Source organism: Ornithorhynchus anatinus, chromosome 1 (genome assembly GCF_004115215.2).
Source record: "Ornithorhynchus anatinus isolate Pmale09 chromosome 1, mOrnAna1.pri.v4, whole genome shotgun sequence".
Classification (NCBI taxonomy): domain Eukaryota; kingdom Metazoa; phylum Chordata; class Mammalia; order Monotremata; family Ornithorhynchidae; genus Ornithorhynchus; species Ornithorhynchus anatinus.
Window position 1 is genome coordinate 54,611,532 of NC_041728.1, and position 70,140 is coordinate 54,681,671.

General features: G+C 50.2%; 3 protein-coding genes across 7 annotated transcripts; all 3 read right to left on the reverse strand.

Moving 5' to 3' along the window:
* Positions 1–10,999: 10,999 nt before the first annotated feature.
* LOC103168881 (corticosteroid-binding globulin-like) lies at positions 11,000–30,301 on the reverse strand. 2 transcript variants are annotated; one of them, XM_029068553.2, is made up of 7 exons: positions 30,206–30,301; positions 17,979–18,041; positions 17,140–17,271; positions 15,876–16,496; positions 15,257–15,530; positions 13,030–13,177; positions 11,000–11,439 (listed from the first exon to the last, which is right to left on the reverse strand). In XM_029068553.2, the coding sequence occupies exons 4-7, from the start codon at positions 16,477–16,479 to the stop codon at positions 11,152–11,154; spliced, it is 1,314 nt and encodes a 437-aa protein (XP_028924386.1). In that variant the 5' UTR covers positions 16,480–16,496; positions 17,140–17,271; positions 17,979–18,041; positions 30,206–30,301; the 3' UTR covers positions 11,000–11,151. The 2 variants fall into 2 exon arrangements, with proteins under 2 accessions (XP_028924386.1, XP_028924394.1); XM_029068561.2 differs by lacking the exons at positions 17,979–18,041; positions 30,206–30,301 and having other exon boundaries at positions 17,140–17,325.
* Positions 30,302–31,264: 963 nt separating this feature from the next.
* LOC100086601 (corticosteroid-binding globulin-like) lies at positions 31,265–37,766 on the reverse strand. Of its 3 annotated transcripts, none has more exons than XM_001516647.4 (5): positions 37,573–37,766; positions 36,311–36,931; positions 34,364–34,637; positions 32,709–32,856; positions 31,265–31,706 (listed from the first exon to the last, which is right to left on the reverse strand). In XM_001516647.4, the coding sequence occupies exons 2-5, from the start codon at positions 36,912–36,914 to the stop codon at positions 31,419–31,421; spliced, it is 1,314 nt and encodes a 437-aa protein (XP_001516697.2). In that variant the 5' UTR covers positions 36,915–36,931; positions 37,573–37,766; the 3' UTR covers positions 31,265–31,418. The 3 variants fall into 3 exon arrangements, with proteins under 3 accessions (XP_001516697.2, XP_016081117.1, XP_028924379.1); XM_016225631.2 differs by having other exon boundaries at positions 36,260–36,931; XM_029068546.2 differs by lacking the exon at positions 31,265–31,706 and adding an exon at positions 31,745–32,606 and having other exon boundaries at positions 36,260–36,931.
* An 8,348-nt stretch (positions 37,767–46,114) lies between these two features.
* On the reverse strand, positions 46,115–54,644 carry LOC100086618 (corticosteroid-binding globulin). Of its 2 annotated transcripts, none has more exons than XM_029076011.2 (5): positions 54,464–54,644; positions 53,187–53,807; positions 49,784–50,054; positions 48,186–48,333; positions 46,115–46,543 (listed from the first exon to the last, which is right to left on the reverse strand). In XM_029076011.2, exons 2-5 carry the CDS (start codon positions 53,788–53,790, stop codon positions 46,265–46,267), a joined length of 1,302 nt encoding a protein of 433 aa, XP_028931844.1. In that variant the 5' UTR covers positions 53,791–53,807; positions 54,464–54,644; the 3' UTR covers positions 46,115–46,264. The 2 variants fall into 2 exon arrangements, with proteins under 2 accessions (XP_028931844.1, XP_028931835.1); XM_029076002.2 differs by lacking the exon at positions 54,464–54,644 and adding an exon at positions 54,221–54,294.
* Positions 54,645–70,140: the final 15,496 nt, after the last annotated feature.

Here is a 70,140-nt window from a genome sequence, read left to right on the forward strand (position 1 = left end):
TCCTTGGTCTAGTCACTAAACCACTTGTGTGTGTGACCTTGGACAAGTTTCTTAAATTATCTGTTCCTCATTCATTCATTCAATAGTATTTATTGAGTGCACTGTACTAAGTGCTTGGACTGTACAAATACAAATCGGTAACAGATACAGTCCCTGCCCTTTGATGGGCTTACAGTCTAATCGGGGGAGACAGACAGACAAAAACAATAGCAATAAATAGAATCAAGGGGATGAACATCTCATTAAAAAAATAGCAAATAAATAGAATCAAGGTGATGTACATCTCATTAACAAAATAAATAGGGTAATGAAAATATATACAGTTGAGTGGACGAGTACAGTGCTGAGGGGAGGGGAAGGGAGAGGGGGAGAAGCAGAGGGAAAGGGGGGAAAGAGGGCTTAGCTGAGGGGAGGTGAAGCGGGGGGTAGAGGGGGAGCAGAGGGAGCAGAGGGAAAAGGAGGAGTTCAGTCTGGGAAGGCCTCTTGGAGGAGGTGAGCTCTAAGTAGGGTTTTGAAGAGGGGAAGAGAATTAGTTTGGCGGAGGTGAGGAGGGAGGGCATTCCAGGACCACGGGAGGACGTGGCCCAGGGGTCGATGGCGGGATAGGTGAGAATGGGGGACGGTGAGGAGGTGGGCAGCAGAGGAGCGGAGCGTGTGGGGTGGGCAGTAGAAAGAGAGAAGGGAGGAGAGGTAGGAGGGGGCAAGGTGATGGAGAGCCTTGAAGCCTAGAGTGAGAAGTTTTTGTTTGGTGCAGAAGTCGATAGGCAACCACTGGAGGTTTTTAAGAAGGGGAGTGACATGCCCAGAGCGTTTCTGCAGGAAGATGAGCCGGGCAGCGGAATGAAGAGTAGACTGGAGCGGGGAGAGAGAGGCCTCAGTTACCTCATCATTAAAATGGGGACTAAGACCATGAGTCCCACATGGGACATAGACTGGGTCCAACCTGATTAGCTTGCCTGTGCCCCAGTGCTTAGTACAGTGCCTGGCACATAGTGTTAAAGAAATACCACAAAAAAACCCCAAAAAACCTAATTGTTGGCAAGGGCTCAATGCTCATTCCGACAACGGTCCACATGCCAAACAGTGTACGAGGCTCATAAGGGCTCGACAACCTATCGCGTCCTCAGCTGCCATCCCTCAAGGAGGCCTCACCTTAATAAGAAATCCTTAGTAGCAATGATAGGATTACTTATTTAATGCCAACCTCTTTACTGTGCGCTAGGGTAGCTACAAGGTAATCTGGGTAGACACAATCTTTGTCCTATTCATTCTCTCACCTTCTTACACCGGGAGCCCCAAGGACTGATTCCCCTTTTAGAGATGAGGAAACTGAGGCCCAGAGAAATGAAATGGCTTTCCTAAAGTCACACAGCACAGAGGAGGCAGAGCCAGGATCAGAGGATCTAGATTCTGACTCCCAGGTCTGTGCTTTTTCCCCCAGATCACCTGGGCCTGCTGTTGAAGTGAAACTTCACACTGTCACTATCACCCCTTCTTCTGGACCTATCACCCCAGCATTTCATCCCAGGGATCGGTGGGTGAAATCAGAGCCTACCTGATGTCTACTTAGCTCCTTCTCAAACCTCACAGGCCTCAGGTAAGTCTTCCGCCCTTTCCCCAGACAGCATCAGTGGAAAGGTCACTGAGAGCTGGGTGGGATCATCTGCCAGGAGGCGAGGATGGCGAGGATGTCGGTCTGAGTCGAGAGACCGTCATTCAAGAGGGTGTCCAGTCGCCTCAGGAAAGATGGACCAAGGAAATGGTGAGCCTCTCTGATCCTTTTCTATCTTCCCACTCCATTTTTGGGCCCACCTCCCATTGTGCCAGACCATGACTCCCAAATGACATGGATCACTGTGGGAGGAAACAGCATGGTGTAGTGAATAGAGCACAGGCATGAGAGCCAGAAGGTCATGGGTTCTAATCCTGGCTCCACTATTTGCCTGCTGTGTGATCTTGGGCAAGTTGTGTCTCTTCTCTGTGCCTCAGTTATCTCATCTGTAAAATGGGGATTGAGACTATGAACCCCATATGGGAGAGGGACGGTGCACAACCTAATTTGCTTGTATCCACTCCAGTGCTTAGTATAGTGCCTGGCACATAGTAAGCACTTAACAAATACCACGATTATTATTATTACTACCAGATTATGGGTAGGGACGATGAGGTGGATCAAGCACCTCAGAGCTGATGGCAAAGAGATTCCAACCGCCACAGAGATGGATGGACAGCTGCTGGAGGTGTTCTAGAATTTGGGGAGACTTGGACTGGATGGGGTTTTACAAAACTAATCTGGGTGACAGCATCAGATGTGGGCCAGAGTGAGGAGGCTGCTACATTGGTGGAGGCAGGACATGACGGGAGCTCAGACTGAGATGGGGACATTGCAAGGGCAGAAGCAATGAGATCCAGCAATGGATAAAATATGTGGGCTGGAAAGGAGAGAACCAGAGGAGGAACCCACAGGAAGATGGAATGGGTCTGGCACTGGCTGGAGTAGGAGCAGGCAAGGGCCACCAAGGGTAGGGGATGGGCAGAGTTTCTTTAAGGACAGAGGGAAAAGAGCCTGCTCAGATGTGAGGGAAAACCCCAACTCAGATGAAGCTAGCAAGGTTCCTGCTCTTTTCACCCTTGCAACCTTACCCCTCTTCCGAGCATGGTCACCGCCCCACTGTGAGATCACCGGCAAGACTCTCGACTGTTACCTACTTTCCTCTCGCTCGGACTAGCATGAGGCCCCCGGGAAGGGGTCCCGGGCTCTGTGAGACTAGTTACAGTGCATTTCTGGCCTCTGCCATCCTGTCCAAGAACAAGCTCATTGTGGGCAGCGAACGTATCTGTTTATTGTTGTATCGTACTCTCCCAAGAGCTTAGTTCAGTGCTCTGCACACAGTAAGGGCCCAATAAATACAAATGAATGAATGAATGACCTCCAGGGTAAAAATTAACAACAAAGCAATTTGGCCTGTCAGGGTAGATTTATGTAGCCAGAGATGCCCTGACCCTTCAGACGGTTTAGCCCCCAGGATCGTCGGGGAGAGGAGCTGAGGGAGACAGAGAAGGTCGAGCAGAGTTAGGGCCGTGAGGTGAAGACCTGTCTGGATCAGTGGGGTCACTCTTTGCTGCTGGAGCTCTGCCGACCTCCATGTGGGGGATGGAGAGCCGGATTGATGTCCTTACCCCAGAAGAGTGTGGTGTAGGATTCTCTGTGAAAGATGCCCACCAGGAAGGGCCTGTTGCAGTGGATGGTCACCTGATGGGTCATCCTTGACACATGAGAGTGGATGTGAGGGGAATGGAGTGATTGGGCTGGCTGGGGGCATGCTGGCCTTGTGGACACCAATGTGCCCATAGACCCCACAGCTCTGAGACTGTCTTCCGTTCCCTCCAGTGTGGCCCTGTGTAGCACTTTTGAGAAAAACAGCCAGAGGGACCAGTGTGACCACCACAGAGATCAGCTGGTCAAATGGAAGGACCAACATGACCACCATGTAGATCAGCTGGTCTACTAGAGGAAATTTCCAAGTTTTGTCCAATTGCCATCAGTCAGTCAGTCATATTTACTGAGTGCTTACTATGTGCAGAACACTAGACTAAGCACTAGCAGGAAAAAGAGTAGTGGACTGCTATCAATCGGTGGTATTTTATAGCTGTTTTCCCAGCTGGATAACTAAATTCCCCAATTCTAGATTGCCCCTTGATCAGCCAGGCAGAATGAGGACTGGTGGGAAGGAAAAGGAGGAAAAGAAGGGAGAGATGAGCCTGTCATTCCTGATTCATTCATTCATTCATTAACTCGTATTTATTGAGTGCTTACTATGTGCAAAACACTGTGAATCTTAATTTGCTGAAGAGTAGAGAAGGCTGGCCCTGTACCCATGGCAACATCTCTACTGGAAATGGGTTTGGGTTTTTAGGTTAGATATTTCCATGGCTGTGGAAATTTCAGCCCCAAATCTGTAATTTTTTTTATTGTATTTGCTAAGCGCTTACTACCGGTTCCAATTAACAGAACTGATGCAACACCAATTATAATGCTAATAAAAATCATATTTGTTCAGTGCTTACTGTGTGTTGTTCACTGGTAGGACACAGACTCCTCTCCCAGGTAGGGCTCACCATCTAAGTAGGCGTGATAGAGTGTTGAATCCCCATTTTACAGACGAGGAAACTGAGTCTTAGAGAAGGGAAGTGATTTGCCCAAGGTCACATGACAGGCAAGTGGTGGAGCTGGAATTAGAAGTCAGTTCCCAGGACCCCCAGTCCCCTGCTCTTTCCACTAGTCCAGGCTGTTTCATCACCACTACAACATTTCCTGGAGCTTAAAGATCTCAGGCAGCCCTGGTTTCTTCTTCCGCATTGGTGTCTAGGGATTCTGCAGGGACCCTCTCGTCTGCTACTACTGGACAGCTTCAAGAAAAGCCCACGGGGAAAGGGAATCTGTCAGAGAGACATTGTTGATTTTTTCCACCTGTCTGACCGCAGAGAATCCCTAAAACTAGACCTGGCCTCTCCTTAGCCAGAGGCCCTGGAGCTAAGCACTTGGGAGAGTACAGTATAGCAACATATTAGAAATATTCCCATCCCAAGATGAGCTAATAGTCTAGAGGGGAAGACAACGCTGTGGGGAACCCCCAACCTTTTAGTGGCGACCACCATGTACAAGTTCCATGTGCTAACCACTGCTCCACAGACTCAGACACTGTGGGCCATGTGGGGAGTGGTTGGCAGAGCCGCTGAGATTGCCCAGACCCACAGAAGTAAACTCACCAGAACAGAGATCCCAACAATCAGGAGAGAGCCAACACATATTAACCTAAGAATCACATACTAGAGATCAAAATCTGATATATCCCCAGACAGATTCGCCTGATATCTAATGATGCTGTGAGACCACTTGGGGAAAAAAGGATTCCTCTGTTGGAGAAAGGTCAGGTAAGAGGCAAAATATTTTACTCGTGAGCGTCAGCCCATGACCCGAGATGCTTTTGCAAACACCATACAGATTCTCAGAATCCCCATAGCATCAGTGGAGATTCAGATAATGGGCAAGTGGACCCTGCGCCCTCGAAATCTCCTTCCCTCTCCATAACCTTCCCCTTCCAAGTGCTCAGCCTCTGGTCATCGACCTTTCAATGGACAAGATCCAAACTTAGGGGCAAGACCTCCTCTCCTCTATTACTCAATGCTCTTCTGCCTCACCCCTGCGCTCTTTGGCCATCATCAGAGAGTTTCCCAAATGCTCTCTAAATCTACTGGATCTCCCCCCAACCCCCCAGTCTCGGCCGACTTTCCACTCTCTTCAGCAGATCCTCCCAACTGACACCCTCGACATCCTTTCCGTCAAATGTTCTATCAGACCAAACACTCCAACACTTGAGCCCTCGACTCAGGGAAAAACAAGCACAATATCAGAAAGCAGATCAAAACTCCTAGAGGGCAGCTCTCAGTGTCATGCTCTGCACATTGTAGGTGCTCGCTTGATGCATATCATTTCCCGATGGATATACAAATGCCCTCAGGGTTCCACAACAGTCAAGAAGCTGTCATCAATCAGGCTCAGTCCCACCATAGTGAGTGGGATCACTGGGAAAGGGAGGGACACGTGAGCTGGACCATGTTGGAGATGACACACTGCCTGAGAAGTTGGGTGGGTGCTGGGATAGGAGGCCCCCAGAAAGACCCCTGAACATCCCCATGGTGATTATTTGAGAAGACACCCGAACACGGTCTGCTCACCTTGGAGATGGCCACACGTCGCTGGTTGGTGAGGTCGGAGACATTGGCCTGCTGGATGAAGAGGTCCTCAGTCCCCAAGTCAGGAAGGATCTCTTCCAGCTTGTAGGGGGTTGAAAGAGAGAACCTAGGCGTGTATAACTCCATTACTTTGGAGGGAGAACTGACAATAAGAAACACACTTTGGCTATCATTGGTTTTGGTGCGGAGGAAGCACTTGGGTGGGCAGGGCAACATACCAGGCATAATGAGGACAGTATATATGCACTGGTAGCCCACGAGGATCTCGTCCTGTGACAACTCAGTGAGATGGAATTGCAGGCTCTCCAAGATCTGTGTCTGGGTGTTAGATCAGGCTCCAAGGGAGAGAGTCACCAAGGCAGGCGAGATGTCCAGCGGCAAGTACAGGATACTGTGGTTCAGGGCTTTGGAAGTCAACTGCTAGTACAGCTTGAACACAAAACCGACATTGGATGTGGCGATGTGGTGGCATGGCAGGCTCCAGGAGATGACAGAAGCCCTGAAAATCAGGTAGAGAATGGCCCCAAGCCCAACAGATGTCGGCCGAAAGCGGAGTGGGGACTGAAACCTCCTCAGATCGGTCCTGCAAGGAATCTGAGCTGGGGGAGATGAAATTGCAACAAGAATCACCCTCCAGTGTATGGGATGGGAGGGGCATGCCTTAGACAAGAGCTCTCTACAGGAGCGTGGAAGGGCTCCATCCCCAGTGCCACTGTGTATGCTCAGGAAGGGATCTGGAAGGGGTTTAGCACAGAACCTATACCCACGACCTGGCTCAGTGTTCCTTTTGGAGAAACACTATAGAGCGGAAGGTCGTTTAGGGACCTACTGCTGGGTGAAGGCAGTGTTCAGAAGCACACAGGGAATGGCCGGCTGGGCACAGAGCCATCATCTGATGGTCTCCATCCTGAGCTTTCTCTGTGCAGAGGCCCAGACTAGAGATGCTCTAGAGACTACGATGTCATCACTAGCACAGCCTCCTGGAGGGCTGGGTTCGTGCCTACTTAATCTATCCATTGTGACCATTCAAGTGCTAATCGCATTTCACTGTGCAGCCCCGACCTCCCACTGACTGCCAGTTATGCACTCTGGGGCTCTGATCTCCCCTCACTGGAGAATGGGACCACCCAATGCCTAAGGGGTGAAGAAGGTGGGAAGAAGAGAGCTCCATCACCGAAAGCCATCATGCAAGCACAGGCATGCCATGGGCAGAACCGCCTCAACATGATGCCAACAGCCCCACGTACCTCTTCAGGTGGAAAGAAGCAGGTTGAGGACGGGGGGGTGGGGAGGGAGCAGGCACGAAGCTAGAGGGAAACATCTCTCTGAGCATTTGTGGAAGGCTGTACCAGGCTCACCATCATCCACTGTTTATCCCAGCGGGTGTTGCACAACAGCTTAGTGGTCTCAGTGATAAGCGTTAATTGGGATGGTTCCACATCCACAGGCTTAGAGATCAACCTTTCAGATGCCAAGCAAACAGAGCCTTCACATGTCCTTGTAGGGATCATATTCCCCCTTCCTGGCCTGTCAGGACCTTCTCATTCTAAAAGGATGACCATCAACCAGGATAGAGACCTGACCGAGGACACCGAGATCTCTCCACTGAGAAGTGACAAACCAGCATGGCCCATCGATCATCACCCAGGGCATAGATCTACTCGAGAGCACTGTGACCTCCCTGCCGAGAGGCCTCATCGACCGTCAACCATAACAGAGACCTGTCTGAGGACACTGAGACCTAACAACCTCAGCCTAACAAGGTCATTGGCCATTGGAATTTCTCCCTACCATCTGCCCACCTTCCTGGAGTCTGACATTTCATTTCTAATTTCCTGGGTCATTTCTTTATCTTCCCCCTGTTCCTGCAAATGGGCCTGATCCCTCAGGGGAGAACACAGATCAGGGTGTGGCTACCTAGCCCCCAGGTAACAAAGGCCCAGATTTATTACATTTTCACATATCAAAGGCTGCCTGCATCCACGCCTACCCAGCCCCTGTTTTCTCCCAAAGACTGACCTCCTCACTCACAAAGCCCCAAGGACCATTCAACCATCTCAGGGTATCACTGGATTAAGGAGTTATTGCTGTCTTTTATGTCTCCAAAATGCTTAAACTTCACTGAACCCACCATGAGCCTTCAATCTCCCATCTACAATCAGCCCATCCCAGTCCTCCCCTTGCACCACAACCTCCCCCTCCACCACATGTGAGATAACAGGCTGACTTCATCCACTTATCCTTGTGTGCTTTAATACTGCCCTCTCCTCTGCCCAGAAAAATTATTTCTCCATCCTGATTGACACCAATGCCCATCACTCTAACTCCCTCCTCAAACCTCCTGCCTCCCTACCCTCCCCATCCCTTGCCCTTAATATTCTGGCTACCTACATTATTGAGAAAATTGACAGTATCAGGTGTGATCTCCCTAAAATCTCCCTAAAATCTCCCCTATCCCTCCCCTGTCCCACTCCTTCCTCAAATCTCCCATCTTTCCCAGCAGTATCTGTCAAAATCCACCTGGGCATCTAATCCCATTCCCTCTCACCTTATCAAAACACTTGCTCCCTCTCTTCGTCCTTCCCTAACTGCCATCTTCAGCTGTTGGCTCTCCAAGGGCTTCTTCCCCACTGCTTTCAAACATGCTAATTTTTCCCCATCCTAAAATAAAAAGTCCCTTGACCCCAAGTCCCTCCAATTATCATCCAATTGCCCTCCTACTTGCTGACTTCTCCAAGCTCCATGGGCAAGTTGTCTACACCCACTGTCTCAAGTTCCTCTTCTCCAGTTTTCTCCTTAACCTCTTCCAATCTGACTTCTGTTCCCTTCATTGCACAGATACCAACTTCTCAAAGGTCACAAATGATTTCTTTCTTGCCGAATCCAACAGCCCCTATTCCATTCTAATCCTCCTTGACCGCTCAGCTGCCTTCGACGCTATGGACCACCCCCTTCTCCCAAAACCTTTTTCCAACCTCAGCTTCACTGACCATGTCCTCTCCTGGTACTCCTATATCTCTGGCTGCTCATTCTCAGTCTCTTCCACAGGCTCCTCCTCTGCCTCCCACCCTTAACTGTGAAATGTCCCCCAAGGTTCAGTTCTTGGTCCTTTCTATTTTCCATCTACACCCACTCCACTGGGGAACTCATTCACTACCATTGCTTCAACTACCACCTCTATGTGGATGATTGCCAAATCTATATCTCTAGCCCTGATCTCTCTCCCTCTCTGCAGTCCTGCATTTCCACTTGCCTTCAAGACACCTCTACTTGGATGTTCCACCATCACCTCAAACCTAACATGCCCAAAACAGAACTTTGTATCTTCCCACACACACTCTGTCCTTCCCCTAACTTAGACACTGTAGGTGGGAAGAGACACTGTTGTCTACAGTGTCCATCTTTCCACCATCCTTCCTCACAAGCCCATAACCTTGGCATTATCCTTGACTCCTCTCTCTCATTCATCCCATGTATTCAACCCAGCACTAACTCCTCCCAGTTCGACCTTCATGGCATCACTAAAATCCACCCTTTCCTCTCCATTCAAACTGCAGCGTGGCTTAGTGGAAAGATCATGGGCTTGGGAGTCAGACATCATGGGTTCTAATCCTGGTTCCACCGCTTGTCAGCTATGTGACCTTGGGCAAGTCATTCAACTTCTCTATGCCTCAGTTACCTCATCTGTAAAATGGGGATGAAGACTGTGAGCTCTATGTGGGACAACCTGGTTTCCTTGTATCTACCCCAGAGCTTAGAACAGTGCTTGGCACATAGTAAGTGCTTAACAAATACCAACATTCTTATTATTCTATACTGCCTTGATTACTCTATCAGCCTTCTTGCTGACTTCCCTGCCTCCTGTTTCTCCCCACTCCAGTCCATACTTCACTCTACTGCCTGGATCATTTTTCTACAAAATCTTCAGTCCATGTTTCCCCACTTCTAAAGAACCTCCAATGGTTGCCCATCCACCTCTACATCAAACAAAAACTCCTCACCATTGGCTTTAAAGCACTCAATCACCTTGCCCCTTCTTTTCTTCCCTTGTAACTCTCCTTCTAAAACCCAGCCCACACATTGTGCTCCATTCATGCCAACCTATTCACTGTAGCATGATCTCATCTATCTTGCCTCCAACCTCACACTGATGTCCTGCCTCTAGCCTGGAATGCACTCCCTTTTCATATCTGACAAACTATTACTCACCTCCTCTTCAAAGCCTTACTGAGACACATCACGTCTCCTCCAAGAAGTCTTCCCTGACCAAGCCTTCATTGCCTCTTTTCCCATTCCCTTCAGTATTGCCCTGACTTTATTTTCCATACCCCTGTCCCCTAGGTGAGAGGGCTCAGCCATGACTGTAGACACACTGCCAGAAAAGCACTTTATGGTGACACAGTGTGAATCGATCCACTGAAGGTAGTTGCTGAGTGCCTCCCAAGAGCTAAAGGGTGTCTCCACAGATCTGGTAAACCCCATTGAAAAATATTACCCTTGACCTGATCCCAGGCCCAGATCTGATCTGAATGTGGAGCATACAGAGTTGGAACCGGTACCCCTCACTATTCAAATGCCAGTATAGGGATCATGTTTGTTCTCATACCCGACCCGATGGGAAGCTTCGATTGATATCAGTAGGTTTGCCCAGGTGCTTGAAAAGCAGAATGCCCTGCAGTTTCAGGATAGTACTGGACTCTGACTCTCTGAAACCTCTCAAAAACCCTCTCATGAGTAAGCTTCTGGAGAGAATTCTGGAGAACTGGAAGGAGGCATAGACCTCTACAATGGCCCACAGGTGTTGCCATGAACATTCAGCACCAACAAGGGAAGTAGACGCCAACCCAAATGGACTGGAAAGAAGAGAACAGTAGACTGAAGGAAGATACCACAGGAAGATGGAATGGGGTACGGCAGGCACAGGCCACTGAGGGAAGTAGAAAGACAGTGCTTGTGTAAGGGCAGAGGGAAGATAGCCCACTTAAATGTGAGGGAAGACTCCTGCTAGTGGATAATGATGGTGAGATTCCCACCCTCCTCAGGCCATGGCCTCGCACTTCCTCTCGACTCTGGTCATCTTCCAAGCTGTCACCCACCTTACTGTCACCCACCCTCCTCTTGTCCAACAGGGAGTGAGTCCCAGGGGCCGGGGTCCCAGTCCCTGCAAGGTCAGTTCCGGTGCACTTCTGCCCTCCGTTGGCTCTGTCAATATCAACCACTAGAGGAAACTCCACATGAAAAGACTGGTCTGACATGGTAGATTTATTTAGCCAGAGAAATCCCAACTGCTCTAACATCTTGAGGCTAGGATCGTTGGTGAGAGAAGCTGAGGGAGACAGAGGATATTGAGCAGGGCCATGGCTACAAGGTTGAGATCTTTCTGGATCAGAGGGGTCATACCCCATCCTGGGGGTCCAGCAGACCTCCATGGAGAGCTGGATTGATGACCTTTCCCCAGAAGAGTGTGGTGAAGGCTGTTTCATGAAAAACACCCATCAGGAAGGGTCTGTTGAAGTGGATGGCCTCCTGATAGTTTGTCTTTTGACCATCAGAGTGGACAGGAGGGGAGAGAGTTGATGGGGCTGGCCGGGTGCCTGCCAGTCCTGAGGAAACCACTGTGCTCGTGGACCCTGCTGCTATGAGGCCATCTTCCTTCACTTCCAATGTGGCACTGTGCCTCACCTATGAGAGAAACAGCCAGAGAGACCAGTGTGACTACCATGGAGATTGGCTGGTTGAGTGGAGGAAAAATCCGATTTTTGTCCAATGATGTCAGTGAGTCATTCCTACTTATTGAGCTCTTACTGGGTGTAGAGCACTAGACTAAGCATTTGGGAGAGTACAACATAACAATATAACAGAATTCCCTGACCACAATGAGCCTACAGTCTAGAGGGAAAGACAATGCCGTTGGGACTCAAACCTCCAAACTTTGAATGGCAATCACCATGTACAGGTCCCATGCGCTAACCACTGCACCACAGACCCAGGTACCGTGGGACGGGTGGGGAGCAGTTGGTAGAGCCAACGGGATCACCCGGACAATGGGGGTGAGCTCACCAGAACATAGGTCCAGACAATCGGGAGAGAACTGACTCAGGTGTCCAGGGGAGCTGCTTGCCTGTACCTGCCATCAGACTCTCCTCGGCAGGAAGACCTGGAGTTGGATGGTGTCCAGCATGCCAAGATCCTGGACTGCTGGAAGGCTGGGGTCTCCCTCTATCCTTCCCGGGACCCTGAGATCTGAGCATAATCATCCCATACCCTAGAGATGTCTCTAAGCTCCTCAGCTGTCTCTCAGCCAAGTAAGTTATCTTTAAGGGGCCTAAGAATCATATTCTAGGTGTCATAATCAACCTCAACCCCAAACTGCCTCATCTGACATCTAATGATTCTGTGAAGCCACTTGGGGAAGAAGGGATTGTTCATCTGAGAAAGGTCAGGTCAGAGGAGAAAGATTTTACCCGTGAGCATCAACCCATGACCCCACATGTTTTTGGAGTGACCACACAGATCCTCAGAATCTGAGTCAGCAGTGATTCAGGTACCAGGCATTTGGGTTCCTGCTCCCTCAAAGACTCCTTCCCTCACCATAACCTTCCTCTTCCTCCTGCTTGGATCCTGGTCACCCACCTCTTGATGGGCATGATCCAAACTTACGGGGATGAGCTCCTCCCCTTGATTTACCAATGTCTTCCCGCCCCTCCTGTGTGCCCTTTGGCCGTCATCGAAGTGTTTCCCACCCACTGTCTATGTCTACCGGATCCTCTCCGCCTGGCCATTATTCCCTTGTCCTGATCAGATTCGCCCATCTGAAACCCACGACCTCCCTGCTCCCGACCGTTCCCATCCGTACATGCATTCCTGGCCTCCGACCTCGACTGATGGCAGAATTGGTATAATTTCACAAAGGAGATCAAAACTCCTCAAGGGCAGGACTTGGTATCATGCTCTTCATCCTACGGATGCTTTCTTGATACATGCCATCTCCTGATAGATATACAGGTGCCCTGAGGGTTCCGCTTCAGCCAGGAGATTGTCACTTCCTGGGACAGGCTCTGGGTCTCCGCTCAGGAGCATCCAACCACAGAGACATCCATTACCTACCCTAGGCTTAAGGCTCCTAGTTCCTGGAAGTTCCCCAGATCCCTGCCCAGACCGTGGGATCATCCCCCTCCCCCCCAATCCCTCTCCTGTTAGGCAGCTGTCAAGATGGGAGGCCATTGTGAAGACCCTTGAGCATCACTGGATGCTCCAACACTGTCTGCTCACCTTGGAGACGGCCGCACCTGACTGGTTGGTGAGACCAGAGAGGTCAGCCCGCTGCGTGAAGAGGTCCTCGATCCCCAAGTCAGGGAGGATCTCCTCCAGCTTGTAGGTGGTCGACAGAGAGAACTTGGGGACATACAGCTCTGCGTCACTGGAGGAAGCCCCAACAACAAGAAATAGACACTGTTGCTATCACTGGTCTCGACACAGAGTGAGTCCCCAGATGGACATGGGATCATCAGATTGGACATGGTCCCCATCGCCCTTATGGACGGCATGTGTCTTGAAGATTTCCCACTAACCTTCCCACTCACTGCCTGCCATGCCATTCCTCTTCATTTCTCCATGGATGACACCCGAGTTCCCATGAACCAGTCAAGTACCCATGTTAAAGAGGGAAGTCAGGCCTGTCAGTCTGATCGGGAGATTGGAAGAGGGCCCGAGGGGACCAGAACCTTCAGGAGCTGGAGGGTCTGGTCACCTCTGGCCAAAGAATTGAAGGGAGAAGGGCCTTTGGCAGTCATGGGGGAGGGTCATAATACCTCAACTGGATTATTGCATCAGCTTCCTCTCTGATCTCCCATTCTCCAGTCTCCCCTTCATTCTGCTGCCTGGATTATCTTTTTACAGAAACGCTCTGGGCATGTCACTCCCCTCCTCAAAAACCTCCAGGGGTTGCCTATCAACCTTCACATGAAATAAAAACTCTTCACTTCGCTCTCGGTGTCAAAGCTCTACATCACCTGGCCCCCTCCTATTTCACCTTCTTTCTCTCCTTCTACAGCCCACCCTGTACACTCTGCTCCTCTGCCGCTCACCTCCTCACTGTGCCTCATTCCTGCCTGTCCCGCTATTGACCCCAGCCCAAGTCCTACCACTGACCTGGAATGCCTAACTCTCACCTCTGCCTAACTCTCTTCCTCTCTTCAAAGCCCCACTGAGAGCTCACCTCCTCCAGGAAGCCTTCCCAGACTGAGCCCTCCCTTTCCCTTCTGCCCCTCTTTCCCTCCCCATGCCCCCTATTCCCTCCCTCTTCTCTTCCCCCTTCTCCATCCCATAGCACTAGTGCATATTTGTATATATCATTTAATACTCTATTTTATTAATGATGTGTATATATCTATGATTCTATTTATCTTGATTGTACTGATGCCTAACTACTTGTTTTGTTTTGTTGCCTGTCTCCCCCTAGACTGTGAGCCTGTAGTTGGGCAGGGATTGTCTCTGTTGCCGAATTGTACATTCCGAGTGCTTAGTACAGTGCTCTGCACATAGTAAACGCTCAATAAATGACTGAATGAATGAATGAATAAATGAAAGGCTTAGGGCAGATCTAGATCTGGATGCAAGGTCTAGCCCCACATGTCTGGCAGTCAACTTCTGCACCCATCCTTCATCTTGGTGCCACCCCTATTCACTTGTCTTCTCCTAATTCTGAGACCCAACCCCAAAGCTTACCCCGCTGTACCTTGGTGCACACACTGACCACAGCCAGAACTCTCCTATGGGCCTGTTTCACAGTCTCATATTGCTACACAATCTGTTTTTTTGGCCTCTGCCCCGTCCTTGCCCGTTCTTTCTGACTATGGCCCCCCACACCAGGCACCACACTCCCACCCCCACCTGGGGCACTGAAGCTATTTAGATTTTGGGAGAAGGATCTGTCTTCCATCTACCCCACTAGAATGGAAGCTTTGTCAGGGCAGGGATCAGGTCTTGGAATAATAATGATGATGGCATTTATTAAGTGCTTACTCTGTGCCAGACACTACTAAGTGCAGGGTGATACAAGCAAATCAAGTTGGACACAGTCCCCGTCCCTGTGGGGCTCACAGTCTCAATCCCCATTTTACAGATAAATTAATTGAGGCACAGAGAAGTGAAGTGACTTGCCCATGTTCACACAGCAGACAAGTGGCAGAGCTGGGTTAAAACTCATCATCTTCTGACACCCAGGCCCACGTTCTATCCATTATGCTAACATGAGTCTCCACAGATGCGACAGACTGATCTCTCCCTGGGGAGGTGTCCCCCTACAACAGGGCTGGCCGAGAGTCCAGGAGGATGCTGCCACCTGACCCCTGACTGCGGTGGGGGCCCAGTCTTTCCCACCCAGCACGGCCATGATGGAGGGGGGGGTCCCGGGGTCCCGGATCTGGGAACGTGCGATCAAGACTCCAGACCCTGGTCCTCTGGTCCACCTCAGAGGGTGATCCATTAGGTAGATTACCTTGGAACTTTGTTGTCAAACCATTTGAGAAGGAGCTCTCCACTCATATTCTCTTCCACCTGCTTCAACTTCCCTTTGTCCGGAAGGATGAAAAAGACGCCAGATAAGCCGACGAAGGTCTTACTGACCACAGTGCAGGCCACGTCTTCATCCCGGTAGAAATTAAACTGACCATTCTGGTACATGACAGGGACTTTGACGACCGTCCTGTCATCCACGAAGAAGTCCATCTTCTCTGTGGTCTGATTGCCATCAAAGGGGAAGGCCCATTGGCCTGGATGAGAGAAAAGACAAAAGGCCTGGGCCGAACTCTCGACGTGTCCGGGGAAGGGGAAGGACACACCCTTCTCTTCCCCATTCTCACCTCCCATATCCACACCACAACATGCGTGTGTGACTCTGGGAAGGTCAGCCTGAACAGGAGCCAGACAAGGAGAAGAAGAAGAAACATCAGGGTGGGGAACTGCCTTTGGAGAAAGGCAGCCATGGCCACCCATGTTCCCCACAGGGAAGGGAACGGGACATCTGACCACAGTGGTGTCATATGGTAACCCTGCCAGCCTCATCATCCCCTGGGCCACCCACCCCCAACAGGGCCCAACCACAATGGGGCTCTCACCTTCGATGAGTGGGGTGCTCACGAGGACTGGCGAGGTGCAGTTGTCCAGCCTGGGGGTTGCATCCTTGATCCTGCCAAGTGTTCTCTCCTTGATGTATTTGTCTATTTGACGCTTTGCCGCCTTAGGGTCCAGGAAGTCTGCATAGATGAACTCGGATCCGAATACATCAACAGCCTTGTCTATGAAAGCTGGTGGTGGCAGTGCACCAGGGGCGACGAACAGAGCACTCCCTATCTTTGTGTCCGGCAGTGCCCCCGGTACATTGAGGGCGCTTTGTATGCACTGGTAGCCCTCGAGGATCTCTTCCAGTGACATCTCTGTGAGATGGAATTGCAGGCTCTCCAAGATCTGCGTCTGGGTGTCGGATCGGGCCCCGAAGGAGAGGGTCGCCAAGGCGGACGAGATGCCCACTGGCGAGTAAAAGATGTTGCGGTTCGGGGTTTTGGAAATCAGTCGCTGGTACAGTTTGAACACAAAATCGACATTGGGTGGGCCGATGTCGTGACAGGGAAGGTTCCCGGAGATGACAGCGGCCCCGAACACTGGACACATAATGGCCCACAGCCCAACAGACATTGGCCACAAGTGGAGGGGGGACTGCATCCTGCTCAGACCCGGTCCTGCAAGAAATCAGGGAGTTGTGGGGGGATGGGAATGGAACTGCATCAAAGACCACCCACCAGTCAGGGGGCCCTTGACTCAGACAAGGGGTATCTGAAGGGGTGTGGGAGGCTCTGTCCCCGATGCCGCTACGCATTCAGATTTGGCACAGAACCTTCAACTGCGGCCCAGCTCAGTGTTCCTTTTGGAGCGACACCACAGAGCGGAAGGCCATCTCAGGTCTCAACTGTTGGGCAGAAGGCGGCTTCCAAGGGCAAGCAGGGGAACAGTCATCTGGACAAGGAGCCATTTTCAGAAGGTCTCCAGCCTGCGCATTTCTGTGCAGAGCCCCAGACTAGATGCTCGAGAGATGATGATGGTATGACTATCACATCCTCCTCGAGGGCAGGGATCTACTACTGAGTCTATCCATCATGACCATTCAAGTGCCAATTAGATTTCATTGTGCAACCCCAACTTCCCACTGACTGCCAATTATGCACTCTGCGGCTCTTGCCCCCCTGCACCCGAGGATTGGAACCATACAACACCTAGTGGGTGAAGAAAGCGGGAAGAAGAGAGCTCCATCATGGAAAGCATCACTCAAGCACGGGCACGCCATGGGCAGAGCCACCTCAACATGGTACTGACAGCCTTATGTACCTCTTCAGATGGAAAGAAGCCGTGCAGAGACTGGGGGCAAAGCTAGATGACGCTTGATGGCAGAGCTGGAGATCTCCCACTGCCTACAGGCAGAGTCAGTCAGCTGAGATGCAGACGGTTGTGATGTCAAACCTGGGGACGTCAGAGGGACACGTCTCTCTTAGCATCTGAGGAAGACTACGCCAGGCTCACCGACATCCACTATTTATCCCAGAGATTCTTGCGTAACATCATGTTGGCCTCGCCGCTAAACATTAATTGGCACAGTCCTGTGTCCATGTGATTAGATATCGCCCTTTCTGAAGCCAAATAAATTGAAACTTCATGTGTCCATGTAGGAACTGTGCTCTTTCCAGTGCAGAACTCTCCCATACCATCAGGAAGACACTTCCCATTGTATCGATTTTCTGAAATCTTAATATGTTGCAGTCTCCCCTGTTCTATTGTAGGGACCCTTCCTAAGAACTCTTGGAAGGCCCTGTGTCTGTAGGGTTCAGCCATGGAGGGCAGGGCCCCGGGAGATTCAAACAGCCCCTCACCCCCATCCTAGCCGGCCACCGTCCTGGGGAGCTGTGGCTGTGAAACCCACTCTCAGCTCCCATCTGACAGGTAACAGCATGGGGAACCATCATCCACCTGGAGATCTTACCCCGCACACCTGGAAACTCTGATGTGCACAGCTGAAACGCTCAAATAAAAAAATCAATGGTATTAATTGGCACTTGTTGGGTGCAGCGCACTTAAGTGCTTGGGAGAGTACAATAAAACAATATGACAGCCACATTCCCTATCCACATTGCGTTGGCATCCCCCTCCCAGCTGGGCCCACTCCTACTCACCATCTGATGGATGGATCTCCCGATGGATCGAGCGTGCGGATGGCAGCATGGAGGATCAGAAGCCTGGGGAAAAGAACATGAGCCGAGGAGCTGGAGAAGTCAGGTTCCTTTTCTGGATCCACTACCCATACCCCCTCTGACCTAAAGCCTCCTCCTAGCCCACATAGAGATGTGACACCAGGACTCCCCCGCCTTAGGATGGCGAGCAACACATTAGCCAAGCGCCCCATCTGATGTACTTCTCTCACACTTCCCACTGGGACACAACCAATGAAAATTAACACTATCAGGTCTGAGCTCTCCAAAGTCACTCCTCCCCCTTCTCCATTCCCCCAGCTCCCAACTCTCTCCCCTACTTTCCCATCCTTCCTTGCAGTATCCTCAGAGGAGATCTCCTCCCTCCTCGCAAGTGCCACCCCCCCTCCTGTGCTTCAGACGTCATTCCTGCGCACCTTACAAAAACTATCTCCTCTTCCCTCCTTTCCTCCTTAACTTCTATCTTTAACCACTCACTCTCCAGTGGCTTCTTCCCCTCTGCCTTCAATCAAGCCCTTGTCTCCCCATTCTAACAAAACCCTCTCTCAATCCCACTTCCCCTTCCAGTTATGGTCCTATCTCCCTCCTACCCTTCCTTTCCAAACCCCTAGAATGAGTCTTCTACCACCATTGCCTTGAATTCCTCAACTCCAACTCTCTCCTGGACCCCCTCTAATCTGGCTTCCATCCACTCCACTGAAACTGCCCTCTCAAAGGTCACCCATGACCTCCTTCTTGCCAAATCCAATGGCTTCTACTATATCTTAATCCTCCTCGACCTCTCAGCTGCCTTTGACACTGTCAACCATCCCCTTCTCCTCCACACTTTGTCTCACTTTGGCTTCACAGCCTCCGTCCTCTACTAGTTCTCCTTTTATCTTTCTGGCCGTTCATTCTCAGTCTCCTTCTTGGGCTCCACCTCCCCCTCCATAACTGTATGGGTTCCTCAGGGGCAGTTCTTGGCCCTCTTATGTTCTCCATTTACACTCACTACCTTGATGAACTTATTTGCTCCCATGGCTTCAACTATCATCTCTATGCAGATAACACCCAAATCTACATCTCCTCCCCTGTTCTCTCCCCCCTCTCCAGGCTCGTCTCTCCTCCTGCCTCCAGGATGTCTCCACCTGGATGTCTGCCTGCCACCTAAAACTCAACATGTCCAAAACTGAGCTCCTTATCTTCCCTTCCAAGCCCTGTCCTCTTCCTGACTTCCCTGTCACTGTGGAAGGCACGACCATCCTTCTCATCTCACAAGCTTGCAACCTTGGTGTCATCCTTGACTCAGCTATCTCATTCACCCCACACATCCAATCTGTCACCAATGCCTGCCGGTCTTACCTTCACAATATTAATAATAATAATGTTGGTATTTATTAAGCGCTTATAATGTGCAGAGCACTGTTCTAAGCGCTGGGGTAGACACAAGGGAATCAGGTTGTCCCACGTGGGGCTCACAGTCTTAATCCCCATTTTACAGATGAGGTAAGTGAGGCACAGAGAAGTTAAGTGACTTGCCCACAGTCATACAGCTGACAAGTGGCAGAGCAGGGATTCGAACTCATGACCTCTGACTCCAAAGCCCATGCTCTTTCCACTGAGCCATGCTGCTTCAATATTGCCAAGATCCACCCTTTCCTCTCCATCCAAACGGCTATTGTGCTGGTACAAGCTCTCATAATATCCCGACTGGATTATTGTGTCAGCCTCCTCTTGGATCTCCCTTCCTCCTCTCTCTCCCCACTCCAATCTATTCTTCATTCTGCTGCCTATCATCTTCCTACAGAAACGGTCTGGGCATGTCACTCCCCTTCTCAAAAAAATAAAAACTCCTCATTCTTGGCTTCAAAGCTCTCCATCACCTTGCCCCCTCCTACCTTGCCTCCCTTCTCTCTTTCTATTGCCCCCTAATACACTCTGCTCCTCTGCTGCTCACCTCCTCATGGTCCCCCGTTCACCCCTATCCCACTGTCGACCCCTGGCCCACGTCCTACTACTGTCCTGAAATCCCTTCCTCCTCATATCTGCTAAACTAACTCTCTTCCCCTCTTCAAAGCCCTACTGAGAGCTCACCTCCAACAGGAGGCCTTCCCAGACTGAGCCCCCCTTTCCCTCTGCTACCCCCTCCTCCCCTCCCACCCCACCCTCTGCCCTTCTCCCTTCCCCTCAGCACTTTGCTAATTTGTATATATTTATTACCCTATTTATTTTGTTAATGAGGTGTATATCTCCTTGATTCTATTTATCTTGATGATATTGTCTTGTTTTTGTTTTGTTCTGTTTTGCTTTGCTGTCTCCCTCATTTAGACTGTGAAACCATCATTGGACAGGGATTGTATCTATCTGTTGTTGAATTGTGCATTCCAAGAGCTAGGTATAGCAAAGCACATAGTAAGCGCTCAATAAATACTATTGAATGAACCAGCACCTCACCACAGTTGCAAACTTAGGTCCGTGAATTCTAAGGAGCAGCACAACACGAGTCCCAGTAGGCGTTCAACCATCTGACTGGATGCTAGGGAGCTCGTGTCATTCGGGTCAGTTCTGTGTCTAGGTAGGATATTGGAAGGAAGAAGGCCCAATCCCCAAGTGGCCTTGACCTCACAGATGAGGTGTGTCGTTGAGAGCATCACCTGTCCCAACTTATCTGTTCAGTCAAACATGCAACTCTCTCAGCACTGGGTCAAGGAAACTGGATATGCCGGGCCCCAGACTTGAACATCAGTGGGGCGAGTGACACACCACCCAGTGACGAGGCTGTACCTGTGCTTCGATGGATGACCATCTGTAGCATCAGAACTTGGGCTGTACGTCTGATTGGGCGACGCTTCAGTGGGATGGATCAGGGAATTGATTTGCCCTGGGATTCTGGGTCCTATCCCCATACCATGCCCACATCTCTCAACTGTCTCTGTCTGCAGGATGGGATGGGTGTGGGTCATGAGGGGATCTTTCCCCTGAAACTCTGTGTACTTTGGTGAGGGCAAAAGCTGAGCCCCCTGCCTTCTGGTGAGTAAAAAAAGAACTTTTATCATCATTTCCAAATATTTACCAACTCCTTTGAAGGCCTCTTGGGTTGGGAAGGACTGCATGACCCACCAGCTGCAGTGCCTTGTTGGGGGTGCAGGGGAAAGATTTGCTCCAGGTGCGAGAGGAACACTCTTTCCCACATGTGTCCTTGCCCAATCTGTGTCCCATCCTCTGGCCTCAAGTCCCCCCTTCCAATCCCACCAATGACCCAACATCTCTCCCCTCCTGGTCTGCACATGCCCCTTGTCCATCCATGTGCAAACACAACCCTTTGTGTCAAAGGGTCCCACGTCCACCTGACCCCATCTATCTCCCACTGAGCCCCAGTCCCTTCGCTCCACTTCTTTGGCACCGACACACTTGCAGCACCTCACTCACATCCCTCTCAATAACGGTCCTTGTCTGGTGCCCTCCTTCCCCTCCCCACCCTGGGCAGACTGCTTCTCTGCCCACCTTTGCAGCCCTTCTGGAATCACATCTTCTCCAGGAGGCCTTTCCAGATGAATATCTCAACTCCTCGACCACCACCCTTCTAACACCCTTCTCATACATCACCCATGATAATGGTATTTGATAAGCGCTTACTGTGTGCCAAGCACTGTGCTAAGTCCTGGGATAGATACAAGCTAATCAGGTTGGACATAGTCTCTGTCCCACAGTCCCATCCCTTTAAAGACTGGGGTCCTTCCTGCTGCCTCCAGCTCCTCAGAAGATCATATCTTAAAATTCCCGGTTGAGTAAAGCACCCCAAATGTAGTGTCCATCTGCCTTATTCAAACACAGAAAAGACACTAGCCTTTAGGAGCATAATAATAATAATAATGATGGTATTTGTTAAGTGCTTACTATGTGCCAAGCACTGTTTTAAGCACTGGGAGACATACAAGGCAATCAGGTTGTCCCACATGGGGCTCACAGTCTCAGTCCCCATTTACCAGATGAGGTAACTGAGGCACAGAGAAGTTAAGTGACTTGTCCAAAGTCACACAGCTGATAAGTGGTGGAGCTGGGATTAGAACCCATGACCTCTGACTCCCAAGCTCTTGCTCCTTCCACCGCAGCCTCCCAGGCAGCACCACCCAGCACATGCAGCAGGCAGTAGAGAAATGACATGAACTGATCAACTGTCTGACCCAAACTTCCATCTCTCACCTATTCTTCATCTGAAGTCCACGCCATCTGGCTCTGTTGGATGCTGAGACTACATTCTTCAGCTCCAGGTGACATCATCTGCTGGCTCATTTAAGGTAGGCCACCAGAGGAAAATTCACACCAAAAACTTCAGAGAGCAGATTTATTTTGTTCACAGTTCATTGACAAAATTATTATCTGACAGGCCTGAAAAAATACAGGTTCACCAGAGAAGTTCTGATGACTTGGGCCCTGGGTCTCTGGGGAGAGGAGCCGAAGAAGACAGAGACAGTGGCATGGATTGATGGTGTCTGGGCAGAGGCCCATCCTGATCAGCGGGTTCCCTGCCCACCTCCAGGGGCACCTGATACTGGTGTAGGAATCAGAGGGATCTGGATTCTAATCCTGACTCTGTCACTTGCCTGCTGTGTGACCTTGACCAAGTCCCCTCACTTCTCTGTGCCTCGGTTCCCTCATCTGTAAAATGGATATTAAGACTGTGGGACAGAGACTATGTCCAACCTGATTAGCTTGTATCTATCCCAGGACTTAGCACAGTGCTTGGCACACAGTAAACGCTTATCAAATACCATTATCATTATAGTTATTATTAGGCGAATGCATAGCTGGTTTGATGACTTTTCCTCAAAAGACTGTGATGTAAGCACTGGTGTGAAACATGCCCACCAGGAAGAACCAGTTGAAATGCACAGGTCTGGTACTGGTCAATTGAGCCTGCCTGGGAGACAGTGGACAGGTGATGGCAACGCAGACCTGCCTGTGGAACCCATGGCAGTCACAGTATCGATGCCAGTGACCCACAGGTGCCACCATGATCATTCAGCACCCTCGAGTGTCAGGGTCCCCATGAGATCTTCGAGTTGGATGGGGCCTCAGACTGGCTAGAGGGTCACAGTCTCAGCTGAAGGAAGATGGGGATTGGATCCACTCTGGGCAGATTTAGAGGCTGAGGCCCAGAAAAGTCAGGCGACTCACTCGAGTCTTCGAAGGGTAAGTGGCAGAGCCAAAATCCAGAGTTGTTCCTCTGTCTCCTGGGCCACGCTGCTTTTTGAAAAATGCCATCTTTAATCACTTCCTTAAATGCAACATTGGTTGCGGGATCTCTGTTTGACCAAAATCGCCGGGTCACTGTCTTTCCCAGCCCAGTGGTGGACACAGCTGGTGCTCTCCTCCCTATGTTCTGGTGACACCCTTCCTCCAGTTGGGACAGGGACTGTGTCCTGCCAAATCCACCTCCTCCCCTCCTCAGACCACATGATACAGCCATCTTCTATGGCTGCTTGCTAGCCCAAGAGCTCACGCTGATCCATCAGTCAGCCATCAGTCAGACTCCACATACGTCCCACATATATAGCATCACTTTCTAGAGGATGCCAAGATCCGACTCAGAACATTTGGAATTTCCCAGAGGCTGGTCAGCTGACTAGAGGGCTGACTTAACCCTTTTGACCTCCCATGTCTGCTCTGCCACCTTCATGGCATCCTGAGATGGGGCCAGATTCCCATTAGTCCATCTAACGGTCAGCACAAGGGAAGTCAAAGCGAATGGCTAGAAGAGGACAATACGTGTTATTTTCTGGAGCATTAAGCCATGTGCATAGAGCTGTGAATTGTGACCCACCCGCATGTCTGACCATGCCATGTGTTCACAGGTGGGTCCAAGTTCTGGGGGCGATATGGAGCAGCTCAATGAAGTTACTAGAAACCTGGCCACCTCAGATGCGACAGCATGGGGAGTGATGGGCTAGGAATGTGTGTGTGCCGGATGGAGGGCAGCCCTGAGGGCAGAGAGAAGGTGGGTGAGGCATTGGGAGGGGACTAAAAAGGAATGTGGAGGAGGTAGAAAGTGGGGGGGAAGGAAATGTGGGAAAGAAGGACAAAGAGAGAGACAAGGGCAAAACAGACAGGAGAGAGGATGGTGAAAAGGGGAATGGGATGAGAAGAAAGAGAAGGGGAGGGAGAACAGACTGTGAAGTGAGGAGAGATCTGGCGAGGAAAGGAGAGGTGGAGACAGGGGCTGGGCATCAATGGAGGGACAGAAACAGCTTTGGTCTTGATGATGGAGAGTAAATCAATGTAGTTCAGGTGGCACAGTCCCACCTCTGTGCCCCTGGGGAGTGTGGGGGTGATGGAAGCTGGGGACACAGTAGCCCCCAGACCTCAGGGACCATGGGATCACCTGCCATCTCTTTTTCCTCCTCTCCTTCATAGAGGGAGGGAGAAGTATGTCTCCATGAAAGTCATCTGGGGCTGGAGAAAAGCCACCTCATGTCGTTCCTGGATCTAGAAATTCACATACAAGGCATCTGACCAGGCAGGATGTCATCTGGATGACTCAACAGCACCACACATGGATCCAGATGGGCTTAGGTGAGATTGATCCAGAGTGACCCAGGTGAAGAAGTTTTTCAGCTGAGAGTGTTAGCCTCCAGCTCAAAAGACGCGTTTGGTGCCTCCAAGGTCGACCGTCCAAACTGCAGAACTCCAATTGCCCAGGCACCATCTCAGTGGAGAGGTGCACGGACCTGACTGGGGTAGATCAAAAAGAAGGAGGGAGGAGAGGAGGCTGCGCTGTGGGGGATGCTCATGACCCTCTGGTAAAGGGAAAGGCAGGAGGGAGCTGGAGCGGTCCATGGGATCCAGAGAAGAGTCTCTTGGCAGGGGAAGACCAGGACACATGGGCCCAACAGTAGGGGAAGAAAGGTAGTTGGGACCCTGCCTCTCAAGGAGATAAGATGGTAGGGGACAGAGATTTGGGAGGGGGGTGGAGTTAAATGTCCTATCTGTTTTCTATTGGCAGAATGGGGAAGAAGAGGAGATGAGTGAACAGTGGAAGAAAGGGACTGTGGGAGAGTCCTGGTTGCAAGTTTCCATTTTACCGACGGAGAGTCGGGGAAGTTGGCAGGAGAAGGAGCATGGGGACCTCTGGGAGGGGATATAGAAGGGGGTCCGGAATGGTCACCATGGGTCATGGCGTGAGGGTCTGTTAGAGAAGGGGAAAGAAGTGTCCCTCCCACTCCAGGACAACATGTGTGTGACCCCAGGAGTGTCAGCCCGAACGGGAGATGGAGACGGACTAGGAGAAGGTGAAACAGCAGGGTGGGCTGTTGCCTCAGGAGGATGGTGGCCATGGCGGCGTGGCCATTTGGGGGCCCCGGACAACTACATTGGGCAGAGATTGGGAGATGGGACCTGTCCCAAAGCTATGGGACCTCTCCCAAAGATATGGGAGAAGGTCCAGAGGAGGGCACGAGATTGGACCCCTCATGACATCAGAAACACTCACTACTGAGAATTCTTGCCCACACGGGAAAGACTAGGCTGAAGCCTGGATAGGTTGGGTGTATTACAGGTGATGACATTTCTGGTTTAGAGGATGCCAGAACCATCCAGGCTTGGAGTCATGGGACTGGTTTTGGGGTCCTGATTCTTTGGACAGCCCCTAGGGTAGTGGGGCCTGGTTGACTTTTTAAATGAGCCCCTGCTTTCGCTCTTGATTCTGTGGTCCCGGCTGGCCCTGCCCTCTCTCTCCCCAGGGGGACCCCAGTCGACCTTGCCCCATGGCGGGAGTCCCGAGGCACAGATCCCCATGCTTTAGGAGATGGATAACCACGGGCCAGGTCTCTCTCAGGGCTCAACTGGGAGCCAACGGGTAACCCTTCGAGGGTGGGAGGAGGCAAGAATACTATTCTCATGTCTTAATGCGATCCTCTCTGGGTGAGAAGTGATCAGGGGAAGATTAAAAATCATCAGGTCTTCCGTGAAATCCATTCTTCATGAAGCTCACTCTCTAATGGGGATTTGACACCCATTCTCCCTTCCTCTCAGACAGACGAGCACACTGAGGTCCAGAGGAGCAAAGCACCTCAGCTGAGGCCACGTGGTAGGGAAGCAACAAGGTAGGGACATTAATTCACGTCCCTCTATCTGGCTGCTGTGTACCACCGTCAGAAACATGGGCCTTCCCCACCCCTCCCCAGCCCTACATCTGTGGGAGGCGACACCCGTTCAACTCTGCTCCCTTGCGTCCATTCCCGGTTGCCCATGGACCTCCCTTGTGCCACCATGGGTAATAATACTTTCATCTCTGATAGGGGAGATAGAGTGTGTGCTCTTTGTAGGAAAGGAATGGGTCTCTTGCCATTCCAGAATTTAGGGGCTCTCAATCAGAGCCACCATCACCTTGCCATCGCTGAGCTTGGGTCTCACAGCAGTTCTGACCCCCACACACCACCTGGCCCCTCCTGAAGCTCCCGGTCTCTCCGCAAAAGCACTCCTTCAGTATGGCACAGGAGAGTGGTGAGGAGAGGAGAAGGGCAAGATCTCTATGCTCAGTCTCCAGAACTCCAGGTGGCCGGTTAGGTATAACCCACAAGGTAGAACGGTCACCAGAAGAGAAGGGAGGGGCGGCTTTTCCAAGCTAGGGGAGAACACATGTGCCAAGAGGCGGGGGGAGACCCACCCGCCTTTCCACAACAAACACTCCTGATCACCTCAGGGAAGGGGAATGGCCACCATGCTGGCCTAATCGGCCTTCTCTGCCAGCCACCCCCAACAGACCACGTCCACGTCCAAAGTGGGGCTGTCAATTTCGATGAGCAGGGCGCTCACAAGGACCAGCGAGGTGTAAGTGTCCAGCCTGGGGATCACATCCTCAATCTGACCTTTGCCCTGCAGTGTCCAGGAAGTCTGCATAGATGATATCAGATCTGAATATGTCAGCAGCCTTGTCTGCGAAAGCTGGAAGCAGCAATGCACCTGTAGAGTACAATATAACAACCACATTCCCTGCCCACATTGAGTTGACTTCCCTCTCTCAGCCAGGGCCACTCCTGCTCACCCTCCGATCAATGGATCTCCTGATGATTCAAGCGTACTGATGGCAGAATGGAGGAGCAGGAACCCCGTGGAAAAGAACAAGAGCCCGGGATTTGGAGGAATCAATTTCCTATTCCTGCTCTGCCACCCAAATGCCCTCTGACCTAATGGAGAAGTGACACCGGTACTCCTGCCCCTTTGGACAGTGAGCACGACATTGGTAAAGTGCCTTGTCTGACCCGATTCTCTCACACTGTCCTCTGAGATACATCCAGAGCCTCACCGCAGTTGCAGGGCAGCCGGTTTTGGACCGTAAATTTTAAGGAATTGTACGGGTCCCAGTAGGGGGCGATCTGTCCCATTGGATGCTAGGCTCTTGTGTCATCGGGGTCGCATCTTTGTCCAGGATATTGGAAGGAAGAAGACCCAATCACCTGAGTGGCCTCTCCCACCTACTGCAGAGATGGGTGTGACATGAAGGGAATTACCACATGCATCGGGTATCCTGACACAGCCGTTCGGGCAAGCTTGTAACCCCCTCATTGTGGGGGTCAAGGAGACTGGACATGTGGATCTCCAAACTTCAACATCAGTGGGATGAGTGAGACAACACCCAGTGACAAGGTGCATCCAGTGCTTCCACAGACAACTGTCTGTACGGTCAGAATGCGCGATGTATGTCCAATTGGGTGACCCCAGAATGGATCAGGGAGTCGATGCTTGAATCTATGCCAGTGCTTAGAACAGTGCTTGGCATACATTAAGTGCTTAACAAAAACAGTTGTCATTATTGTTGTTATTAAGGGGAATGGAAAGCTGGATTGACAACCTTCACCCCAGGATCCAGAGCCACCGGAAGGCTGGAGTACCCAGAAGGGGAGGGTCGAGTCCCTCTCATCGATGTTTAAGGCAATCCGTGTTCCAACCCTCACAACCCCACCCACCACCTAGAAAAACACACCCAGAGGCCCTAACCTAGAGCACATCTCATGTCAGGGAAGTTTTCCCATGCATCTCACCTGCCCATTCTGGGAAGAGAGCATGAAATGATGAGGTCAGCCATTCTCATTCCATCGAATGCTGAGAGATTGGACTCTTCAGACACTACACGTTCCCAAATCAGTGATGATCTTAAGCCTCTGAATTTTTAACTCTAACCTGTTCTCTCTCAAACTTTCACCAAAGACTGAGCAGAAACACCATGGACCCAGGGCCTCAGAGGACCTGGGTTCCGATCCCAGCTCTGCCTCTCACAGGCCGTGTGCCAATCAGTGAGTAACTTAACTTCTCCATCGTTCTCTTTGATCCCATTTAACAGATAGGGAAATTCCCTCATCTCCCTCCCCCCATCCCATAGATAGGGAGTCCTGAATGGCTAGGATCTAAACCTGATTAGATACTTGATAATCCAGACCTTCCCAGACGGAGCCTCCCCTTTCCCTCTGCTCCTTCTCCCCCACCTCATTCCCCTGTCTCCTGCCCTCTGCTCTTCCCCCTGCCCCTCCCCACAAAACTTGTGAATATTTGTATACATTATTCATTACTCTATTTTGATAATGATGTATATATCTATGATTCTATTTATCTTGATGATATTGACACCAGACTAGTTGTTTTGTTTTGTTGTCTGTCTCCCCCGTTTATTCTGTGAGCCCGTTGTTGGGCAGGAATTGTCTCTATCTGTTGCCAAATTGTACATTCCAAGCACTTAGTACAGTGCTCTGCACATAGTAAGTGCTCAATAAATACGAATGAATGAATGAATGAATGAATGAATGAATACTCTAGCTCAGTGCTCATTTTCAGTCTCTTTCACAGGCTCCTTCTCTGCCTCCCGCCCCCTAACTGTGGGAGTCCCTCAAGGTTTGGTTTCGGATCCCCTTCCATTCTCCATCTATACTCACTCCCTTGGAGAAAGCCCATGCGCTCCCATGGCTTCAATTTACACCTCTATGTAGATGATTCCCAAATCTGCATCTCCAGTCTGATCTTTCTCCCTCTCGGCAGTTTTCACATTCCCTCCTGGAGGGACTTGAGGACTTTAATATCAACATACATATTCCTGATGACTCTTCCACTACCTGCGTTCTATCATTCCTCAAGTCCCTTGACCTCCTGCTCCACACCAGCTTGCCCACCGCCAACTTAAACACACACACTGGATCTCAACCTCTCTAGTCACTGCACAATCCCTACCCTCACCAGATCTGAAATCCTCTATCTGTCCATAACCTCTTCACCTGCCTTCTTTTCCACACACTTTTCACTGTGCCATTCCCTCAAGACCTCTGATCCTTTGTCCCCATCCACTTTCTAAAATCATCATGCTCCACAGAGCCTCAGTACTCAAACTTCTTTCCCTTAATGACCAACTTGACACCACCCTCTCTTCTGAACTCAACTCACTCATTCCCCTATCCCTTCATTGATCTCATACCACTAACCCACAGTCCTGGATCACATCCACAAGCTGCCTCCTTTGCTCTTGTTCACTGGCCACAAAGTGCTATTGGCAGAAATCTAGGTGACAGTTTGACTTCATCCACTTCAACTTTATCCTTGAGTACTTCAACTCTGCCCTCTCCTCTGCCCAGCAAAGGTATTTCACCATCCTTACTGACACCTATACCTATGGCCCTCACCAGATCCACACTTTTAACTTCCTCCTCAAACCCCCTAATCCCTTGCCCCTAATAATCTAGTCACCTGTTTTATGGAGAAAATGAAACCTATCAGGTGGGATCTCCCTAAAACCTCCCCTGCCCTTCCCCAGTCCCTCCTCCCTCTTCAACTATTCCATCTTTCTCAACAGTATCTCCATAAGATATCTGCATTCTCTCAAAATCCACCCCCTCCACCTGCGCACCTGACCCCATCCCTTTGCACCTAATCAAAACACTTGCCCCCTCCCTCTTCCCTCCCTAACTACCATCTTCCTCTGTTCTCTCCAATGGCGTCTTTACCTATGCTTTCAAATATGCTCATGTCATGCCTATCATTAAAAAAATGAAAGTCTTCCTTGTCCCTCCCGTCTCACCCCATCTACCTCTTACCATTCCTCTCCAAACTCCTTGAGTGAGGTGTCTACACCCATCACCTCAGGTTCCTCTTCTCCAATATTTTCCTTGACTCCCTCCAATCTGGCTTCCATCCCCCCTTCATTCCACAGAAACCACCCTCTCAAAAGTCACCAGTGATCTCCTTCTTGCCAAATCCTCCTCGACGTCTCGGCTGCCTTCTACGCTGCTGACCAAACCCTTCTCCTGGAAAAAAAATATTTATTCAATTTTTATTTACTGAGTGCTTATCGTGTGCAGACCACTTCACTAAATGCTCAGGATGTACAATATAACAGTAAAGTCACATTCTCCGCCCAAAGTGAACTTACAGTTTACAGCCCAACCTCGGCTTCACTGACACCATGCTCTCCTTGTTCTCCTTCTATCCTCCGGCTACTCATTCTCAGACTCTTTTACAGGCTCCAATTCTGGCTCCCACCACCTAACTGTGGGGGTCCCTCAAGGTTCAGTTCCCTGTCCACTTCTATTCTCCATCTACACCCACTTCAGTGGAGAACTCATTCACTTTCATGGCTTCCACTACCACCTCTATGTCTATGATTCCCAAATCTACATCTCCAGCCCTGATGTCACTCACTCTCTGCAGTCTTGCAGTTCCTCCTCCCTTCAAGACATCTCAACTTGGATGTCCCACCTTTACATCCTGCTTAACATATGTAAAACAGGATTCCTTATCTTCCCATCAAAATTCAGCCCTTCCCCTGACTTTCCCATCACTATAGACAGCACCACCATCCTTCCTATCTCAAAAGCCCGTAACCTTAGCATTTTCCGTGATTCCTCTCTCATCCAAAACATACATTCAATCCAACACTAAGTCCTGACAGTTCGACCTTCACAGTAGCACTCATCCTAACCTCATTACTCTGCTACAACACCTTGGTTATGAAATTAACCTCTATGTTAACTTCCCTTCCTCCTATCTCTCCTGATTTCAGTCCACATTATACTCTGCTGCCAGATTCTTTACTAGGCTCATAAGGGCTAGACAACCTATTGCATCCTCAGCTGCTCTCCTTCAAGGAAGCCTCACCTTGATAGGAAATCCTTAGTAACAACGGTGGTATTTCTTATTTTGTTCCAAGCTCTTTACTAAGATCAATTCTGGTGCATTCCTGGCTTCCTGTCTTGTTCATGACTGACAGCTGCAGGAAAATTCACATCAAAACATTTTGGTCTGAAGGGATAGATTTATTTAGCCAGAGATGCCCCAACTGTTTTGACGGTGCTGCCTTTGGGATTGCTGGGGAAAGGAACCAAGGGAGATGGAGAAGGTCAAGTGCGGTCATGGCCACGAGGCGGAGACCTGTCCGGATCAGAGGGGTCACGCCTCATTCTCGGGGCCTTGCGAACCTCCATGGAGAGCCGGGTTGACTACCTTTCCCCAGAAGAGTGTGGTGAAGGCTGCTTTGTGAAAGACACCCACCAGGAAGGGCCTGTTGAAGCGGATGGGTGACTGAAAGGACGTCTGTGGCCTCTCACGGTGGACAGGAGGGGAGAGGGTTGATGGGGGTGGCAGAGTGCGTGCTGGCCCTGAGGACACCACTGTGCCCATGGACCCCACAGCTACGAGGCCATCTTCCTTCACCTCCAGTGTGGCCCTATGCCACACCTAAGAGAGAAAAGGCCAGAGAGATCAATGTGACCCCCCCCCACCACCGAGATCAGCTGGTCAAGTGGAGGAAATTTCCAATATTTGTCCTATGCTATCAGTCAGTCAGCCATTCCTATTCACTGATCCCTTAATGGGTATACAGCACTGGACTAAATACTTGGAAGAGTACAATATGACAAACATTCCCTGCCCACAGTGAGTTTACAGTCTAGAGGGAAAGGCAATGCGGGTGAGACTCGAACCCCCCAAACTTTGAATGGTGACCATCATGTACAAGTCCCACGAACTAACCACTAAACTACAGACCCACACTGTAGGTGGGGAGGTGGGGGGACAGTGGGGGATGGCTTTTGCCAGCCAGGTGCTCTGCCTTTAGTGCACCTCGGAAGATTGAGAGGCAAATGTGAAATCAAGAATGCAAGTGGCAGAGAAAAATCATGAAATGTTGGAGGAAAATAGAGTATGAGAAAGGCTCTGTTTCATCCATATTCATAGGCACCATGTGGGGAGAGCTATGGAGTCATTTTTGGGTCAGAGGACACACATGCACTGCCATGCCTGTGGAGATGTCAGTCAACCCACCCCGGGGTCACCTGGGCCTCTGCCCGGTGGTGTCCACCAATACTCATGCTCATTTAGGATTTAGTGTGATATATATAGAGAGAGACAGAGATAGATAGATAGAGAGAGAGAGAGAGAGAGAGAGAGAGAGAGAGAGAGAGAGAAAGGGGGGGAAAGAGAGAGACAGGGCATGAGGCAACTCCTCTAGTCCCATCTGTGCCCTTCCCTCTGTCACATCAGACCTGCTTGGCATTCCCAGCGTGGCCAATCAGCAAAAGGGATCAACAGGAATGGGAGGGACAAGTAGGCCAGGCTGGACAGAGATGACATGGCTGCCTGAGAAATTCAGGTGGCTGTCAGGGTGGGAGGCTGGGGGAAAGACTCCTGAGCATCCCCATGGTTATTATTTGAGAGGATGCCCGAATGCGGTCTGCTCACCTTGGAGACGGCCACACCTGACTGGTTGGTGAGACCAGAGAGGTTGGCCTGCTGGGTGAAGAGGTCCTCGATCCCCAAGTTAGGGAGGATCTTTTCCAGCTTGTAGTTGGTTGACAGAGAGAACTTGGGGATGTACAGCTCCGCATCACTGGAGGGAGCCCCAAGAACAAGAAATAAACATTGCAGCTTTTGTTAGTCTCAGCACAGAGCAAGTGCCTGGGCAGACACGGGATCATCAGATCGGACGTGGTCCCCACTGCGCCCAGACTGGCATGTGCCCGGAAGACTTCTCAATCCCCAATTCACTCACCAACTGCCTTGCTGTGCCACTCTTCCATCCCTCCACAGATGACACCCGAGTTACCATGGACTGATCAGGTCCCCGTGTTAAAGAGGGAATTTGGGGGAGTCAGTCCAGTTGGGAGATGGGAAGAGGGTCCAGTGGGGACTAGAACTTTCGGGAGCTTGAGAGCCTGGTCACTGCCTGCCCATGAATCAAAGGGAGACAGTTCCATGATGGTTGGGGGAGGGTTAGGGTTGACACTAGTGTGGATACATGGCCCAGAACCACGCACCTGGCATGGAGGTCAAGTCCCACACCCATTCTCCATCTTGGTGCCACCCCTAATCCCTTATCTTCTCCCAATCCCAAGACCTGACCCCAAAGCCTACCCCACTGACCCCTCGTGCATGCACTTTGCTCAGCCAGAACCCTCCTATTGGCCTGTCCCACCCACCCCGGCTACCCCTGATCACCAGCCTCTCCTCCTGGCCCTCTCCGTTCTTTTCTCCCGACCTGTCCCTGCTCTGGATCTGCTCTCTTAACTGTAGGGATTCATGCCAGGAAACCCTAAGCTAAACTGAAGGGCTGGGGGTGGGGAGAGGTGGAGGGGCGGGCTGGCTGACCACAGCTGACTCACCCTTCACTTTCCCATTTATTGCTGTCCCCATCACCACATCGTCATGATCTCCCACACCATTCCATTGTCACCTCCTGAGCCCACCACACACCACTCCCCAACCTTGCCACATCTTCTGACTGCCCAGGGACCCCATGTCTGATACTCTTCTCCCTTTCTGACCTCTCCTCTCCTCACCAGCACCAATCCTCAGGGACCCCGAGGTACACGTTGATTCCCAACTCTGCCCACCCACAGGTACCACTGACCTTACGCCTCTCACCCCTCGCTGTGTTGGTTGCGCATGGTCTCAGATTCCCACACCAACTGATTTTCTCCAGCCTCTATCCCATCTTCTCCCCTTCTCCCTTAGGATGATCCCCTTCACTGGCTGCCATATTCCCACCCCCACCTGGGGCACCAAACCCTCTTATCTCCTGGATCCTCATCTATCCTCCATCTCTCCCATTAGAATGGAAGCATTGTAAGGGCAGGGATCAGGTCTCGGCATGAGGCTCTACAGATGCGATGGACTGATCTCTACCTGGAGATGCCCCCCTACACCAGGGCCAGCTGGGAGCCCGGGAGGATGTTGTCGTCCAACCTCAGAGTCCAGTGGGGGCCTGGTCCCACCCCTCCAGCATGGTCATGCTAGAGGGGAGATCCTGGGGCCCCGGATCTGGGAGAGCGTGCGTCGATGGCTCTGGACCCTAGTCTCCCAGACTGCCTCACTGGGCGATCCATCAGGGGGATTACCTCAGAACGTTGTTGTCCATCCATTTGAGAAGGAGTGCTCCACTCATAGCTTCTTCCACTTGCTGCATCTTCCCTTTGTCGGGAAGGATGAAATACATTCCGGATGTGTTGAAGAATTTCTTATTGATCAGAGTGCAAGCCACTCCCTCATCACGGTAGATGTCAAACTGACCCTTCTGGTACATGGCAGGGACCTTGACGACCCTCCTGTCATCCACGAAGAAGTCCATCTCCTCTATGGTCTGATTGACATCAAAGGGGAAGTCCCACTGGCCTGGTCAAGAGACAGGATGAGAGACTTGGGCCGAACTCTTTGTACGTACCTGGCCCCAACCCAGTGAGAACACGTGTGTGTGACCCCAGAAGGGTCAACCCGAATGGTAGAAGGACAAGGAGAAGGTGAACATCAGGGTGGGTTGCCGTCTTTAAGGATGGCGAACATGGCATAGTGGCCACACATGGGGCCTGGACAACACCACCAGGCAGGGTGAGACTGGGGGAAGGGACACAAAGATATCGGTCTTATCTCAGAGAGATGGGAGAGGGCCAAGAGAGGGGCATAAGGTCAGACCCTTCATGACATAAGAGACACTCACTAGTTAAATTTCGTGCTTATATGGGAAAGACTGGGCTGAAGTCTGGCTAGGCTGGGTGCTTGAAGGGTGGTGACATTTCCAGTTTAGAGGATGCCAGAACCATCCGAGCCTGGAGTCAGGGTTGACCAAGTGACATGGTCAGGGGATCGTGATCCTTTGGGCCGCCCCTAGGATAGTGAGGTCTGGGTAACTTTTTAAATGTGCCCCTGAATTCACCCTTGATTCTGTGGTCCCAGCTGGTCCTGGTCTCTCCATCTCCTGGGGGACTCTTATTGACCTTTTCTCCACTGAGGGAGTCCCAGTCTGTGAATTCTTCTCTCTCAGGAGACGGAACACCATGGAGTGTCTCACAGGGCTTAACTAAGAGCTGACAGGTGACCGTTCTGGAGCAGGAGGAGATGAGAAAACTAATCTTGTGTCTCTGCCATCCTCACCGGGTGAGAATCGAGGAGATAATTAGGTTGACTGTGAACCTCGTCCAGTAAGAGGCTCATTCTCAAATTGGGATTTACACCCATTCTTCTTTCTCTCTCAGACAGATGAGCAAATTTTCTGAGGCCATGAGGAGGGTGAGCAACAAAGCAGGGAACTGAACCAAGGTCCCTTGACTCCCTGACCCACGCTTTGGTCATGGGTTCAGACCTGGAGGAGTCCTGCCCAGCCCTCCCTTGCCCCCACATCTGTGGGACGAGACACTGGTTTGACTTGGCCCCCTCGCCTCCGCTCCTGGGCACCCACGGAGCCCCTCATGCCACCCTGGATAATAATACTTTTATCTTTGATCAGGAAAACAGAATGGAGCTCCCTGTGAACAGGGGAAGGATCTCTCACCATTTCAGATTTTTGGGACTCTTGTTCAGAGCCGCCTTTACCTTGCCATCTCTGAGCTCAGGCCTCACAGTCCACACTGGCTGGCCCCTTCTGAAGCCCCCGGGCTCACCACAAAAGCACTCTGGCCTCACTTTGGGACACAAGGCCAGGTCAAAAGTGAGGTGGCCCAGACTGCAGCATAGTGTAGAGGAGCTAAGAGGAGAGGGGTGGGATGCCCATGCCCAGACTCCAGAGAGCTGGGTGCTGGTCACATGTAACCCTTGGGGTAAGATAGTCATTGGAAGAGAAGGGAGGAGAGGTTCTGCCTAGTTCAGGGAAAGCACATCTGCCAAAATGTGGGGGAAAACTCACATGCCTCCCCCACCAAACGCTGCTAGCAACCACAGGGAAGGGGAACGGGACATCTGACTCTCATAGATTGTATCACAAGGGCCACCTTGTTGGCCTCATCGTCCCCTCTGCCACCTACCCCCGACAGAACCCAGATAGGGCCAGGGCTCATCCAGAGGGGGGCTGTCACCTTCAATGCGTGAGGTGCTCATGAGGACCTGCAAGGTGTTCGTGTTCAGCGCAGGGGTCACATCCTCGATCCTGCCAAAGGTCTGTTCCTCGCCATAGTTGTTTATTTGAAACTTTGCCCCTGCTGGATCCTGGAAATCCGCATAGATGATTTCAGATCCAAACACATCAGCAGCCTTGTCTGTGAAAACTGGTGGTGGCAATGCACCGGGGGAAACAAACAGAGCACTTCCTATCTTTGTGGGTGGCAATGCACCAGGGGTGTTGAGGGCAGTTTGTATGCACTGGCAGCCCTCGAGGATCTCATCCTGTGACAACTCTGTGAGTTGGAATTGCAGGCTCTCCCAGATCTGTGTCTGGGTGTCAGATCGGGCCCCGAGGGAGAGGGTCGCCAACGTGGACGAGACGCCCACAGGCGAGTATAGGATGTTGTGGTCCGGTGATTTGGAAGTCAACTGCTGGTACAGCTTGAACGCAAAATCGATGTTGGATGGGGCGATGTTGTAACAGGCCAGATCACAGGAGATGACAGCAACCCTGAAGACCAGGTAGAGAATGGCCCATGGCCAGAAGGATGTTGGCCAGAAGTGGAGGGGGGACTGCATCCTCCTCGAAACTGCTCCTGTGAGAAATTAGGGAGTAGGGGAAGATGGAACTACATCAGGAAACATGCACCATGGGGGCTCGTGCCTCAAACAAGGGGTCTCTGCAGGGGTGTGGGAATCTTCATCCCTGGTGTCTCCGTGTATGCCCAGGAAGGGACCAACGGGGGTTAGGAACAGAAACTCAGCAGACCGCAGCCCAGCTCAAGACTCCTTTTGTAGAGACCGCTGCAGAGTAAAAGGTCATGTTGGTACCAACTGCCAAGCTCAAGGTAACTTTCAGAAGCAAGTGGGGGAACAGCTGGCCAGGCACAAAGCTATGTCTGACACTCTCCATCATGCACTTGCTTTGTGCAGAGCCCTGGATTAGACTCTTGGAAGACTTCGATGGCATTGCTATCTCATTCTCTTCGAAGTGGAGGATCATGCCTACTGAATCTATCCATCGTGACAATTCAAGTGTCAATCACATCTCATGCTCCCCAGATCCACCACTGACTACCAGTTACACCCTCTGGGTCTGCCTGATCTCCCCTGCACTGGAGGATGGGACCACCTCACATCTATGGGATGAAGAAGGCAGGAAGAAGAGAGCTCAATCACAAGCATGGGCATGCAGCATTCAAAGCCGCCTCAACACAGTACCGACAGCCCCACATACCTCTTCAGGAGGAAAGAAGCCAGGTGGGGACAGGCGGCAAAACTAGATGATTCACGATGGTGATATCCTGATGCTGGAGATCTCCCACCACCCACAGACAGAGTCAGTCGGCCTAGATGCAGATAGTTGTGACGCCACTCCTAGGGACACCGGAGGGACACGTCTCTTCAAGCATCTGTGGAAAGCTGGGTCAGACTCACCACTGTCCACTATTTAACCTGAAGGCAGTTGCACAACAAGTGCGTTGGCCTCACTGGTAAACATTAACAGGCACTGTCCAGCATCCATGTGATTAAAGTTCGCCTTTTCAGATGCCAAGCCAAGAGAACCTTCACTTGTCCATGTAGGCACCATGCTTTTTCCCATGCTGGGCATGACAGGACTCTCCCATCAGGACGATGCCTCCCATTGTACCAGCTCTCCAAAATCTGAACATGCTCTGGTCTCCCCTGTTCTCTTGCAGGGACTTTTTCTGCCAAAGTGCTTTTGAGAAGCCTGGTGTTTGCCAAGCTTGGCCTTGGAGAGCAGGGTCCTGGGAGGGTGAAGCAGCTCCCTCACACCCCATCCCAGTCAGGCTCCATCCTGGGGGAGCCATGGGTGAGAACCCCACTCTTAGATCACATCAGACAGGTAATGATATGGGAAATCATGATCCATCCAGAGATCCTGCTTTGCACACCTGGAAACTCAAATGTGTGCAGCTGAAATGCTCAAGTCCATCAATCTATGGTATTTACTGAGGACTTGCTGGTTGCAGAGCTGATTGGGGGAGTACAATATAACAGTGTAACAGCCACATTCCCTGCTCACATCGATTTGACTGCTCTCTCCCAGCCAGGTCTACTCCTGCTCACCTTCTGACAGATGGATCGACCGAGGGTTCGTGTGTGCTGGCAGCAGGATGGAGGGGCAGGATCCCGGGGGAAAGAGCACAACCCGGGATTTGGAGGAATCAGCTTCCTAACCCGGCTCTGCCACCCAAACGCCCTCTGACTTGAGCTCTCCTCCTTGCCCAAATGGAGAAGCGACGAGGGCAATTTGACAAGGGCAAAATCCAAGTCCCCTGCCTTCATGGGAGTAAAAAATGCACCTCTACCATTATTTCCAAATGTTTACCAACTCCCTTAAAGGTCTCTTGGAGAGGGAAGGACCAGGTAACTCACCAGCTGCAGCAGGTCAATGAGGGGGCAGGGGAAGGGGTCATTCCTGGTGCCAGAGGAACACCCGTCCCAACACATATCCTTGCCTGCCTCGTGCCCCATTCTCTGGCCTCGCGTCTCCTCTCCCGAACTAGCCTACCCTTCAGTGTCAAACCAACCCCACTGATCTCCCACTGCACCCAGGCCCATGCACTCTGATCCTCTGGCACTGACCTAAATGGCAAATGCCCTGCCCCACACACATCTCTCTCACTAATGGGCCTCGCCTGCTGCTCTCCTTCCCCTCCCTACCCTGGGCAGACGGGTGCTCTGCCTACCTCTACAGCCCTTCTGGATCCACATCTTCTCCAGGAGACCATTCCCATTGAATTTCTCAGCTTCCATTCCACCATCCTTCCATCACTCACACATCACCCACTCACCCTTTAAAGACTGGGGTCATTCCTGTCGCCTCCAGATCCTCAAAAGATCATATCTTTAAAATTCCAGGTCGAGTAAAGCACCCCAAATGGAGGGTCCATATGCCTCATTTTATAACAGAAAGGACAACGACCTCTGAGGAGCTTACAAACTCCATCATAGCCTTCCAGGTGCTCAGTACTGCCCTACACAAGCAGCAGGCACTAGAAAAATAACATGGGCTGATCAACTATCTGACCCAGACTTCCATCTCTCACCTCTTCTTCATCTGAAACCTACACCATTTAGCTCCACATGGTATGTCTCGACCACATTCTCCTACTCCAGGTTACATCCTCCTCCAGCTCAATTAAGGTCGGCCGAGAGAAGAAACTTCACACTGAAAACTTCAGCATGTAAATTTATTTCGTTTCCAGCTCACTGACAAAATCATCATCTGACATGAGTGGAATGACTTTGGTTCTCTAGAGACGTTCTGACATCTCGGATACCTGGTGGCTGGGGAGAGGAGCCAAGGAAGACAGATACAGTGGTACGGGGTCATGGCCGCTGGATGGAGGCCTGTCCTGATCAGTGGGGTCCCAGCCCATTCCCAGGGACATGGGACAAGGGTCTGGGAGTCAGAGAGGCCTGGATTGTAATCCTGGCTCTGTCACTTGTCTGCTGTGTGACCTTGAGCAAGTCACTTCACTTCTCTGTGCTTCAGTTCCCTCATCTGTAAAACAGGGGATAAGAAGTGGGACAGGGTCTGTGTCCAACCTGATTAGTTTGTAACTATCCCAGGGCTTAGAACAGCGTTCGGCATACTAAGTGCTTAACAAATTATTATTATCATTACTATTGTTATTAAGGGGAATGGAGAGTTGGGTGGAGGTTGTCAATCCAACTCTCCATTCCCCTTAATAACAATTGACAACCTCCACCTTGAGATCCAGGGCCATGGGAAGGCTGAACTCTCCAAAAGGGGAAGAGGATTGAGTCCCCCTCTTTGGTGCTTAAGGCACCTGTGTTCCAAACCCCAGCTCCTCCCCCGCACCGCCCCAACTTCAAAAACACACCCAGAAATCCTAATCCTTCTCTCATGTCAGGAAAGTTTTCCCATGCATTTTACCTGTCCGATTGGGGAAGAGAGAAATGAGGTGACAAGGTTGGTCATTTGCATTCTGTTGAATGCCAAGAGGTTGGACTCCTTCAGGTACTATACTTTTCCAAATCTGTTATGAGCTCACACTTTTGAATTTTAAACTCTAACCCATTCTCTTTCAAACTTTTCACCTAACACTCAGCAGAAACACCATGGACTCAGGGCCCCCGAGGACCCGGATTCCTATCCCAGCTCTGTCTCCCACCGGCCGTCAGACCACAGGTGAGTATCTTTATTTCTCCATCGTTCACTTTCATCCCCAACCTTAGCAAAAGTATTTCTCAATGGCATAGCTCTAAGCTTCACTGACATACATAAACTCTTCTGCCATGTAAGGCATTGTTTTATAGGAGAGTTTAGTTGTATCTCCTTTCTTCAGTATTGGAACACAAACTGCTCTCTTTCAATCAGATGGCCATTAAGTGGTTAGCCATACCTGTTGACATAATTTGGTAAGGGCTTTTTTAACCGATTCCTCTCCAGCTGCCTGAAATACCTCATTAGGAAGCCTATCAAAGCCAGGTGCCTTATTTTTGACAAGACAATGTAAAGCTGATCTAACTTCACTTTCCATGATGAGTGGCTCTAATTCAAAAGGAACTTCTTCAAATACTTCTTGTATGTTGCTATCTTTCTGGTATAACTCCTGTGTGTATTCCTTCCATTTCTGTTTGATTCCATTGGCATCATTTATCATCAGTCCATCTTTACTTTTGACAAAGCCAACCCAAGGATGGAATGTTCTGTTCCAATACTGAAGAAAGAAGATACAACTCAATGCAACAGTTATCTTACATTTTTCTTGATCTCTCTATCAAAAGGTAGTCAGCATGTGTTTTATTGATCATAGTAAGGCCTTTGACTGCATTGACCATGAGAAGCTCTGGGGCTCATTAAGGAAAATGGGCATGCTGGACCATTTAATTGCATTAATAGGTAACCAGTATGTTGAACAGGAGGACAAAATATGGAGAAACGAATTGGTTTCCCATTAGTAAAGGTGTAAGACAAGAATGTATCTTATCTGTTCATCCTTTATACCAAATACATAATAAGAGAAGCCAGAATGGATGAAGATGAAAGGGGAGTAATGATTGGAGGAAGGAATGTGAACAACCTTTGTTATGCTGATGATATTACCTTCCTAGCAGAAAGTGAAGAAAATATGAAGGAATTATTATTAAAAGTTAAAGAGCAGAGCAAAACCTTGGGCCTACATTTGAATGTCAGGAAAACAAAGATCATGATAACTGCAAGTTTTTATACATTTGTGGTGGCTGGAGAGAAGATTGAAATAACTGACAATTTTTTCTCTCTTGGGATCGATGATCAATAATAAAGGAAGTCAATTCTCTCCTTGACCCTCTCCAATCTGAATTCCATCCCTTTCACTCGAATGAAACCATCCTTTCAAAGGCCACCACCCTTTCAAAGGTCACAAATGCTCTCCTTGCCAAATCCAAGGGCCTATCCCCCATCCTAATCCTACTCAAACTCAGAGCTGCCTTCGACACCGCTGACCATCTCCTTCTCCTGGAAACTTTATTCATTCAGTTGTATTTATTCAGTGCTTATTGCTTGTACAGCATTACACTAAGCAGTTGGAGCAGTACAATGTAACAGTAAACAGACACATTCCCAGACCACAATTATATTCCAGTCTATAGCCAAAGCTCAGCTTCACTGACACTGTCCTCTCCTGGTTCTCTTCCTATCTCTCTGGCCACTCATTATCAGGCTCTTTCGTGGGCTCCACCTCTGCCTCCCATCCCCTAAATGTGAGGGTCCCTCAAGGTTCATTTCTGGGTCCTCTTCCATTCTCCATCTATACCCACTCCAGTGGAGAACTCATTCGCTTCCATGGCTTCAACTACCACCTCTATGCCAATGATTCCCAAATCTACATCTCCAGGCCTGATCTCTCTCCCTTTCTGCAGTCTACTACCTTGAAGACATCTCTGCTTAGATGTCCCAACATCACCTCTAACAACATGTCTGAAACAGAACTCCTTGTCTTCCCACCCAAACTCAGTCCTTCCCCTGACTTTCCCATCACTACAGACCACTATCCTTCCTGTCTCAAAAGTCCATAACCTTGGCATTATCCTTGATTCTTCTCATTCAACCCCATTATGGGCAGGGATTGTCTCTGTTGCTGAATTGTACTGCCTAAGCACTTAGTACAGTGTTCTGCACACAGAAAGCACTTAATAAATACAATTGAATGAATGAATTCAACCCACATATTCAATCCATCACTAAGTCCTGCAGGTTCAATCTTCACAGCATCACTTGCTTTCACCTCATTCCTCCTCTACAACATCCCAGCCAACACACTTCACTCCTCTAATGCTAACCTTCTCACTGTAACTCGATCTCATCTATCTCACAAATGACTTCCCACCCACAAACTGCCTCTGGCCTGAAATGCCTTCCTCTTCATATTACTCACCCCTTCCATTCAAAGCGTTATCAAAGCATATCTCCTCTGAGAGCCCTTCCCTGACTAAGCCCTCTTCCTTTTCTTCCATTCTCTTCTGCATTGCCCTGACTTGCTCACTTTATTCATTGCTGCTCCCAGTTCTACAGCATTTACATATCTATCTGTAATTTTATTTTATATTAATGTCTCTCTCCCCCTCTAGACAGTAAGATCATTGTGGGCAGGAAATGTGTCTTATATTGCCATACTGTACTCTCCCAAGTACTTAGTATAGTGCTTTCTACACAGTAAGGGCTCAATAAATACAATTGACTGACCCCTGCCTTCAAGATGTCCGGCCAACACCTTCAATTTAACATGCCCAAAGCAGAACTCGTTATCTTCCTACCCAAACCCTGTTCTTCCCTTGACTTTCCCATCACTGTAGACAGCACCACCATCCTTCCTGTCTCACAAGCCCATAACCATTGGCTTTATCCTCGACTCATTGCTCTCATTCAACCCACATATTCCATCTATCATTAAATCCTCTCGGGTTCAATGTTCACAACATGGTTAAAATCCAGACTTTTATCTCCATCCAAACTATCACTATGCTAATCCAAATACTTACCCTATCCTCTCTTGATTACTATATCAGCCTCTTTACTAACCTCCCTTCCTCCTCTCTCTCCCTACTCCAGTCCACACTTCACTCTGCTGCCCAGATCAATTTTCCAAAAATAGTTTAGACCACTTTAGACCAGTAGTTTTCACCACTTCTCAAGAACTTCCAGTGGTTGCCCATCCACCTCTGCTGCATGCACAGCTCTCTTTCTGGTCTCTACTTGAGGATTCCTGGACCTCCTGTGGAGTCACCTTGGCATGAGAGCTAAACACACCACACTTCCTTATCACTTGCCAACTTTCCATGTAGGGTCTAGTTTCCCCATCTAAGCTAATTGCTAAAGGGGTACAGATCCAAAGATAGTGTGTACTAACATACCACTATCATTAGTGTGTGCCAGACACTGCACTGAGTGCTGGGATAGACCCAAGATAATCAGGTTAAACACAGTCCTTGTAAGAAGTGGAGCTCAAAGTCAAAAGGGGGAATAGAGGGGGAGAGACCAGGTATTAGTTCTCTCATCTGTAAAATAGGGAAATGAGGACCAGAGAAATCAAGTGACTTGCCCAGGGTCACACAGCAATCAAGTGAAAAGTGTGGCCTAGTGGAAAGAACATGGGCCTGAAAGTCAAAGGGTCTGGGTTCTAATCCCAGCTCTGTCAATTGCTTGCTGTGTGACCTTGGGCAAGAACTTAATTTATCTGTGCCTCAGTTCTGTTCTCTCTCTAACTTAGACTATGAGCTTCATATGGAACATGGACTGAATCTAACCTGATTGCTTTCTATCTACTCTAGTGCTTAATACAGTGCCTGGCACATAGTGAGCGTTTAAATGCCATAATAAACTAAACCAAAACAAAAAACCTCATCGTCAGCTGTGACCCAACACCCATTCCAACAACAGTACCCATACCAAATGATGTAGTAGGCATAGGCTCATAAGGGCTCTACAGCCTATCACGTCCTCAGCAGCTTTCTGTCAAGGTGACCTCACTGTAGGAGAAAATCCTTAGTAACAATGGTGGGATGTCTTATTTTATACCAAGTTCTGTACTTAGCACTAAGGTAGATACAAGATAAGCTTGTCAGACACAATTTCTGCCCCATTCATTCTCTCTCCTCTTTACACCAGGAGCCACAAGAACTGAATCCCCTTTTAGAGATGAGGAAACTGAGGTTGAAAGAAGTAAAGTGACTTGCCTAAGGTTGCACAGCACTCGGGGGCAGAGCTTGGATCAGAGGACCTGGATTCTGACTCCCAGGTCCATTTTTTTTCGACGAGATCACCCGGAACTGCTAGCGACTTGACACTTCACACCTTAGTCACCATGTACTCTTATAGACCTGATACCCCAGTGTTTCATTCCAGAGATCTATGGGTGAAGACAGAGGCTGCATGAAGTTTAGTTTGCCTCTTGTCCAAATCCTGTGGGCCTCGGGCAAGGCTTCCACCCTTTTCCCCGGGCTATATCAGTAGAAAGCTCATTGAGATCTCTAAAAGGGATTCACTGAGAGCCAGGTAGGATCATCCATCAGGAGGTGAGGACTGCACAAGTACTGGCCCAGGTAAAGAGAGTCTGGTTGCCTCAGGAAGGATGGATCAAGGAAGACAGTGAGCCCCTCTGTTCCTTTTCCATTTGCCCACTCCTTTCCGGGCTCTCCTCCCTTTGTACTGAGTCCCAGTCAATACACATTGCCTCTCCTCCCTTTGTACCTACTGGGACTCCCAGTCGATACACACTGCCATGAGAAGAGAGGGGTGGGACCAGATTATGGGTAGGGAGAACAAGGTGGACCAAGCATTTCAGAGCCGACAGCGAAGAGACTCCTACTAACATGGAGATGGATGGATGAGACAAGCAGCATGGCCTAGTGGATAGGACTGGGAGTCAGAAGGTCATGGATTCTAAGCCCGGCTCCACCACTTGTCTACTGTGTGACCTTGGGCAAATCACTTCACTGAGCCTCAGTTACCTCATCTGTAAAATGGGGATTGAGAATGTGAGCCCCATGTGGGACAGGGACTGTGTGCAACCTGATTAACTCATACCTACCCCAGTGCTTAGAACAGTGCTTGGCACATAGAAAGTGCTTAAGTACTATCATTATTATTATTATTATTAATATTATTAGTGGCTGCCAGAGGTTCCTGGAATTGGGAGAGACTTGGACCAAACGGTGTCTTAGAAAAATGATCTGGGTGATGGCATCAGGTGTGGGCCAGAGTGTGAAGCCTGACAAGACATGACAGGAGCTCAAACTGAGAAGGGGAGCTGGGGCAGATCCCAAGGACATCACAAGGGCAAAAGTGACGGGATCCAGCAATGGACTGGATACATGGCCCGGAAGGGAGAGAACAATTGACTGGAGCAGGATCCCACAAAAAGATGGAATGGACCTGGCAATGGCTGGGGTAAGAAGGGCAGGTAGGGGCCACTGAGGGGGGGGGTGGACAGCGCTTGTGTAGGGCGGAGGGGAAAGAGCCTGCTCAGATGCAAGGGAAGACCCCTGCCAGTGGATGATGCTAGTGAGGTTCCTGTTCTCCTCATCCCCATGGCCTAGCTGCCTCCCCCTCCCCCGCCACTGACCCCTGGCACCCACCCACCCAAATGTTGCCCACCCGCTTGTCACCCACCCTCCCCTTGTCCGACTGGGTGCGAGTCCCATGAGATGGGGTCTTGAAGCCTATGAGGTCAGTTCCGGTTCCTTCCTGGCTTCTGATGGCTTGTTCAAAATTGACCCCCCGAGGAAAATTCACATCAAAACACTTGTTCTGACAGGGTAGATTTATTTAGCCAGAGATGCCCCGACACTTGAAAATGTGGCCCCTGGGATCATCGGGGAGAGGGGCCAAGGGAGATGAAGAAGGTGGAGTAGGGTCATGGTCATGAGGCAGAGACCTATCTGGATCAGAGGGGTCATGCCTTGCCCTGTGGAGCCCCATGGAGAGCCGGATTGATGACCTTTCCCCAGAAGAGTGTGGTGTAGGATCTTTGGTGAAAGACACCCATCAGGAAGGGCCTGTTGAAGCGGATGGGTGCGTGAGGGGTTGTCTTTGACGCCTCAGGGTGGACGGGAGGAGAAAGGGTTGATGGGACTGGTGGAGGGCGCACTGGCCCTGAGGACACCATAGTGCTGGTGAACTCCGCAGCTATGAGGCCATCTTCCTTCATCTCCAGTGTGGCCTTGTGTTGCACCTATGACAGAATTGGCCAGAGAGACCAATGTGACCACCATGGAGATTGGCCAGTTAATTGGAGGGACCAACGTGACCACCAGGGAGATCGGCCGCTCGAAAGGAGGAAGTTTCCAATTTTTGTCCAAACCTTGTCAGTTAGCCAATCCTATTTATTGAGCCCTTACTGGGTTTAGAGTACCATACTAAGCACTTGGGAGAGTACAGTATCACAATAAAACAGACATATCCTGTCCACTATGAGCTTACCATCTAGAGGGTAAGAAAACATTGATGAGACTAGAACGCCCAACCTTTGAATGGTAACTACCACATACAAGTCCTCCACGCTAACCATTACATCACAGACCTAGACACTGTGGAATGGGAGGAGAGAAGTTGGCAGAGCCATTTGGATAGGCCAGACCGTCGGGGCCAAGCTCACTGGAAAAGAAATCCTGACAATCACACCCAAACACTTAGAGGTCACCAAGAGGCTGCTCGTCCCCATCTCCCACCAGAATCTGCTAGCTGGGGAGAACTGGAGTCAGACAGTGTCTTGCATGCCAAGATCCCAGACTGCCAGAAGGCTAGAGTCCCCCCATCCTTCCTGGGACACTGAGATCTATGTGATCGCAACCTCCCACACCCTAGAGACGTCTCCAAGCCACACGGCTGTCTGTGGGGCAAGGAGGTGATCTTTAAGGGGCCAAAGAATCACATTTTAGAGGTCATAATTGGATACATCCCCAAATCGCCATGTCTGACATCTAATGATGCTGTGAGGTCACTTGGGAAAGAAGGAATAGCTCCTTTAGAGAAGGATCAGGTCAGAGGAGAAAGATTTTACCCATGAGTATCAACCCATGACCCCAGATGCTTTTGGAGTCATCACACAGATCTTCAGAATCCCTATAGCGGTAGGGAAATTCAGGTGCTAGGACAGTGACTCCTGCCCCTTCAATGTCTCCTTCCCTCACCATAACCTTCCCCTTCCTTATGCTCGGCCTCTGGTAACCAACCTCTTGATGGACGTGATCCAAACTTATGGGTATGAGCTCTTCCCCTCGATTTCTCAACTCCTTCCTGCCCCTTCCTTCCCTGCAGTCTTTGGCCATCATCGGGGCATTTCCCATCTGCTCTCCAAATCTACGGCACCCTCCCATCCTCTTTCATCTTTCCCTTCTAATAATGGGATCCTCCTGACTGACACCCACGACCTCCCTGCTCCTGCCCCTTCAGATCAGGCCACGTTCTCCTGTACTTGAGTCTTCCACTCAAGGCAAAACCAGTGCAATATCAGAAAGCCGATCAAAACTCCTCAAGGGCAGAGCTCAGGGTCATGTTCTGCACATTTGATACAGGCCAACTCCTGATGCATATACAGGCATCCCCAGGGTTCCAAATCAGCCAGAAAGCTGTCGCTTCTCGGGACGGCCTCCGGGTCTCCGCTCGAGAGCATCCGACCACAGAGACGTCCATTACCTAGCCCAGGCTCAAGCCTCCCAGTTCCCAGAAGTATCCCAGATTACTCCCTGGACCATGAGCTCATCCCCTGCTCCCCATCCCCATCAGGCAGCTGTCGGGATGTGAGGCCACTGTTAAGACCCATAAGCATCACTGTGGGGATTATTTGAGTGGATTCCCAAACAGGATCTGCTCACCCTTGAGATGGACACACCAGACTGCTTGCTGAGGCCGGAGAGGTCAGCCTGCTGCGTGAAGAGGTCCTTGATCCCCAAGTCAGGAAGGGTCTCCTCCAGCTCGTAGATGGTCGACAGAGAGAATTTGGGGATGTACAGCTCTTCATTGCTGGAGGGAGCCCCGAAAATGAGAAACAGACACAGTGGCCATTGTCAGTTTCATTACAGAGTGAGTGCCCAGGTGGACATGGGATCATCAGAGCGGACATGTCAAATCCAGGGCTGGCACGTGCACCAAACACTTCCCAATCTCCATCTCACACCCCACGCTGCCATTTCTCCATCCCTCCACAGTTGAGCCTGAGTTTCCCTGGACCACTCAGGTCCTCATGTTAAAGAGGGATGCCGTGGCGGTCAGTCCGGGTGGGAGATAGGAAGAGGGGACTGAAACTTTCAGGAGCTGGGCACGTCTGGTCACTGCCGGCCCATGGATCTAAGGGAGAAGGGCTAGTCCAGCACCCTTCCTCCAACCCAGTGCTTAAAACCGTGCTTGGCGCATAGTAAGCTCTTAACAAATACCACCATTATTATCTTGTCACCCCCTCACTACCCTGCCTTCTTGCAATCCCAAGACCCAACCCCAAAACCTACCCCACTGGCCACTAGTGCATACACCACATCCAGTCAGAATCCTCCCAATGGCCTCTACTCCTCCTCCCCACAACCCCCTCATCATAATCCTCTCCATTCTCTCCTCCTCACCTTTCCCTGTCCTGGCCCTGCTGCCATCACTGGAGGGATCCATGGCAGATGGCACTATGCTGAACTGAAGGGTTGAGTTGGGGGGAGCACTGGACAACCTAATGCTGTCCCATCCAACTCTGTCCCAGTCACCAAATCCTCAAAATCCTCCATATCGTTCCATTGTCACATTCTGAGTCCACCACATCCCCCTCCCTCACCTTGCTGCATCTTCCAACGATCTGGGAACCCCCGGCCACCTCTCACACCTCTCTCCCTTTCTGACCTCCCTCTCCTTACCAGAGCCAATCCTCAGGGACCCTGACATATATATGGATGCCTGCTTCCACCCACCCATGGGGTCCACCGACCTCAGGCCTCTTAACCCTCATTGTGCCTGTTGCATATGGTCTCAGATTCCCCATGCAATAAGATCATCTCCTGCCTCTGCCCCATCCCTGCCCCTTCTCTCTAACTTCAGCCCCTCTCACTTCCAGCCACACTTTCACCCCCATCTGGGGTGCTGAACTCTAATCTCCTAGGATCCTGGGATAAGGAAACTGGATCCATCTGTCCTCCATCTCCCTCACCAGAATGGAAGCTTCGTGAGCTCAGGGATTGGGTCTCATCATTAGGCTCCACAGATGCGACAGACTGATCTCTCCCTGGGAGACGCTTCCCCACACCGGGGCTGGATGGGAGTCTGGGAGGCTGCTGCTGCCTGACCCTGGACACCGGAGGGGGCCTAGCCCCTCCACTCCAGCACAGCCACACGATGGAGGGGACGGCCCAGTGCTCCGGATCCGGGAGCGCATGCGTCGAAGGCTCCAGACCCTGGTCCCCCGCACTGGCCCAGAGGGCGATCCAGAGGAGATTACCTCATAACGTTGACGTCATACCATCTGAGAAGGAGATTCCCACTCATAGCCTCTTCCACCTGCTTCATCTTCCCTTCATCAGGAAGGATGAAATATACCCCAGATGCTTCCTTGGTTGTCTTATGGACCAGAGTGCAGGCCACCGTCTCATCACGGTAGGTTAAAAACTGACCCTTCTGGTACATGAAGGGGACCTTGATGACCTTCCTGTCATTCACGAAAAAGTCCATCTCTGCGGTCTGACTGGCATCAAAGGGGAAGTCCCACAGACCTGGTTGAGAGAAAGGATGAGAGAACCGAGTCAAACTCTTTTGACGTATCCAGGGAAGGGGAAAGACGTACCCCTCCCTCACCCAAAGCAACACATATGTGTGACCCCGGGAGTGTTGGCCTAAACAGGAGATGGAGACAAACTAGGAGAAAATGAAACATCAAGGTGGGACAATATATTGGGAGGATGGCAGCCATGATGGCATGGCCACTCATAGGGCCCAGATAAAGTTGCCAGGCAGGGTGGGATTGGGAGACGGACTTGTCCCAAAGTTACGGGGCTTGTCGCAAAGAGATGGGAGAAGGTGAAAGATGGGGCCATACGATCAGACATAAGATCGGACCCCCTAATGATGTCTGAGACACTCACTAGTTAGAAATCTCACCTACACAGGAAAGACTGGGCCGGAGTTTTGCTGGGTGGGGTGTGTAAATGATGGTGACATTTCTGGTTTAGCGGATGCCAGAACCACCCGGACTTGGAGTCATGGGACTGGTTTTAGGGGTCTTGATCCTTTGGACTGCCCCCAGGGCAATGGGGCCTGGTCAACATTTTAAGTGGGCCCCTGCATTCACCCTTTTTTCTGAGGTTCTGGCTGGCCCTCATTAGTTCATTCAATAGTATTTATTGAGTGCTTACTGTGTGCAGAGCACTGTACTAAGCACTGGAATGTACAATTCAGCAACAGAGACAATCCTTGCCCATTTACAGGCTCACAGTCTAACCGGGGGAGATAGACGGCAGAGCAAAACAGAACGAAACAAAAACAAGACAACATTATCCCGATAAATAGAATCAAGGGGATGTACACCTCATTAACAAAATAAATAGGATAATAAAAATATATATACAAATGAGCACAGTGCTGAGAGGAGGGGAAGGGGGGAGGGGCAGAGGGAAAGGTGGCTCAGCTGAGGGGAGGGGAAGGGGAAAGAGCAGAGGATGGAGCGGAGCAGAGGGGGAGTAGAGGGAAAAGGGAGTAGCTCAGTCTGAGAAGGTTTCTTGGAGGAAGTGAGCACTCAGTAGGGCTTTAGAGAGGGAAAGAGAGTTAGCTTGGCAGAGGTGAGGAGGGAGGGCATTCCAGGACAGTGGGAGGACGTGGGCCAGAGGTCGACGGCAGGATAGGTCTGAACGGGGGACGGTGAGGAGGTGAGCGGCAGAGGAGCAGGGTGTATGGGGTGAGCAGTAGAAAGAGAGAAGGGAGATGAAGTAGCAGAGGGCAAGGTGATGGAGAGCCTTGAAGCCAAGAGTGAGGAGTTTCTGTTTCATGCGGAAGTTGATAGGCGACCATTGGAGGTTTTTAAGGAGTGGAGTGACATGCCCAGAACATTTCTATAGGAAGATGATCCGGGCAGCAGAATGAAGAATAGACTGGAGCGGGGAGAGACAGGAGAAAGGGAGATCAGAGAGAAGGCTGACACAATAATCCAGCCAGGATATTATGAGAGCTTGTACCAGCACGATAGCTGTTTGGACAGAGAGGAAAGGGCGGATCTTGGCGATATGGTAAAGGTGAGACCGGCAGGCATTGGTGACGGATTGGATGTGTTGGGTGAATGAGAGAGCTGAGTCAAGGATGACATCAAGGTTGCGGGCTTGAGAGACGGGAAGGGTGGTCGTACCATCCACAGTGACAGGAAAGTCAGGGAGAGGACAGGGTTTAGGAGGGAAGACAAGGAGCTCAGTTTTGGACATGTTGAGTTTTAGGTGGCGGGCAGACATGCTGGAGGCAGGAGGAGAGATGAACCTGAAGGGAGGAGGAGAGAACAGGGGAAGAGACCCTGAGAGAGACCTTGTCCCAGACTGTAGACCCCTATCTCGCGGGAAACGGATAGCCACGGGGTCTCTCTCAGGGCTCAACTGGGAGCCAACAGGTGACCCTTCGGGAGTGGGAGAAGACAAGAGTACTATTCTCATGTTTCACTGTGAGAAGTGTCTAGGGTGAGAAGCGACCAGGGACAGATTAAAGATCATCGAGTCTTCTGTGAAACTCAAATGGGGTTCTGACACCAATTCTCCCTCCATCTCAGACAGACGAGCACCCCGAGGCCCAGAGGAGTCAAGCATCTCGTCTGAGGCCATGAGGTGGGCAAGCACCAAGACAGGGATCTGATCCCAGATCAGATCAGCAGCGGAGAAGCAGCGTGGCTCAGTGGAAAGAGCATGGGCTTTGGAGTCAGGGCTCATGAGTTCGAATCCCAGCTCTGCCACTTGTTGGCTGTGTGACTGTGGGCAAGTCACTTAACTTCTCTGTGCCTCAGTTCCCTCATCTGTAAAATGGGGATTAAGACTGTGAGCCCCACGTGGGACAACCTGATTCCCCTATGTCTACCCCAGCGCTTAGAACAGTGCTCGGCACATAGTAAGCGCTTAACAAATACCAACATTATTATTATTATTATTATCCCAGGTCCCTCGACTCCTGGTTCCACTCTCTGATTGCTGGTTACCACCATTGGAAATGTGGGTTGAACAGTCCTGGAGGAGCCCTCCCCAGCCCTTCCAAGTCCCCACATCTGTGGGAAGAGATACCGGTTAGACTCTGCCCCCTTGCCTCTGCTCCTGGGTACTCATGGACCCTTTCATGCCACCCTGAGAAATAATAATTGGATCTCTGATGGCAGGGTTGGAGCCTAAGCTCCTTGGGGACAGCAAATGGATCGCTCATCATTCCAGACTTCCGGGTCTCTTGATTAGAATCACCATTACTTCACCATCTCTGAGCTCGGGCTCCACATCGGTCCTGACCAACCCCCAGACCAGCTGCCCCCCCCCCCCCGAAGCCCCCGGTCTCTCCACAAAAGCATCCGGCAGCATAGCATGAGAGAGTTGTGAGGAGAGGAGAGGGGTGGGGTGCCTGTGCCCGGTCTCCAGAGCTCCAGGTGCCCGGTTAGGTATGACTCACAAGGTAGGACAATCTCCAGAAGAGAAGGGAGGCTTGGCTCAGGGAGAATACATCCTTTGAAACGCTGGGGGTGACCTACCAGCATCTCCACAACAAACACTCCCAGCCATTATAGGGAAGAGAAATGGTACATCCAACCATGGTGGTTTAACATGAGCCACCATGCCAACCTCATCGTCCCTCCACCGCCTGGCCCCGACAGACCCCGTCCAGAGTGTGGCTCTCACCTTCAATGAATGAAGTACTCACGAGGACTGATGAAGTGTGACTGTTCAATTTGGGGCTCGCATCCTTGATCCTGCCAAAGACCAGATCCTTGACATATTCGTTTATTTCATTCTCTGCCTTCAAAGCATCCAGGAAGTCCATATTGACGATCTTGGATCCGAACGTGTAGGCAGCCCTGTCTGTGAAAGTTTGTGGTGGCAGCGCACTTGGGGAGGTGAACAGAGCGCTCCCTATTTTCGTATGTGGCAATGTGCCAGGTGCATTGAGGGCGGTTTGTATACACCAGAAGCCCCTAAGGATCTGGTCATGTGACAGTTTTGTGAGATTGAATTGCAGGGTCTCCAAGATCTGCCTCTGGGTTTGGGATTGGGCCCCGAGGGAGATGGTCACCAAGTTGGACAAGATGCCCACTGGAGAAAGCAGGATGGTGTCATTTGGGGCCTTGGAAGTCAACTGCCAGTAGAGCTTGAACAAGAAATCGATGTTGGCTGGGCCGACGTCTTCACACGGCTTTCTACAGGAGACGACAGCAGCCGCAAAGACCAGGCAGAAAATGGCCCACAGCCTGATGGACTTCGGCGGGAAGTGGAGGGGGCTCTGCATCCTCTTCGGACCTGATCCTGTGTGGCATCAAGGATTGGGGGAAGATGGAATCACATCAGAGACCACCCACCAGTGGGGGGGCCCATGCCCCAGACAATGGGTGTGTGCAGGGGAGTGAGAGGCTCCATCCCTGCTGCCGCTGTGCTCGCCCAGGAAGGGATCAGTGGGGGTTTGGCACAGAACATCCAACCCCAACCTGGCTCAGATTTCTTTTTGGAATGACCCCACGGAGTGGAAGGTCATCTCGTGATCGAATGCCAGGCTGAAGGCAGCTTTCAGAAGCACGCAGGGCAACGGCCGGTTGGGCATGGAGCCATCATCTGATGGTCCTCATCCTGTGCTTGCTCTGTGCAGAGCCCTAGAATAAACACTCGAGAGATTACGATGGCATCACTATCGCAGCCTCCTCTAGGGCAGGGGTTGTACCTACCTAATCTACCCTTAGTGACCATTCAAGTGCCAATTGCATTGTGTTGTGCACCCCAGACCTCCCACTCACTGCCAATAATGCACTCTGGGCCTCTGGTCTCTCCACTCCAGAGGATGAGACCACCCTACACCTAGGGGGTGAAGAAGGCGGGAAGAAGAGAGCTCCACTGCGGTAGGGCCTCCTGCAAGCATGGACAGGCCGTGGGCAGAGCAGTCTCAACACAGCATGAACATTTCCACGAACCTCTTTAGATGGAAAGAAGCTGGGTGGAGACAGGGGAGCGAAGCTAGATGATAGTCGACGGCAGCCCCCCGCTGCTTGAGATATTCCACCACCCACAGGCTGAGTCGGTTGGCTGAGATGCAGATGGTTGTGATGTCACACCTGGGGATGCCTGTGGAACATGTCTCTCCAAGCGTCTGAAGAAAGCTGTTGCAGGCTCACCGCTCTCCAGTATTTATTCCAAAGGCTGTTGCACAACATCGTGTTGGCTTCATCAGTGAACAGTAACTGGCATAGTCCTGCATCCATGTGATGAGAGATAACTCTTTTAGATGCCAAGCAAAGAGAACCTTCACATGTCCATGAAGGGAACGTGCTCCTTCCCGTGCTGGGCATGACAGGAATCTCCTATTCCATCAGGCTGTCTCCTGTTGTACTGGCTCTCCAAAATCTGAACATACTGTTATTTCCCCTGTTCTCTTTCAGGGACCTTTTCTGCCAAAGGGCTTTTGGAAGGCCCAGTGCCTCTCAGGCTCGGCCATGGAAGTCAGGGCCCTAGAAGGGTGAAACAGCCCCCTCACCTCCAACCTAGCCAGGCTCCAAACTGGGGGAGCCAGGGGTGAGATCCCACTCCTGCCTCCCGTCAGACAGGAAATGGCATGGAGAACAAAGAACCACCCAGAGATCCTGCTCCATAGACCTGGAAATAGGAATGTGTATAGCTGAAATGCCTGAATCCATCAATCAGTGGTATTTGTTGAGCACTTAATGTGTGCAGATCACTATACTAAGCACTTGGGAGAGTATAATATAACAATAAACAGACACTTAGAGTTGACTTCCCCCTCACAGTAGGGCCTACTCCTGCTCAGCCTCTGAGGGATGGATCTCCAGATGGTTCCAGTGTGCAGAGCCCAGGATAGAAAGGCAGAAGCCCAGGGGAAAGTGCATGATTCTGGAAGCTGAAGGAATCAGCAAGCAGCATGAAGCCATTTTATTGGCCAAGAAGCCATTTTAATAATGTTGGTATTTGTTAAGCGCTTACTATGTGCCGAGCACTGTTCTAAGCGCTGGGGTAGACATAGGGGAATCAGGTTGTCCCACGTGGGGCTCACAGTCTTAATCCCCATTTTACAGATGAGGGAACTGAGGCACGGAGAAGTTAAGTGACTTGCCCACAGTCACACAGCCAACAAGTGGCAGAGCTGGGATTCGAACTCATGAGCCCTGACTCCAAAGCCCATGCTCTTTCCACTGAGCCACGAGTGACTGTTCTTTGACCCCATGAAAAACAACATCTAAGAAGGATTTCAAGGTGGACCTAGGCTGTTCTGCTGCAGGGCAGATAGTTACAAAACCAGTCCATAGGTTGGACATGAAAGCTGAAGTAACTTTCCCTTCCTGCTTTACCCATTACTGGCCCTGGAGCAACAAACAATCGCTAGGACACCTGAACAAGTGAATCAGGAACCGCTGTGATACCTGAGGCAGCCAATACAAGGAGGCAGATAAAAGGAGGAAGAATCAGACAACAGCGCTGCTGACACAAACCAACGTGGTCGCCATGAGCTGAAACTAGTGCAGTTGCTTTAAGCTAAGACTTGGACCAGAAGTCTGCGCAACCGCTTGCAGCCATCATGAGCCAGCTGGGCTCCTCGAACTCCTGTGTTGTGGGACCCCCTGCATGACTGAACCAACAGCCAGATGTGTAGCTATGTGTATGTGTGTACACACACGTGTGCACACGCATATGAGTTTACCCTTTCAATTAGACTAAGAATTGAATAAAGCTTTCCACTGGATACAGTGGTGGTTTGGTTTCAATTTGACCTTGTCATTAAGTGCCTGACTAAAAGTCTAGGTCTGGCTCCATGCTGGAGGTTGAATTGGGTCTTCAGCCCAAACATAGAAAGGAACCCTTAGAAATGTCAAAGCCAAACAGGTCAGGTGGGTTTATGGGCACGGTGCTCCTTTGGACATCTTGGGGGAGGCTGGGCTGGGCTGGGCTGGGCTGGGCTGGGCAGGAACATCAGAGATGGACTTATGACTTGAGAGCCTGAAAATTAGGGGGGGGGCAAATCCTTAGAAGCTCAAAGCCATAGAGGTCAGGTGTGATAAAGGGCTAATGGTGCTTCTTTAGTCATCTTTGGAGAGACTGAGTGGGGTAAGGACTTCAGAGATGGGCTCATGACACTTCCCATCTTGGATCCACAGCCCCATGCCCTCTGACCTAAGGCCTCCTCCTCACCCAAATGGAAATGTGACACCCAGACTTGCACCCCCTTGAGCAGTCAGCTCCACGATGGCCAAGCACCACATCTGACCCGATTTTCTCCCATCGGGACACATCTGATGTCTCACTGCAGTTGTCGGGAAGCTGGTATTAGACTGTGAATTCTATAGGTCCCAGTAGGTGGCAATCTGGAGGACTGGACACCAGAGCACTCATATCATCTGGGTCACATCTGAGTTTGGGATATTGGAAGAAAGCCTAGTTCCCTGAAGAAAGGAAGAAGGAGAAGAAGACCTCCCTCATAGACCACACAGGTGGGGTAAGTGGTGTGGAGGGGATCACCACGTGCAGCGCCTGTTTCAACATATCCCTGCAAACATGTGACTGTCAGAATGTGGGGGTTGAGGAAACTGGACATGCAGGTCCCCAGACGTAAACATTAGGGGGGCAAATGAGACACCACCCAATGATGAGGCGACGTCTGGTACTTCCACAGATGACCGTCAGTATGGTCGGAATGCGTGACCTATGTCCAATGGGGTGATGCTTTGGTGGGGTGGATCATTGAGTCATTGCACCTTGAGACCCATCCTGATACCATGCCCAGGTCTTCCTACTGTCTCGGCCCAAAGGATGGGACTGGGTAGGGGGGTGCTTCTGAGGAGATCTTTCCTCTGAGACTTCATATAGTTTGGTGAGGGCAAAGCCCGAGCCCCTTACCTTGGTAGGAGTAAAAAATGTACCTTCATCATTACCAAATATTTACTGACTCCCTTGAAGGCCTCTCTCGATGGGAAGGACCACATGACCTACCAGCTGCAGGTCCTCGACATGGAAGCAGGGAAAAGAAGTCACTCCAGGTGCCAGAGGAATACCCTTCCCCACATATGTCCTTGCCCACCCGGTGCACCAAGCTCCGACCTCAAGTCTCCCCTCCTGAACCCATCAAGGCTCCAACATCTTTCCCCGCCTCTACTGCATCTGCACCTCGCCTGCCCATCAAAGGCTCACAACTCCGCATTAAAGGCTCCCACGCCCACCTGACCCCACCGATTTCCCTCTGCACCCTGGTCCATGTACTCTGCTCCTTTGGCACCGACCATTTGCCCTGCCTCACTTTCATCCCTCTCACTATTGGTCCTCGTGTGCTGTCCTCCTTCCCTTCCCTATTCTAGGCAGACTGAAGTTCTGCCCACCTCCACAGCCTTTCTGGAATCACATCTTCCCCCAGAGACCTTTGTCGATGAATCTCTCAGCTCCTCTCCCATCCCTCTTCCAACACTGAGCACCAGACTCAGGTGTGGGCCAGAAAGACTGGATGTGGGGAAGTTGCCATGGTTAAGGCCGAATATGACAGTGCAGATTCCACAGACTTTGGAGAGGTAGAAGCAGCAGGTGATGGACTGAGATTGCAATCTAGATGGGAGAGAGGCTCGATTGGAGGAGGATAGGGTAGGCCCAGCACCAGTTGGAGCAGAGGTGGCCCAAGTCGCCGAGGGAGAGAGGTGGGCCCCACTGGCAGTTGTTGCAATGAGACCCCCGCCACCCCCAGAGTACTACTTCCACCTGGAGCAGGGCTGGCAATGGAATCCAGCTGTGTCTGCTGCCCATTTAGCCTCGCCCCACACTGGCCTTAGTCACCTGCCCAAGAAGGGTTTCCTGAAGAGATGCTTGACCGTCTCCAACTTTCCCCTCATCCAGTTGAGCTGAAATCCTACAGGACAGAATCATGGGCCCTGTGAGGTCAGTTCCAGCATGATCCCGGCCTTCGCTGGCTCATTTTTGGTAGGCCACTTGAGGAAAATTTATACCCAAACCTTCAGAGGGTAAATTTATTTCATTCACAGTTCATTGACAAAATTGTCATCCTGCATGAGTGGAATGATTCTGGTTCTCCAGTGATATTCTGATGTGTTGGGCCCGTGGTGACTGGGGAGAGGAGCTGAGAAAGATGGAGACAGTGGCATGGAGACATGGCTGCAGGGCAGAGGCCTGTGCTCATCAGTGGGGTCCTGGCCTATCCCCAGGAGCATGTGGCACTGATCTGGGTGTCAGAAGGATCTGGATTATAATCCTAGCTGTCACTTGTTTGCTGTGTGACCTTGGGCAAGTCACTTCACTTCTCTGTGCTTCCCTCATCTGTAAAAATTGGAGTTAAGACTTTTGGACAGGGACACTGTCCAGCCTGATAGCTTGTATCTATCCCAGTGCTTAGAATGGTGCCTGCTATATAGTAATCACTTAACAAATACCATTATCATTACTCTTGCTATTAAGGGGAACGGAGAGGTGGATTGTCAACCTTTCCCCAAAAGAGCTTGATACAAGCATTGGCACAAAAGATTCCCACAGGAACAACCTGTTTAAATGCAGCCGGCTGGAATTGGGCAACAGAGCCAGCCTGTGAGATGTTGGATGGGAGGCATGACAGTACCTATGTGTGGCACCCGCAGCACTTGCGGTGTCAGTGTCATCGTCCCTCACCTCCAGCACGGCCCTGGGCCACACCTACAAGAGAAGCAGCCAGAACGACTGACCCTTGGCTCAGAGAGTAGCCTGGTCAAGGAGAGGAAAAGAAAGCCTGGGGAGCTATCAGGAAAGCCACAGGAAATCTCCCATGCCCTCCACAGAATCTTCAGCGGCCTGAATCTGGACGATGGGGACTGGCTGGAGTCGTGGCTGCTCGCCCCCATCTGCTCCATACTCTTCCTCTGAGGACCAGGGTTCCAACAGCTCCGTGGTCAGTCTCCTGTTATGCTTTCGGAAATCACTGTCCACCCCAGAATCCAGAGCCATGGGAAAGCTGAAGTCCCTGCAAGGGGACAGTTGAGTTCCCCCTCTTCCTCATTTAAGGAACCCACATTCTCCACCCCTCCTCCCCACTGCACCAAGAATCCCTAACGCTACAGCACATTCATTTCATGCCCAGGAAGTTTCCCCAAACATCTCATCTTTCTAATGGGGGGAAGAGAGAATGAATTAATGAGTTCAACCACTCACACTCTCTCAAATGTTGAGAGATTGGAATCCTTCAGGCACTACACATTCAGAAATCTGTGACGGACTCACTCTAAATTTTTAACTGTAACCTATTCTCTCTCAAACTCTTCACCAAACACCAAGAGGAAACACCATGGACTCAGAGCCTCAGAAGATCCAGATCTCATCCCAGCTCTGCCTCTCACTGGCCAGAGAGATCTGTGAGTACTCTAACTTCTCCGTTGTTCAATTATATCCCCATTGGACAGACAAGGAAATTCCATCATCTCCCTCCCCTGCAGACAGGGAGTCCTGAATAGTCAGGAACTAAGCCTGACTAGAAACTCAGTAATTATGTAACTCAGTGCTCATTCTCAGTCTCTTTTGAAAGCTCCTCCTCTGCCTTCCATCCCCTGTGAGGGCCCCTCAGAGTTCAATTCTGGATCCCCTTCTATTCTCCACCTACATCCACTCCCTTGGAAAACTCATTCACTCCCATGTCTTCAACTACCACCTCTATGCAGATGATTCCCAATTCTAAATCTCCAGTCCTAATCTTTCTCCCTCTCTTCAGTCTCATATTTCCTCCTAGGGGGAAAAGGGGGCTTCAATATCCACATATATTCCTGAAGATCCTCTTACTAGCCACTTTCTGTCACTCCTCAACTCCACTGATAATAGTAACAACAACTGTGGTGTTTGTTAAACACTTACTAGGGGCCAGGCACTGTACTAAGCACTGGGATGGATACAAGCAAATCAAGTTGGACACAGTCACCATCCCACACGGGACTCAACAGTCTCAAATCCCCATTTTACAAATGAGGTAACAGGCACAGAGAAGTTAAGTGACTTGCCCAAGGTCACACAGAAGACAAGTGGCAGAGACTGGATTAGAACCCTTGACCTTCTGACTCCTAGGCCCGTGCTCTATCCTCTCTGCCAGGTCACCCTAGCTTGCCCATCCACCAGCTTGGACACACACTTGATCTCATCAACTCTAGCCACTGCACAATCTCTACCCACACCAACCCTGAAATCCCTCTGCCTGACCACAACTTTCTCACCAGCCTTCTCTCTCACACATCTCTTTCTCCAAGTCTATGTGTTCCCCCACAGAGACCTCTGATCTTTTAATCCCATCTATTTTCTCAGGTCATCATGCCCCACAAACTACCTTCTTTAAATGACCAAATTGACACTCTCAATACTGCCCTCTCTACTGAAATCAACTCACTCGCTCCCTTACACAATCTTCAGTTTCATACCATAAACCCACAGCCTTGGATCACTTCCACAGTACACCTCTTTTGCTCTTGTTCACCAGCCACAGAGCACTGCTGGCAGAAATCTAGATGTCAGGCTGACCTCTTCCACTTCAAGTTTATCTTTGCATGCTTCACCTCTGCCTTTCCATCTGACTGGCAAAATTGTTTTTCCATTCTTATTGATTCACATTGTTTTTCCATTCTTATTGATTGACACCATGCCCATTGCCTTCACCAGTTGTTCGTGACATTTAACTTCCTCCGCAAACTCCCTCAACCTGGGCCTCCCCCATTCCTTGTCCCTAATGATCTGGCCACCTATTTTATTGAGAAAATGGAAACTATCAGGTGTGATCTCCCTAAAATCTCCCATCTCTCTCCAGTTCCTCCTCTCTCTTGCCCCTTCTTCAACTCTCCCATCTTTCCCAGAAGGACATCAAGAAGTGATCTGCTGTCTTCTCTCAAAATCCACCTAGTCTACCTGTGCACACTTGCCCCATCCCTTCTTTCTTCCCTAACCATTCATTCATTCAAGTGTATTTATTGAGTGCTCCTTGTGTCCAGAGCACTGTAATAACAATAATGATGATGATGGTATTTGTTAAGCATTTATTATATGTCAAGCACTGTTCTAAGGACTTGGGAGAGTACAATACAACAACAAACATACATTTTCTGCCCACAATGAACTCACAGCCTAGAGGGGGAGATGGACATTAATATACATAATTAAATATATAAATTACAGATACATACATTAGTGCTTTGGGCCTGGGAGGAGGTATGCATGAAGGGAGCAAGTCAGGGTGCCTCAGAAGGGAGAGGGAGAAGAAAAGAGGAGGGCTTAGTCAGGGAAGGCTTCTTGGAGGAGATGTGCCTTCAACAAGACTTAGAAGTGGGGAAAAGCAATTATCTGTCAGATATGAGGAGGGAGGGTGTTCCAGGCCAGAGGTATGTTAGGGGCGAGAGGTGAGTGGTGAGATAGACAAGACTGAGATACAGTGAGAAGGCTAGCATTCGAGGAACCAAGTATACAGGCTGGGTTGTAGTAGGATAGTAGTAAGGTTGAGGTAATAATAATGATGATGGCATTTGTTAAGTGCTTACTATGTGTGAAGCACTGTTCTAAGTCCTGGGGGTGGATACAAGATGATCAGGTTTTCCCACGTGGGGCTCAGAGTCTTAATCTCCATTTTACAGATGAGGGAACTGAGGCACAGAGAAGTGAAGTGACTTGCCCAAGGTCACACAGCAGATAAGTGGCGGATCCAGGATTAGAACCCATGACCTCTGACTCCTAAACCTGTGCTCTTTCCACTGAGCCATGCTGCTTCTCAAGCAGGTAGGAGTGGGCAAGTTGATTGAGTGCTTTAAAGCCAATGGTCAGGAGTTTTTGTTCGGTGCAGAGGTGGATGGGCAACCACTGAGGTTCCATGAGGAGTGGAGAAACACGGTCTGAATACTTTTGAAGGAAAATGATCTGGGCAGCAGAATGGAATATGGAATGGAGTGGGAAGTGGGGAGAGACAGGAAGCAGGGAGGTCAGTGGGCAGGCTGATATAATAATCAAGGCAGTAATAATCAAGGCAGTATAAAATAAGTTCTTGTATTAACATGGTAGCAGTTTGGATGGAGAGGAAGGGATGGGTTTTAGCAATGTTATGAAAGTAGAACTGCCAGGATTTAGTGATGGCTTGAAGATGTGGGTTGAATGAGAGAGAGGAGTCAAGGATAACACCGAGGTTATGGGCTCCGTCTTCAACTATTCACTCTCCAATGGTTTCTTTCCCACTGCTTTCAAACACGACCATATCTCCCTTATCCTAATATAACCTCTCCCTTAACCCCACAACTCCCTCCAGTTATCACCCCATCTCCTTCCTACCATTTCTTTCCAAACCAAAACAGGCTTGGGCAAGTGATGGGTGTGGACTCAGAAGAAAAAAATCCCCTTCCTCATTCATGGCTCGGTGGTGCCGGAGAGTCCAAGAAGAGGTAAATGGGAAAATTGTAACACATAAAACGATAAGTCAAGGACGTTGTCCCCTGGGCACGGCAGGAATAACGTCTGCCACAGACTTGGTTCTCTCCGGCCACAATTATTAACACCATTCATTCATTCAATAGTATTTATTGAGCGCTTACTATGTGCAGAGCACTGTACTAAGCGCTTGGGATGAACAAGTCGACAACAGATAGAGACACCATTTAACTATCACCACTGGAGGGTACCTTTCCAAGGGGACGAGTATGTAAGTTTCTGTGTGGGTGGGGAGCGTGGTACGTGTGTCACCTGATCCCAAATGTCGAAGAGTGTAGGAACTTGACTGGTGGCTTTCAGGAAGCCCCAAGCAAAAGATGTAGGTTCAGCTAGTATTGCCTTCTGTCTCTTGAGCCTTTTTTTCATCTCATGACATCACCCAAGACTCTGTCATGATCCCCAATGGCCCTGCTATTGGGTATTTTTCCCAGACTTACCATTTCTCTGTCTGGTAAACCTGAGTGGTGTGGGGTCTTATTGAGCTTGAGGGTGTGTGTGTGTGTGCATATGCATAAACCAAGGTTTGAATCCTCCAAAGGCCCAGGAGACTCCTCCTCAATGTCATCCTGCATAGAATCACAGTCAGAAGCAGCCACAAGGGCAGCCCAGGATGCAGGAAAAAACAATACAACATCTGGAAAGCAACACAAATCTCTGTGGGGCATAGAGTGGAATGCTGAAGATCAGATGACCATTCATTCCATTCTCCATACGCAATGTGTCTGACCAGGTTTCACTGACTCTGGCATCCATGTAGGACACAGCATGCCTGAAATCAGGGGTGGCCCAGGGTGGGGTGATGCAGTGGACCCAAATGGCTCACAACCAGGTGGCAATGGGTTCCAGAGGGAATCCGTGGTGTTTCCACATGGCTCTCACAAGACAGCTCCAGAGGGTGGTCGACTCACCTTGGAAATGGCCAGGTCTGTCCAGTCCACGAGATCAGAGAGGTCAGCCCATGTGGTGAAGACATCCTTGGTCCCCATCCTGAGTAGGATCTTGTGCAACCTGTAGGTGACTGACAGAGAGAATCTTGGGAGGTGCAAACCCGCATCACTGGAAAGGACCAGAGGGAAAACTCAAACCCAGTTCTTAGTGGTAATTCCGCTGGAGGGAGACTGGGTGGTATTTGATACATGTTAAGCACCTACTATGTGCCAGGCATTGTACTAAGAGCTAAGGTACGAGCTCAATGGGAATGAGCTAAATAAGTTGGACACAGTCTCTGTCCCACTTGGGGCTCACAGTCCGTAACCCCATTTTACAAACAAGGTAACTGGTGCAGAGAGGAAGTGAAGTGACTTGCCCAGTCATACAGCGGGCATGTGGTGGATCTGGGATTAGGACCCAGGTCTTTCTGACTCCCAGGCCCATGATCTATCCCCAAGGCCATGGTGCTTCTCTGATTCTCTCCCTCTCCAGATCTCTTCCTTTCCCCACGTGGACCTCTATTGCTGGCTCGGGCTCTGACCAGATCCCATGTGCTAACTTTGGTAGCCAGTGCCCAGACAGTCACACTTCTCCTACGTAGTCATGTAGAGGGTTTGGGACAGTTCCCAATCTGGTATTCTGGCAATAAAACATGCTTCTCACCAAGCCATTTGTTCTGCCCTTTCTGCCCATTCTCCCCATTCTTCTCAGACATCTGACAGAAACACATCAATTCTGTGTTGGATGGAGCCTCCTTGCTGTTGCTTCTCATGTGTCCAAGTGGCATCTCCTTCCCAACTCCCACCCATAGGGTCTGGGAAATCAGTAGAGACAATCTCAGACTCGAACGCGATATCACTGGGTTGGCCAGGTTCTGTGATGGTGTCACATTACAGGCCATGAATAGGGCAGAGCCCATCCACATATGTAGTGAGTCATTCATTCATTCAGTAATATTTATTGAGCACTTACTGTGTGCAAAACACTGTACTAAGGGCTTTAGAGAGTAAAATTCAACAATAAATGGACACATTCCCCTTTAGAGAGTAAAATTCAACAATAAATGGACACATTCCCTGTCTATAATGAGTTTTCAGTCTAGATGGAGAAACAGATATTAATATAAATAAATTACAGATATGTTTGTAAGTGTCATGAGGCTGGGAGTGGGGATGAATAAAGGGAGCAAGTCAGGGTGATGCAGGAGGGAGTGTGACAGAAGAAAGGAGGGCTTAGTCAGGGAGAAGGTAAGCTTGTTGTGGGCAGGGAATATGTCTGTCTATTGTTGTATGGTAGTCTTGAGTGCTTAGTACAGTGCTCTGCATACAGTAAGCGCTCAATAAATATGACTGAATTAATTAATTAATGGAAGGCCTTTGGAGGAGATGTGCTTTCGAAAAGTTTTTGAAGGAGTGGAGAGTAATTGTCTGTCAGTTGTGAGGAGGGAGGGCAGTTCAGGCCAGAGGTAGGGCATGGGTGAGAGGTTGGCACCACATCCAGGTATAGTGATAAGGTTCCCATTAGACGATCGAAGTGTGAGGGCTGGGTTGTAGTAGGAGAGTAGCAAGGTGAGGTAGAAGGTGATTTAGTGCTCTAAAGTCAATGGCGAGGGGTTTTAGTGCTCTAAAGTCAATGGGAGGTAGATGGGCAACTACTTGAGTTTCTTGAGGACTGGGAAATGTTTTTGTAGAAAAATGATCCAGGCAGCAGAGTGAAGTATGGATTGGAGTGGGGAGAGATGGGAGGCAGGGAGTTCAGCAAAGAATCTGATACAGTATTCAAGGTGGCATAGGATAAATGATGGGATTAACGTGCTAGCAGTTGGGATGCAGAGAAAAAGGTGGATTTTAGCGAAGTTGTGAAGGTGGAACTGACAAGACTTAGTGATAATTGAATATGTGGGTTGAAAGAGAGAGAAGTTAAGGATTTAAGGATAATGCCAAGGTGGCAGGCTTGTGAGACAGGAAGGATGGTGGTGCCATTTACATTGATGGGAAAGTCAGTGGGTGGACAGAGTTTGGGTGGGAAGATAAGAAGTTCTGTTTTAGAAATATTAAGTTTGAGGGGATGGGAGGACATCCAAGTAGAGATGAATTGAAGGCAGGAGGAAATGTGAGACTGCAGAGAGGGAGAGAGATGAGGGCTGGAAATGTAGATAAGGGCATTATCTGCATAAAGGTGGTAGTTGAAGCCATGTGAGCAAATGAGTTTTCCAAGGGAGTAGGTGAGGATGGAGAATAGAAGGGAACCCAGAACAGAACTACCCACAGTTAAGGGGTTGGAGGTAGAGGAGAAGCCAGTGAAAGAGACTGAGTGGCCAGAGAGATAAGAGGAGAGCCAAGAGAGGACAGTGTCACTGAAGGCAAGATTGGATAGCGTTTCCAGGAGAAGAGGGTGGTCAACAGTGTCAAAAGCAGCTGAGAGGTCAAAGAGGATTAGGATGGAATTGACGCTGTTTGATTTGGCAAGAAGGAGATCAACGGTGACCTGTGAGAGGGCAGTTTCTGTGGCGTAAAGGGCAAGGAAGCCAGATTGGAGGGGGTCAAGGAAAGAATTGGAGGAGAGGAACCTGAGATAACAGGTGTAGACAACTCGCTTGGAGAGTTGAGAGAGGAGTGGTAGGAGGAAGATGGGAGATAACTGGAGAGAGCTTTGGGGTCAAGGGAGGTTTGTTATTTTTAAAGATGGGGAGACATGATCATGTTTGAAAGTAGTGGGGAAAAAGCCACTGGAGAGTAAAAAGTTGAAGATGGCAGTTAGTGAGGGAATAAGGATGGGGAAAGTGTTCTGATCCTGTTGTTGGGCAGGGAGTGTCTCTATCTGTTGCCAAATTGTACATTCCAAGTGCTTAGCACAGTGCTCTGCACACACTAAGTGCTCAGTAAATATGATTGAATGAATAAAGTGCAAAGGAATGAGGTTGGATGTGTAGGAGGTGGATTTTGAAAGAAGGTAGGTGCTCTCCTATAGAGATACTGCTGGGAAAGATGGGAGAGTTGAAGAAGGGGCAGGAGTGGGGAGGGACTGGGGAGGAGGAGGGGAGATTTTAAGGAGATCATGCCTGATAGTGTTAATTTTCTCAATAAAGTAGGGGGCCAGGTCATTAAGGGCAAGGTGTGGGGGAAGCAGAGGGACAGGAGGTTTGAGAAGTGAATTAAACAACTTGAGAGGGCTATGGACTTGGGTGTCAATAAGGATGGAGAAATAATTTTGCCAGGCAGAAGACAGGGCAGAGTTAAAACATAGAAGGATGAACTTGAAGTGCATGAGTTGGTTTGAAATCTAGATTCCTAAGAGCAGTGCTCTGCTTCTCATGCACAAAAGGGAAGGAAGTAGATTGTGGGGCTGATCCTGGGCTGTGGGTTAGTGGTGATGCGTCGGGTGTGTCCTCGGTGCAAGGATGTATCAGAAACATTTGAGGAGCTCATCCTCTGTGGTTGATGTGAGACTGTGCGCTAGAATTTTCAGGATCAGCATCTGGGTGTCCAATCGAGCCCTGAGTGAGGGCAGCATAAGTTCAAAGGAGATGTCCATCAGAGAATACAGGATGTTCTGGTCTGGGGTTTGCTTTGCAAATCAACTCTCTGTAAAGCACATAAACAAACCTCCTGAGGAACAGAGTGACACTTGTGCAATGCAGGTCTGGCCTGATGACTACTCCCTCACTGCTCTGCATGTGGACAGTGGACCAGAGCCCTGAAGATAGCAGGAGGCAGTGGAGGGCAAACCACATTGTCCCCAAAACTGCTTCTGTGAGGAACAAGAGAGTTGGGGGTGCTTGCCCACAAGTACTTGATTTTGACTAGTTCCCATGATAAGTGGAGAGAAGACAGATGGATGCCACTCCCAACTGGGAGATGTGGCTTAGTGGAAAAAGCACAGGCTTGGGAGTCAGACGTTGCTGGTTCTAATCCCGGCTCCTCCACTTGTCAGCTGTGTGACTCTGGGCAAGTCACTTAACTTCTCTGTGCCTCAGTTACTCCTTTTGTAAAATGAGGATTAAGACTGTGAGCCCCACGTGGGACAACCTGATCACACTGAATCCTCCCCAGCACTTAGAACAGTGCTTTACACATAGTAAGCACTTAACAAATGCCATCATTATGATTATTATCATTATTATTATTCGGGACGGAGGGGGGATGGGTGTCCCTTTTTGGATGACACACCACTGACGAGTATAACCTCTGAGCAGAGGGTGATGCCCTCTGAGGCCCAGGGATAGTAGGCAGCTGGACACATACTTATTTTTCCAGCGATGATCCATTCAAGGATAGCTATGCTGTCACCTGTCACCTTCACACAAGAGCGACACGTACACCAAAATCATTTCCCGATTCCCTCCAGCCAAGATGGAGCCTCACAGAACACGAGAGGAAACACCTGCTTCACTGGTGGAGCACCTCTCCTATTGGCTTGGCCCGCCTGGAGACGGAATTTAGGAGGTGACAGGAATGAGCCCAAACTCCGGGGATCTAAGTCGCTGCCCCCAACATGGGAGTGAGACTCCTTCCTGTCACTCAGGGACTGGCACCTCAGGTACATCAACTCTTCCTGCTCCACACTTCCTTTCAAAGACCAGTCTCAGGCCATTGGCCCGCAGTGGCATCTGGGGTTCCATCCCACCTGTTGGGCAGAGCTGTGCTCTGATCGGAAGTTTGATGGAGTTGACCTGTCTGACCATCACCCATATGAACAGGTGGGAACCCTCCTCTTCTAATCAAGCCATTCCTTCTGAACATAAATAGTTTGCAGAAACATTTACTCATGGAAGAGTCTGGGGAAAGCTCAACTCACCCATTCCCAGCCATCTGAAAATGATTCTCACATGCCCATCTGCCCCAGGATACTGTTAGATCCTGGTAGGGAGAGCACACCACGAAAGAAATTAGAAAACTCTCAAACACAGTGTCTTCTGAATTCAGGATCCTGTCCCCAGGAGGCTCAGGGTAAGTGCTGTTGACCAACCAGTTGTCCCATCTGCAGGGTGGAGATCAAGACACTGACACCTCTGACCTCAAAGGTGTTGGAGGAACAACTGACCAGCTCACATTTCCTTCCACTGTGTTCCTACCATCATCCTTTGATCTTGTCTATCTTGCCACTGACCTCTTGCCCACATAATAACAATAATGACAGTTTTTGTTAAGCGCTTAATATGTGCCAAGCACTATTCTAAGTGCTGGGGTAGATACAAGGTAACCAGGTTGTCCCACGTGGGCTCACAGTCTTAATCCCCATTTTACAGATGAGGTAACTGAGGCACAGAGAACTTAAGTGGCTTGCCCAAGGTCATACAGCACACAAGTGGCAGAGCCAGGATTAGAATCCATTACTCTCAAGCCTGTGTTCTGGCCTGAAACGTCCTCCTTGCTACTAGACAGATAATTTCTCTTCCCCACTTCAAAGCCTTATTGAAGGCACATCTCCAAGAAGCCTTCCCTGACTAAGCCCTCCTCTCCTCTTCTCCCACTCCCTTCTGCTCCACTCTGACTTGTTCCTTCATTCATTCTCCCTTCCATCACCACAGCATATATGTATGTACCTGTATATATCTGTAATTTATTTATTCATTTAAATTAATGTCTGTCTCTCCCTCTAGAGTGTAAGCTTGCTGTGGGCAGAAATGGATCTGCTTGTTGTTATAGTGTACTCTCCCAAGTGCTTAGTACAGTGATTTGCCTGCAGTAACCACTCAATAAATACGATTGAATGAATGAATCCTTCAGAGAATTCAAGATCGGGTTCAGGTATGGATACATCTGGCCACGGGTTGGCCAACATGGGTCTGCTGCCTCAACTGTGGGGCCGAGCAAGCCAGGCCAACCACGAATGGGGCACTGAAGTCTATGAGGCCAATCAAGTCCTCCTGTGTCCGTCTGAGGTGGCATTGGCTCTTTCCGCCTCCAGAAGGCAGGCCCCTTCCCGACATCTATGCCAGAACTGATTGCCTCACTCACACCTCAGCTCCTGACACAATTCTCAATGCCAAAATTTAGACAAGGCCAAGCTTCTCCCTGTTTACTTGGAATGGAGAGGAAGTAAGGAAAAGAAGCCTAATTTCAGGTCACCTGCCCATTCCCCTCTATACGTCAATTCCCCTCTCCATTCTAAATGATTACTGGGCCTCTGGGGACTAGTGCCAGGAGCAGTGGGGTGTGACCTCCCCAGGATCGAGGAGGGGGCAGAGGGAACAGTCAAAATCATTGGAGGAAATGTAACTGTCGTCACACAAGGAAGGCTGGAA

What these genes read in the sequence shown, in the direction of transcription:
- LOC100086601 (XM_016225631.2), bottom strand. Translation starts at nt 36,914, where the DNA reads ATGCAGTCCCCCCTCCACTTCTGGCCAACATCCTTCTGGCCATGGGCC. An exon ending in CTATCTGGGTTCTGTCGGGG is followed by an intron (nt 34,638 to 36,259) that starts GTAGGTGGCAGA and finishes TCTCTTGACCAG; the next exon opens with GCCAGTGGGACTTCCCCTTT. An exon ending in ATGGACAACAACGTTCTGAG is followed by an intron (nt 32,857 to 34,363) that starts GTAATCCCCCTG and finishes GGCTCCCTCCAG; the next exon opens with TGATGCGGAGCTGTACATCC.
- LOC100086618 (XM_029076002.2), bottom strand. Translation starts at nt 54,242, where the DNA reads ATGGTCACTAAGGGTAGATTAG. An exon ending in GAGTACTTCATTCATTGAAG is followed by an intron (nt 50,055 to 53,186) that starts GTGAGAGCCACA and finishes TCTCTCAACCAG; the next exon opens with GTCTGTGGGACTTCCCCTTT. An exon ending in CTGGTGTGTCCATCTCAAGG is followed by an intron (nt 46,544 to 48,185) that starts GTGAGCAGATCC and finishes ATTCTGTCATAG; the next exon opens with GTGCAACACAAGGCCACACT.
- LOC103168881 (XM_029068553.2), bottom strand. Translation starts at nt 16,479, where the DNA reads ATGCAGTCCCCCCTCCACTTGTGGCCAATGTCTGTTGGGCTGTGGGCC. An exon ending in GAGCACCCCACTCATCGAAG is followed by an intron (nt 15,531 to 15,875) that starts GTGAGAGCCCCA and finishes TCTCTCATCCAG; the next exon opens with GCCAATGGGCCTTCCCCTTT. An exon ending in TTTGACAACAAAGTTCCAAG is followed by an intron (nt 13,178 to 15,256) that starts GTAATCTACCTA and finishes GGCTTCCTCCAG; the next exon opens with TGACGCAGAGCTGTATGTCC.